Source organism: Cololabis saira, chromosome 12, assembly GCF_033807715.1.
Source record: "Cololabis saira isolate AMF1-May2022 chromosome 12, fColSai1.1, whole genome shotgun sequence".
NCBI lineage: Eukaryota > Metazoa > Chordata > Actinopteri > Beloniformes > Belonidae > Cololabis > Cololabis saira.
In genome coordinates this window covers 44,099,056-44,149,938 of record NC_084598.1, presented here as the reverse complement: position 1 = coordinate 44,149,938, position 50,883 = coordinate 44,099,056, and the positions used below count along the sequence as shown (strand labels likewise).

Sequence of the window (50,883 nt, the reverse complement as noted above, 5' to 3'; positions counted from 1 at the left end):
TGTTTCCCGGCTTCGACACACCTGATTTTAATCAACTGTGCTCATTAGCTTTTCATCAAGGTCTGGATAGTTCTGTTGATGACACAGCTCCTTGTATCACGGTGTGCTGAAGCAGGGAAAGATCTAAGAGATGCAGGATAGTGGCACTCGAGGACCAGGGTTGCCTACCCCTGTTCTAGAAGAATGACGCTTGAACGAACCTTTTCCACGGAACAGACTGACAGGACATAAAAGATGGACATGTCCATAAAGGTGTGTTATTAAGGAGTGTTTTCTTGTTTTGATGCTGTACAAATGGGAGCACACCCAGACATGAGCTCATCTGTGTAGGTTAGAACGTGTACTGTTTAGTATCGTAATCCAGGGAACTAATCTACAGCTCACCTGTTCTGTTCATCCTTATGATCTTTGTCTTTAATTTTTATTTAGGCGCTCTCCAGCACAGATGACTTTACTCAAGATGTTTTGTAAATGGATAAATATGTCTAGTTTATTTACAACATTATAATTATAAAAATCTTGAATTTTAAGCTGATACAAACTTTTAAGACATTTGAACTTAAGGCCTTGTTTTTAAAAAAACAATCATGACAACACAAAAACAACACAACACCAAAAAACATTGTGCACAGCATTGACATTTCACACAAAACCAATAATCATGTGTTGAACGACTGAAAAGGCAGAAGCTGCTGCTTATAAAAGCCTATCCTATATTATTAACTTTCTCTTTTTTGGCTACCAACCTCCGGAAAAGCAAAGAAAAAACAAAAAGCAAAGAAACATTTACAGATAGTCAATCGCACTTATAAGCTTAAAAAATAGCTTTACAAACCATTTTCTTAAAAACCAAAGAGAATTACATGTTTTTAAATGTATGTTGGCATCATTCCAGAATGTAACTCCAGTAATGGAGACACATCTCCTTTTCAGACCTTTTTTAGCTTTTTGTACCTCTCAGATTATACGGAGTCTCCTGGATTGAAAAAAACGTCAGAAAAAAAAAAGTCAGAGAGCATTTTTGATTTTGCTCTGAACATAATTTGCATGGTTTTATAATAAAACAAATCATAAAAATGTAATAACATAAGAATTTAGAAAAAAGTGTCTCTGTGTGAGCTTATAGTAATCAGCCTTATTGATGATACGTACGGCTCGTTTTTTGCAGTTTTATTATTGAATTTAAGGTGGTTTTAAAAGGTGGATCCCCACAATTCCACACAGTGAGATAAATAGGAAACAATCAATGAGTAGTAAATCAAATGCAAGGCCTTGGAATTCAGTACATTTCTGGATTTACACAGGATTGCGAGTTCCTTTTCTGATTACAGCTGAAGCCGTACAGTGTTACACCTGCAGAGATCAACAGTGTTCCAGCCCAGCGCCAAAGACATGTGACCCAGGGATGACGTGTATAACAGTTTCCATTCGAGGTATTCTTCTCCTTATGTGTTCTATTACTATACATGGCAGTTCATTACATGTACTGTGAAGTGATGTGTACTTTCCACCAACATAAACAAAATTCACTTGGACTTTGCAGCCACTTCATCTGGAAATATAGGCACACCCATCTGCAGTATAGAGAAATGATGCTGATTCAATGTTGCTCACTTAGCTGCAATTTATCATTGAATTGCCTGAATCACAAAATTTTTAGTTTAATCTACAGTAAATTTTGAAGTAGAAAAAAATGAATGTAGGATAGCGCAAGTTTGTGAAATGCACCTACTGCACCAACCACAACAGCAGCTGGACCAAGTACAACAAGCGTTAAACCAACAACAACTTCTGTTACAACAACTGCTGCTGCACCAGCCACAACAGATGTACCAAACACAGGTACTACTGCACCAATGACAACCACAACAACTGTTGCACCAGCTACTGCCTCTACAACCACAACAACTTCTATACCAACCACCACTACTGATGTACCAACAACAACTTCTGGACTAGCCACAACTACTGCTGCACGAACCAAAACAAATGCTGCTCCGACAGCAACCCGTGCTGATCCAACTGATTCATTTATCACCAACAATGGCTGCACCCACCACAGAAAAGGTTGTGCAACCAACAAAAGTCTTCAAACACAACTACTGATGCAACAACAAATTACGCACCAACCACAACAGCTACTGAACTAACCAGAACTACTGCTGAATTAACAAAAACTGATTCAGCAACAACAAGTACTGCTCGACCAACCGCAACATCGACTGAGCCAGCTGCAGAGCACAACAACCGCTGCAGAAACCACAACTACTGCACCGACCGCAACTAAGGCTGTACCACCAATAGCAATTGCTGCACCAATCACAACTGCTGCATCAAACACAACTGCTGCTGCACAAACCACAACTGCTGCATCAGCCACTTCTACTGCTAAACAAACCACAACTACTGAGTCGATCACAACTACCGATGCACCAACCATAACTACTTCTCCATCAACTACAACTACTGCTGCAGCAACCACAACTGCTGCTGCACCAACTACAATAACTGTCGCACAAACCACAACAACCACTACACAAACTGTAACTACTGTTGCAGCAACCCCAACAATGGCTGTCCTCACTACAACGGTCTTGCAACCAACAAAAGTTGTTTATTCAACCACAACTGCTGATGTAACAACATGTTATGCACCAACCACAACAGCTGCTGAATTGACCACAACTACTGCTGCAACAACCTTTACTAATGCTACAACAAAGCGGTTGCGCAATCGAGTACGTCACAGCAGCTTCACCCCAACGTGCCCACTTCTCACCTGGCTGTGGAAAAACAAACGAGGCCAAAGCGGGTGGAGCCGGGACGATGCGTGACGAGCCGTCCCGAGGCGAGTCGGGCTGAGTAGATACGAGTGGAAAAGCGCCATTAGAACCTCGGCAGAATAGTTACAGAAAAAGTATCTGCTTGGCACGGCTCCACCCGTCTCGACCCGTAGCCTAGTGGCGGGTAGAAGCGCGCTGAGTAGGTACTAGTGGAAAAGGCCATATCCGAAAAACTTAACCAATATAGTTGTAAGTATTAAATGTTTGCAGGTCTTATGTGTGTACAGTATGCAGACAAATTGTTGTTATCAAACCATCAGTTGGAGGCAAGGCTGTGCAGCCTTTTTTTGTAAAATGTAACACGTCATACATGTTCTTTGCAGCTCAGTTTTATTGTTTTTTCTTGATTCACTTGGACAGTTTGATCCTTCATTAATGGAGTTATGTGGGTCTTAATAAGCTGACACAATTTAAAAAGATTTATGTTAGAACAACCAACAAACATATGTTTTCTATGCAACTGTAATTGTCACTTGAATAAGCTATAAGAAATAACGAGTTATTTAACATTAAGAAGTAGTTACATTTATTTTACATTACATTTGATTACATTTAGTTACATTTGTAAGTTACATCTGGCCTTTTGAGGACAGTCATTATGCTGATGTGGCCCCTCTGTCAAAATTTAATTACGCAGCGAAGCACACCGTACGTGCGCGTCATCGCGTACCCTACGGCGTAGGCTCTGCGTTGGTGTAACGCGGAACCATAAATAAGCCTTAAGGCTGCAGCGGCGCGGCAGAGATGGATGACTGAGGGAGAAGAGTTTCTCCAGGAGTGGAAGGCAGCGGCGGGCAAGTTATGCCACAGTTTGCAGATGTATTGTTGACGCGTGGGCTAACGTCTCTGCTGGGACTATTTTGCGAGCTTTTGCAAAAGCCGGCAAGTCCGAGGCGCCGCACGGCACGGAACGTGACTCTGACAGCGAGGAATTCGGACTGGCACAGCTGATTTAGCGGAGCTCTTTAATGCAGAAACAGAGGATGAGGACTTTGATGGGTTTGATTAATGTAAAAACTGAAATAAAGTAGCCTACAATCAAACAAAGTTTTGCTCCCGCTCTATTTTTAAATATGCACACTTGTGTGCTTGTGTGTGTGTTCTGCGGCGCGCGCGCGCGCTTGTGTGTGTGTGTGTAGACGGCGCCTTTAGGTTCGGTGCGCCGTGTGTGTGTTTTAAATAAAGAAATGACACAAGACTGAGGGTGCACCTTTCCACACGGTGCCCGTATGGTCGCGAAAATACGGTATTTATATATGATACGACGTAACTCGGCGTAACTCGGATTCATAACGAGGTCTTTTAGGTTTTGGAAAGCTAGACATTTTTTCATCCAACACGTTCGTAGCGGCTGCTGCGATAATTAGAGCCGAGCTGGCAACCCGGATGCCGAAACAATACTGACTTGGTGATTGGGAGATAGGTGGAGGGTGGAGCTTCAGAAACAATACTGACTTGGTGATTGGGAGATAGGTGGAGGGTGGAGCTTCAGAAACAATACTGACTTGGTGATTGGGAGATAGGTGGAGGGTGGAGCTTCAGAAACAATACTGACTTGGTGATTGGGAGATAGGTGGAGGCTGGAGCTTCAACATAAACATCAGTTGAGGGCTGCAACTCCTCTTTTTAAACAGGAATATCCTGGCTTGAGTGCTGTTGTCAGTGACATAAGTATTTGAAATGAACATGATTTTTAAATGTCTGTTGACATATCGGGGTCATTTTATGATTCGTTTTATTATGTCTCTTACATACAGCTCCTTTAATTGAAGCTTAACCAGCGAGTTTCAGGAGCAGGACCACGCCTCAACCACGCCTCTTCCGGCATACCTTCAAATACTAACCTAACCCTCAGTTCCTCTTCGCTCTCGTTCTCTGCACCCCCCCCCCCCCTGAATCTCTTGGTCAAATATTTAGTTTTAAAATCACATTTTTTCTTTGGGACTTAAAAACTTTTGTCTGGAACATGAGCCAAAAGATCGGCTTTATCTGAAATCTCCAGTTTAAACATCACTCATTCATGGGTCAGTTTGGATTTGTAGAAGCAAATTCACACTCAAAACGTTCACACTATAGGCTGGTGATTCAACAGATGTTTTAGAATTACCGTATTTTCGTGACTACGTTTCCACATAGCCGGGTATTTACAAAAACGGATATTTCCCCCTCTACGTTTTGAAAAATACCATTATTTACACAAATCCGCATAAATAGCTGTTAAGGTGCTATGAGCAGCCAAACCTACAGGGGGCAGTGTAACGAGAAGATAAAGTCATGCTAGCCAATCAGAATCCTGGAAAAAAACATCAACAAATGACACCAGTAACAGGGCCATGCAGGAGAAAAAATATTTGAGAGGGCAGGATTTTTTTTATTGTGCACTTCGAGAAAAAAGTCGTAATGTCGAGAATAATGTTGAAATACAATTTCTTTTTTTTTTTTTAATATATTTTTATCCCAGTTTTTTCCCATTTTTACCACCCCGTGCTCCTACCTAAGTGACAGTCCTGGGCATTGCCATCCTCTACCAACCCCGGGAGTTCCTGCACTGAGCTCAGGTCTCCTCCTTAACCTGAGGAGTGAGCAGGCCGCATCTTTTCACCAGACAGGGTACAATTCAACTTTTTTCTCGAAAGTGTACTTCAACATTAATCTCGACATTTCGACTTTTTCCTCTAAAATATTATTTAAATTTTTCTCCTGCCCGGCCCTGATACTCTTCCGTAAACTTCCAAGATGAACAAGAGTCTTTGGTTTGGAGTGACAGAGAAGAGGAGTTACTTTTAAGTGTGACTTTAGAATATAAAACAGGTAAAATACAAGAAAATATTGACGGTTACAAACTAATTGTAAACACAGGTGTCACTCATGACGCTGGTGATGTTTCTGTCGCATAATGTGACGAAGCCTAAATGTCCGTTTCTCTCTGTTTACAAGCAAACATGAAGACAGAGTTTTTGTAAATCTCCACTTTGGCCATAGTTTTCATAAATGATGGTTTTTGGTGACTTTGAGCTTTGTTTTCGTGTAAACGAACGGCCAAAACACATGAAAATGCCATCATTTTTGCTACGTGGAAACTGGGCCTGAATTAAACAGCTGTGCTAAATCAAAGATGCAACAGTTGTCAGGACTCAGCGCGTCTGTTCCACACTGTTCCACTTTCTTCGCTTCGTCAGAGTCACTTTCCGTGCCGTGCGGCACCTCGGAAATGATACCGGCTTTTGCAAAAGCTCGAACAACACTCCCAGCAGACACGTTAGCTCACGCATCTACAATCCATCCGCAAACTGTGGCCTAACTTGCCCGGTGCTGCCTTCCACTTTTGGTGAAACTGTGTTCTCCATCGGTCCATCCATCCTAGCGTGGCAGCTAGGGGTGTAACAATATATCGTGCCACGAAATTTTGAGATACAAAAACGTCACGATACGTGTCGTGGAGGTGACAAACTGTAGCGCGATATTAGGTTATTAACATTAATCTACTGTGTTTACTAGTAACATCCTATTGGTGCAGCGGGATCATGTGGCGACCGCGCCTCGACCCGCGGACCAAAATCTGACTTCGCTCAGAAGAAACTAGTACCGTTTTACGGTCCCGATCACGGGAATCTTGGGGGGTTTTCAGCTCTGAACTTTTACTTATGTAAGTCTGGTGTAGAGTTAAGCCTTACCTTATTGCCCCGTGTGAATGTGTATGAATGTTGGTGGTGGTCGGAGGGGTCGTTTGGCGCGATATGGCAGCCACGCTTCTGTCAGTCTGCAGGGCAGCTGTGGCTACAGATGTAGCTACCACCACCAGTGAGGATGGGTATGAATGAATGAATGAATGAATGAATAATGATCTCTGTAAAGCGCTCTGGGGGCCTTGAAGGGCGCTATATAAATCCAGGTCATTATTATTATCATTATTATTATTAAATTAAACCTTTTTCGGGCCGTGAGTAGGATAAACACGGGACTCTTAGGGGGTTTTGAGCTCCAAACTTTTACTTCTAAGGTGAGCATGAATCAATGTTTTTCATGATGTAAAGATTGTGTCGTCCCCAAAGGTGTGAGGATGAAACGATAACGGGGTTCACCTTACGGCCTCAGGCTGGAGCAGGTGAAGCTCTGAGCTCTGAGCTCTGGCACAAGATAAATAACAGTCGCAATTGGAGTTTGGGACTTTTCACAGTTTATTTATTTACTTTTATTTATTTAATTTTAGTTGTTAAATTTCTGGAAAAAAAAAAAGTCAAATCATACATGAGAGAAACTATTCAGTTTGTGGCAAAATATTATTACTTGTATGAAACTGAAGATCATAATGCAAACCTGACATTTACTTTTAGTTCAGTTTGTGGAAAATGGTTGGCCTGGCTTTCTCTTCAAAACTTAAACAGTTATAAAGCATTACAAACTGTAACAATAGGGCAAACACACAGTATTGTTTTGTATTTTGTGTCTTTCAAATAAAAGCCATTTTTTTCCAGTCATATGTTCCTCATTCAAGGTTGTTAAAAAAATACTGCTATAATATCGTATCGTATTGTTATCGTGACCTCAATATCGTGTATCGTAACGTGTTTCTCAAATTCTCCCTAGGGAGCGGCGGCGAGAGCTCCCGACAACACACATTCAGCGCACTGCGTCATTCGGCGCGCGGCACATTTTGAAAAAAATATAAGACGTTTATATGCGTCTAATGGTCGCGAAAATAGGGTATTCTTTTTTTTTGTGTTTTGACGTATTTTTTTTTCTTTAACACCAAAGCTCTTTCTGATCAATATACTTCTTTGATTTCTTTTCACATCCAACAACAGGCTGTAAAGAATTTAGACAATGTGAAACTCATGGATATTTTTGACTGGTTTTGTGTTCTTAATGTCCTTTGTTTATTATAGGGTGTAGTAAGTGGAATTGTGTTTCATGTCTAGGGTGTTGTGTGTCACACCCACACCTTTTTACGTATATGAATTCTTCCTGCCTGAGTAAAGACTGACACTTTTGGAAGAGCAAAATAAAAGGTTGCGTTCGGTGACGTGTGAGGTCTTCCATCATACTTGTACACCAGCTACTGTATATCAATGGTAAATTCTCTGTATTTTTATGACCTGAATCAGCAACTAAAAATCCTTGTCTTCCTGATGATGAGCACAAATACTGTTTTTTTTCCTACATAAGAAAGAAATGTTCATTAAGTGCATCATTCAAAACATTCTTCGTTTTAAAAGAGTAGACTATCTGATGACATAAACTAAAAACTGATGTTTTTTTCAGTGAAGTTCATTCCTCCAAATTCAGTCAAATGTTTCACCCTCGTCATGCAAGAATAGAATAAAAAAGAAAATCTTTTCACCGTTTCATTGGGGAAGAAACAGCAAGTACAAAGTAAATTACCCTTGTGTGATCATTAAACTGTTTCAAATCTATAGTTGTTTTAAAACACTACCTCAGAAATCTTTTCTGGGCTTTTTGATGTATTTTTTTATGATCAGCAGTTTTTACCGTAGATTGCATAGTTTGCTTTAATGTTTAAATATACTTTTGAAAAGTTTATTAGAGTTTGTGTCTATGAAAATCCCACTTATAAATATAAAGAACATCAGGAAACCCAGAACCATCTGGACTAATGGGTTCAACTTGAAATGATCTCTGTAAACTGAATAGTGTGCAAAGAACCGAGGAGGACGCCAATACTGAAAAGACAAAAAAAGGGTGTTGATTTCTTTTCTAATTAAAAAGGTGTGTTTTAGGGTGTGTTTACTTGTCCTGATGCTCAGACAAATGATGAGGCAGTGGCCAACAATGACGCTGTAAACAGGGGAGCACACCCAGTCATGGAGTCACCTGTGTAATATATAAAATGCACTGAAGGTCTTGAAGTTCAGTATCACAGTCCAGGACAACAAACCTGCAGGGCTCACCTGTTCGCCGCGATGAAGCTCATCTTTACTCTGACTTTCATCTTGGCGCACTCCAGCACAGGTAAAAAAAAACTCAGCAGTTAGAAAAACACTTGTCTACAAAATTTTAGATCTAATTTTGATCATTGTAACGTATATTGCTTTTTCTTTTGTTTTTAAAGTCACGTTGTATTACTGTAGGTTCATAAAATATTTCAAAATGGACATTTATGGGCAGAAATATGTGCCACTAGAAACTGAATTTGAATAATTTATATTTGAATTTGAATTGCTCAACTTGAATAATTGCATTAAAAAACTGAATCTGAATCACATAATTTGAATTTGTATTGTTTAATTTGAATCATTGCATTGAAAAACTGAATCTGAATAGCATAATTTGAAATTGAATTTATTAGTTTGGAACTGAATTTCTATAAACTTGAAACTGAATTTCACATTATGAAATTGAATTCAATTGTTCTGTATTTGATAGAGATAAATAGAGGTTATAGTAGGCTACGTGAAAAGGAGTTCTTTGTATCTGCACTCGATTGCTCTTCCTCCCCGGATGTCTGGCACAGTAACTCCAGTAAATTGAAATGTGTTGAATTTGAATTGTGAGAACTGGATGTAGATTCAGTTTTTCAATGCAATGATTCAAATTAAACAATACAAATTCAAATTATGTGATTCAGATTCAGTTTTTTAATGCAATTATTCAAGTTGAGCAATTCAAATTCAAATATAAATTATTCAAATTCAGTTTCTAGTGGCACATATTTCTGCCCATAGACATTGTAAGCCTAGACAAATTTACTTTTATTAGAGAATTATAAATCAGATACATATTTATGTAAAAATATAGTCTTTATCAAAGATGAGATTTTCAATTTCTATTCATTTTCAGTTTTGGTCATGATTGTTTTTCTTGTCTGTAATTGCAGCTGAAGCCCTCCAGTGTTACGCCTGCACAAATCAAGAGTGTTCAAGCACAGCACCAAAGACATGTGGCTCAGAGACGATGTGTATAACAGCTTCCATTAGAGGTACTCTTGTTTTCATTTATTACCACAGCAGGAAACGCAGTTCATGTACTGTTAAAATGCTGCATTTTCTGTCAATGTTAACAAAATTCATTTGGATTTGCAGCCACTTCATCTGGAACACCAGGAACACAAATCTACAAGGACTGTGCACTGTCCTCCTTTTGCAAAAGCCCGGGCAATCAGACATTTTCAGTCAACTTGGGTTTGTCAAGCGCTCTTGCATCTGCTCAGTGCTGCAGCACAGATGACTGCAACTCTCAAACTCTACCTTGTAAGTAAACTCAGTGTTATGGAGGTAAATTTGTGTCTTAATTATTCAATAAAAAAAAGCTTGCTTCAATCAAAAAATATATTTTTAATTAAAAAAAAATTAACTTCAATCAAAAAAGAAAAGTGTTTGAATGCAAACAAATATTTGAGATTCAAAAAAATGCATTTGAACACTGTTTGAACTTGTCACTCAAACATGTCTGACTCTGGGCTGAACAATGGGGAAACATCCGCCCTCTGCGGGATGTTTGTGTCCAAATGATTCAATCAAAAAAAAAGACTTCAAAACTTTTTTTAACTTCAATCAAAAAAAAATCACTTCAAATCGAAAAACATATTTTCAATCCAAAAAAAAGTGTTCAAATGCAATTTTTTGGGGTCTCAAATATTTTTTTGCATTCAAACACTTTTTTTCTTTGATTGAAAAAGTTTTTTTTATTGAAGTGAATTTTTTTCATTAAAATGTTTTTCTTTCTTTTTGAAGCAACTTCTTTTTTGATTAAATGATAAATACACAAATGTCCTACCCATAATATGGCCCAAACACAAAAAAAACTACTTCAAACAAAAAAGTTGCTTCTAACTAAAAACTTCACTTCTATCAAAGAAAACATTTCCAATCAAAGAAAATAAGTGTTCAAATGCATTTTTTTTTAATTCTCAAATATTTTTTTGCATTCAAATACTTTTTTTCTTTGATTGAAATCATTTTTTTTGATTGAAAGTGATTTTTTAAAAATATATTTTTTTATTGAAGCAATCTTTTTTTTGATTGAATAATTAAGACACAAGTCTACCTCCATACAGTGTAAGCTCTTGTGTAAAGATAAAGAAAACTTATAATACATAACTTTGTTGTTTTGAATTTCAGTCCCTGATCCTGAGCCTCTGAACGGCCTGAGTTGTTACGTTTGTGACCCCACCACATCTCAGTGCACGACTTCTATACCATGTTCAGGAGAGGAGAGCAGCTGCTTCCAAGCAACTGGTGAGTTTTCATGGATTATTTAAAAAACTACTATTTCAGTCAAATTCCAAATGTTTGGGTTTTACGGTCGTAATTTTCTTATACAGAATATCACTCTATATCTTACCCTGTTTGCAGTTATGGAAGCCCATTAAACTAATCGCAAATTTGTATCTTCACAAGTAAAAAAGCAGAAAATGTCACAGAATATACAGGTTTGACTGTTAAACCACTCGTTTATGTAACTTATTTAAAAAAACACAGAAAAACAAAGAAGACATAGTGTAACATGACAATTTTGTGTATTGAAAAAGTGATGTTTTCTGTCTGCAGTAACAAATGCATCGACACCATATCCAGCCCTGGGCTGTGTGTCTCCAAACACGTGTGAGGCTGCTGCAAACCTGGGCACGTTGCCTTTCATGAGTGACATTGGTTCCATCAGTGGACCAAACTGTTGTACCACCAGTCTGTGTAACGCATTTCCAACTGTAAGAACAACTACTGCTGCACCAACTACTACAACTGCTGCACCAACTACAACTACTGCTGCACCAACTACAACTACTGCTGCGCCAACTACAACTACTGCTGCACCGACTACTACAACTGCTGCACCAACTACAGGTACTGCTGCACCAACTACAACTACAGCTGCACTAACTACAACTACTGCTGCACTAACTACAACTACTGCTGCACTAACTACAACTAAAGCTGCACTAACCACAACTACTGTTGCACCAACAACTACTGCTGCACCAACTACAACTACTGCTGCACCAACAACTACAGCTACACCATCTACAACTACTGCTGCACCAACAACTACAGCTTCACCAACTACAACTACTGCTGCACCAACAACTACAGCTTCACTAACTACAACTACTGCTGCACCAACTACAACTACTGCTGCACCAACAACTACAGCTACACCATCTACAACTACTGCTGCACCAACAACTACAGCTTCACCAACTACAACTACTGCTGCACCAACAACTACAGCTGCACTAACTACAACGACTGCTGCACCAACAACTACAGCTGCACTAACTACAACTACTGCTGCACCAACTACAACTACTGCTGCTGCAACAACTACAACTACAACTGCACCAACAACTACAGCTTCACCAACTACAACTACTGCTGCACCAACAACTACAGCTGCACTAACTACAACGACTGCTGCACCAACAACTACAGCTGCACTAACTACAACTACTGCTGCACCAACTACAACTACTACTGCTGCAACAACTACAACTACAAATGCACCAACAACTACAGCTTCACCAACTACAACTACTGCTGCACCAACCACAACTACTGCTGCACCAACTACAACTACTGCTTCACCAACCACAACTACTGCTGCACCAACTACAACTACTGCTTCACCAACTACAGCTACTACTGCACCAACTACAACTACTGCTGCTACAACTACAACTGCACCAACAACTACAGTGGCACCAACAACAACAACTGCTGCACCAACAACTACTGCTGCACCAACCACAACTACTGCTGCACCAACCACAACTACTGCTGCACCAACTACAACTACTGCTGCACCAACAACAACTACTGCTGCACCAACCACAACTACTGCTGCACCAACTACAACTACTGCTGCACCAACCACAACTACTGCTGCACCAACCACAACTACTGCTGCACCAACAACTACAGCTGCACTAACTACAACTACTGCCTCACCAACTACAACTACTGCCACACCAACAACTACTGCTGCACCAACAACTACAGATGCACTAACTACAACTACTGCTGCACCAACTACAACTACTGCTGCACCAACAACTACTGCTGCACTAACTACAACTACTGCTGCACCAACAACTACAGCTGCACTAACTACAACTACTGCTGCATCAACAACTACAGCTGCACTAACTACAACAACTTCTGCACCAACAACTACAGCTGCACCAACTACAACTAGTGCTGCACCAACAACTACAGTTGCACCAACTACAACTACTGCTGCACTAACTACAACTACTGCTGCACCAACTACAACTACTGCTGCACCATCAACTACAGCTGGACTGACTACAACTACTGCTGCACCAACTACAACTACTGCTGCACCAACAACTACAGCTGCACTTACTACAACTACTGCTGCACCAACAACTACAGCTGCACTAACTACAACTACTGATGCACCAACCACAACTACTGCTGCACCAACTACAACTACGGCTGCAACAACCACTACAGCTGCACTAACTACAACTACTGATGCACCAACCACAACTACTGCTGCACCAACTACAACTACTGCTGCACCAACAACTACAGCTGCACTAACTACAACTACTGATGCACCAACAACAACTACTGCTGCACCAACTACAACTACTTCTGCAACAACAACTACAGCTGCACCAACTACAACTACTGCTGCACCAACTACAACTAAAGCTGCACCAACAACTACAGCTGCACTAACTACAACAACTGCCTCACCAACTACAACTACTGCTGCACCAACAGCTACAGCGGCACTAACTACAACTACTGCTGCACCAACAACTACAGCCGCACTAACTACAACTACTGCTGCACCAACTATAACTACTGCTGCACCAACAACTACAGCTGCACTAACTACAACAACTGCTGCACCAACAACTACAGCTGCACTAACTACAACTACTGCCACACCAACAACTACTGCTGCACCAACTACAACTACTTCTGCAACAACAACTACAGCTGCACCAACTACAACTACAGCTGCACCAACTACAACTACTGCTGCACCAACAACTACAGCTGCACTAACTACAACTACTGCTGCACCAACAACTACAGCTGCACTAACTACAACTACTGCCTCACCAACTACAACTACTGCCACACCAACAACTACTGCTGCACCAACAACTACAGATGCACTAACTACAACTACTGCTGCACCAACTACAACTACTGCTGCACCAACAACTACTGCTGCACTATCTACAACTACTGCTGCACCAACAACTACAGCTGCACTAACTACAACTGCTGCTGCATCAACAACTACAGCTGCACTAACTACAACAACTGCTGCACCAACAACTACAGCTGCACCAACTACAACTACTGCTGCACCAACAACTACAGCTGCACCAACTACAACTACTGCTGCACTAACTACAACTACTGCTACACCAACCACAACTACTGCTACACCAACAACTACAGCTGCACCAACTACAACTACTGCCACACCAACAACTACAGCTGCACCAACTACAACTACTGCTGCACCAACAACTACAGTTGCACCAACTACAACTACTGCTGCACTAACTACAACTACTGCTGCACCAACAACTACAGCTGCACCAACTACAACTACTGCCTCACCAACTACAACTACTGCCACACCAACAACTACAGCTGCACCAACTACAACTACTGCTGCACCAACCACAACTACTGCTGCACCAACTACAACTACTGCTGCACCAACTACAACTACTGCTGCATCAACAACTACAGCTGCACTAACTACAACAACTGCTGCACCAACAACTACAGCTGCACCAACTACAACTACTGCTGCACCAACAACTACAGCTGCACCAACTACAACTACTGCTGCACCAACTATAACTACTGCTGCACCAACAACTACAGCTGCACTAACTACAACAACTGCTGCACCAACAACTACAGCTGCACTAACTACAACTACTGCCACACCAACAACTACTGCTGCACCAACTACAACTACTTCTGCAACAACAACTACAGCTGCACCAACTACAACTACAGCTGCACCAACTACAACTACTGCTGCACCAACAACTACAGCTGCACTAACTACAACTACTGCTGCACCAACAACTACAGCTGCACTAACTACAACTACTGCCTCACCAACTACAACTACTGCCACACCAACAACTACTGCTGCACCAACAACTACAGATGCACTAACTACAACTACTGCTGCACCAACTACAACTACTGCTGCACCAACAACTACTGCTGCACTATCTACAACTACTGCTGCACCAACAACTACAGCTGCACTAACTACAACTGCTGCTGCATCAACAACTACAGCTGCACTAACTACAACAACTGCTGCACCAACAACTACAGCTGCACCAACTACAACTACTGCTGCACCAACAACTACAGCTGCACCAACTACAACTACTGCTGCACTAACTACAACTACTGCTACACCAACCACAACTACTGCTACACCAACAACTACAGCTTCACCAACTACAACTACTGCCACACCAACAACTACAGCTGCACCAACTACAACTACTGCTGCACCAACAACTACAGTTGCACCAACTACAACTACTGCTGCACTAACTACAACTACTGCTGCACCAACAACTACAGCTGCACCAACTACAACTACTGCCTCACCAACTACAACTACTGCCACACCAACAACTAAAGCTGCACCAACTACAACTACTGCTGCACCAACCACAACTACTGCTGCACCAACTACAACTACTGCTGCACCAACTACAACTACTGCTGCATCAACAACTACAGCTGCACTAACTACAACAACTGCTGCACCAACAACTACAGCTGCACCAACTACAACTACTGCTGCACCAACAACTACAGCTGCACCAACTACAACTACTGCTGCACTAACTACAACTACTGCTACACCAACCACAACTACTGCTACACCAACAACTACTGCTGCACCAACAACTACTGCCTCACCAACTACAACTGCTGCCACACCAACAACTACTGCTGCTCCAACTACAACTACTGCTGCACCAACTACAACTACTGCTGCACCATCAACTACAGCTGCACTGACTACAACTACTGCTGCACCAACTACAACTACTGCTGCACCATCAACTACAGCTGCACTGACTACAACTACTGCTGCACCAACTACAACTACTGCTGCACCAACAACTACAGCTGCACTTACTACAACTACTGCTGCACCAACAACTACAGCTGCACTAACTACAACTACTGATGCACCAACCACAACTACTGCTGCACCAACTACAACTACGGCTGCAACAACCACTACAGCTGCACTAACTACAACTACTGATGCACCAACCACAACTACTGCTGCACCAACTACAACTACTGCTGCACAAACAACTACAGCTGCACTAACTACAACTGCTGCACCAACAACTACAGCTGCACTAACTACAACTACTGATGCACCAACCACAACTACTGCTGCACCAACTACAACTACGGCTGCAACAACCACTACAGCTGCACTAACTACAACTACCGATGCACCAACCACAACTACTGCTGCACCAACAACTACAGTTGCACCAACTACAACTACTGCTGCACCAACAACTACAGCTGCACCAACTACAACTACTGCCTCACCAAATACAACTACTGCCACACCAACAACTACAGCTGCACCAACTACAACTACTGCTGCACCAACAACAATTACTGCTGCACCAACTACAACTACAGCTTCACCAACAACAACTACTGCTGCACCAACTACAACTACTGCTGCACCAACTACAACTACTGCCTCACCAACTACAACTACTGCCACACCAACAACTACAGCTGCACCAACTACAACTACTGCTGCACCAACTACAACTACTGCTGCACCATCAACTACAGCTGCACTGACTACAACTACTGCTGCACCAACTACAACTACTGCTGCACCAACAACTACAGCTGCACTTACTACAACTACTGCTGCACCAACAACTACAGCTGCAATAACTACAACTACTGATGCACCAACCACAACTACTGCTGCACCAACTACAACTACGGCTGCAACAACCACTACAGCTGCACTAACTACAACTACTGATGCACCAACCACAACTACTGCTGCACCAACTACAACTACTGCTGCACAAACAACTACAGCTGCACTAACTACAACTGCTGCACCAACAACTACAGCTGCACTAACTACAACTACTGATGCACCAACCACAACTACTGCTGCACCAACTACAACTACGGCTGCAACAACCACTACAGCTGCACTAACTACAACTACCGATGCACCAACCACAACTACTGCTGCACCAACAACTACAGTTGCACCAACTACAACTACTGCTGCACCAACAACTACAGCTGCACAAACTACAACTACTGCCTCACCAAATACAACTACTGCCACACCAACAACTACAGCTGCACCAACTACAACTACTGCTGCACCAACAACAATTACTGCTGCACCAACTACAACTACAGCTTCAACAACAACAACTACTGCTGCACCAACTACAACTACTGCTGCACCAACTACAATAACTGCTGCACCAACAACTACAGCTGCACCAACTACAACTACTGCTTCACCAACAACTACAGTTGCACCAACTACAACTACAGCTGCACTAACTACAACTACTGCTGCACCAACAACTACAGCTGCACTAACTACAACAACTGCTGCACCAACAACTACAGTTGCACCAACTACAACTACAGCTGCACTAACTACAACAACTGCTGCACCAACAACTACAGCTGCACTAACTACAACTGCTGCACCAACAACTACAGCTGCACTAACTACAACAACTGCTGCACCAACAACTACAGCTGCACTAACTACAACTACTGCTGCACCAACAACTACAGTTGCACCAACTACAACTACTGCTGCACCAACAACTACAGCTGCACCAACTACAACTACTGCTGCACCAACTACAACTACAGCTGCATCAACTACAGCTGCACCAACCACAACTACTGCTGCACCAACTACTACAACTACTGCTGCACCAACTACAACTACTGCTGCACCAACAACTACAGCTGCACCAACTACAACTACTGCTGCACCAACCACAACTACTGATGCACCAACTACAACTACTGCTGCACAAACAACTACAGCTGCACTGACTACAACTACTACTGCACCAACTACAACTACTGCTGCACCAACAACTACAGCTGCACCAACTACAACTACTGCTGCACCAACTACAACTACTGCTGCACCAACAACAATTACAGCTGCACCAACTACAACTACTGCTGCACCAACCACAATTACAGCTGCACCAACTACAACTACTGCTGCACCAACCACAACTACTGATGCACAAACAACTACAGCTGCACTGACTACAACTACAGCTGCACCAACTACAACTACTGCTGCACCAACAACTACTGCTGCACCAACAACTACAGCCACACTAACTACAACTACTGCTGCACCAACTACAACTGCTACACCAACAACTACAGCTGCACTAACTACAACAGCTGCCACACCAACAACTACAGCTGCACCAACCACAACTACTGCTGCACAAACAACTACAGCTGCACTGACTACAACTACTACTGCACCAACTACAACTACTGCTGCACCAACAACTACAGCTGCACCAACTACAACTACTGCTGCACCAACAACTACAGCCACACTAACTACAACTACTGCTGCACCAACTACAACTGCTACACCAACAACTACAGCTGCACTAACTACAACTACTGCCACACCAACAACTACTGCTGCACCAACTACAACTACTTCTGCACCAACAACTACAGCTGCACCAACTACAACTACTGCTGCACCAACCACAACTACTGCTGCACGAACTACAACTATTGCTGCACCAACAACTACAGATGCACTAACTACAACTACTGCCTCACCAACTACAACGACTGCTGCACCAACAACTACTGCTGCACCAACTACAGCTATCGCTGCACCAACTATAACTACTGCTGCACCAACCACAACTACTGCTGCACCAACTACAGCTACCGCTGCACCAACTACAACTACTGCTGCACTAACTACAACAAGTGCTGCACCAACAACTACAGCTGCACTAACTACAACTACAGCTGCACTAACAACTACTGATGCACCAACCACAACTACTGCTGCACCAACTACAACTGCTGCACCAACAACTACAGCTGCACTAACTACAACTACTTCTGCACCAACATCTACAGCTGCACCAACTACAACTACTGCTGCACCAACAACTACAGCTGCACTAACTACAACCACTGCCTCACCAACTACAACTACTGCTGCACAAACAACTACAGCTGCACCAACTACAACTACAGCTGCACTAACTACAACTACTGCTGCACCAACTTCAACAGCTGCACCAACAACTACAGCGGCACCAACTACAACTACTGCTGCACCAACAAGTACAGCGACACCAACTACAACTACTGCTGCACCAACAACTACAACTGCTGCACCAACCACAACTACTGCTGCACTAACTACAACTACTGCTGCACCAACTACAACTACTGATGCACCAACTACAACTACTGCTGCACCAACTACAGCTACCGCTGCACCAACTACAACTAGTGTTTCACCAACTACAACGACTGCTGCACCAACCACAACTACTGCTGCACCAACTACAGCTACCGCTGCACCAACTAGAACTACTGCTGCACCAACAACAACTACTGCTGCACCAATTACAGCTACCGCTGCACCAACTACAACTACTGCTGCACCAACTACAGCTACCGCTGCACCAACTACAACTACTGCTGCACCAACAACAACTACTGCTGCACCAATTACAGTTACCGCTGCACCAACTACAACTACTGCTGCACCAACCACAACTACTGCTGCACCAACTACAGCTACGGCTGCACCAACTACAATTACTGCTGCACCAACTACAGCTACCGCTGCACCAACTACAACTAGTGTTTCACCAACTACAACGACTGCTGCACCAACCACAACGACTACTGCACCAACTACAACTACTGCTGCACCAACTACAACTACTGCTGCACCAACTACAGCTACCGCTGCACCAACTACAACTAGTGTTTCACCAACTACAACTACTAGTGCACCAACCACAATTACTGCTGCACCAACTACAACTACTGCTGCACCAACTACAACTACTGCTGCACCAACTACAACGACTGCTGCACTAACTACAACTACTGCTGCACCAACTACAACTACAGCTGCAATAACTACAACTACTGCTGCACTAACCACAACTACTGCTGCACCAACAACTACAGCTGCACCAACTACAACTACTGCTGCACCAACTACAACTACTGCTGCAACAACTACAAGTACTGCTGCACCAACTACAACGACTGCTGCACCAACAACTACAGCTGCACTAACTACAAGTACTACTGCACCAACTACAACTACTGCTGCACCAACAACTACAGCTTCACTAACTACTACAACTACTGCTGCACCAACTAAAACTACAGCTGCACTAATTACAACTACTGCTGCCTCAACTACAACTACTGCTGCACCAACAACAGCAGCTGCACCAACTACAACTACTGCTGTACCAACTACAACTACTGCTGCAAAGACCACAACTACTGCTGCACCAACCACAACTACTGTTGCACCAACTACAACTACTGCTGCACCAACCACAACTACTGCTGCACCAACTACAACTACTGCTGCACCAACAACTACATCTGCACTAACTACAACTACTGCTGCACCAACTACAACTACTGCTGCACTAATTTCAACTACTGCTGCACCAACTACAACTACTGCTGCACCAACCACAACTACTGCTGCACCAACCACAACTACTGCTGCACCAACTACAACTACTGCTGCACCAACAACTACTGCTGCACCAACTACAACTACTGCTGCACCAACTACAACTACAGCTGCACTAACTACAACTGCTGTTGCACCAACCACAACTACTGCTGCACCAACTACAACTACTGATGCACCAACAACAACTACTACTGCACCAACTACAACTACTGCTGCACCAACTAACACTACAGCTGCACTAACTACAACTACTGTTGCACCAACCACAACTACAACTGCACTAACTACAACTACTGCTGCACCAACTACTGCTGCACCAACTACAACTACTGCTGCACCAACTACAACTACAGCTGCACTAACTACAACTACTGCTGCACCAACTACAACTACTGCTGCAAAGACCACAACTACAGCTGCACTAACTACAACTACTGCTGCACCAACTACTACTATTGCTGCACCAACAACTACAGCTGCACTAACTACAACTACTGCTGCACCAACTACAACTACTGCCGCACCAACTACAACTACAGCTGCAATAACTACAACTACTGCTGCACCAACCACAACTACAGCTGCACCAACTACAACTACTGCTGCACCAACTACAACTACAGCTGCAATAACTACAACTACTGCTGCACTAACCACAACTACTGCTGCACCAACAACTACTGCTGCACCAACTACAGCTACCGCTGCTCCAACTACAACTACTGCTGCCTCAACTACAACTACTGCTGCACCAACAACAGCAGCTGCACCAACTACAACTACTGCTGCACCAACTACAACTACTGCTGCAAAGACCACAACTACTGCTGCACCAACCACAACTACTGCTGCACCAACTACAACTACAGCTGCACTAACTACAACTACTGTTGCACCAACCACAACTACTGCTGCACCAACTACAACTACTGCTGCACCAACTACAACTACTGCTGCACCAACCACAACTTCTGCTGCACCAACCACAACTACTGCTGCACCAACTACAACTACTGCTGCACCAACAACTACTGCTGCACCAACTACAACTACTGCTGCACCAACTACAACTACAGCTGCACTAACTACAACTACTGTTGCACCAACCACAACTACTGCTGCACCAACTACAACTACTGCTGCACCAACTACAACTACTGCTGCACCAACTACAACTACTGCTGCACCAACTACAACTACAGCTCCACTAACTACAACTGCTGTTGCACCAACCACAACTACTGCTGCACCAACAACTACAACTGCTGCACCAACTACAACTACTGCTGCACCAACTACAACTACTGCTGCACCAACTACAACTACTGCTGCACCAACTACAACTACAGCTGCACTAACTACAACTACTTTTGCACCAACCACAACTACAGCTGCACTAACTACAACTACTGCTGCACCAACTACTGCTGCACCAACTACAACTACTGCTGCACCAACTACAACTACAGCTGCACTCACTACAACTACTGTTGCACCAACTACAACTGCTGCACCAACAACTACAGCTGCACTAACTACAACTACTTCTGCACCAACATCTACAGCTTCACCAACTACAACTACTGCTGCACCAACAACTACAGCTGCACTAACTACAACTACTGCCTCACCAACTACAACTACTGCTGCCCAAACAACTACAGCTGCACCAACTACAACTACAGCTGCACTAACTACAACTACTGCTGCACCAACTACAACAGCTGCACCAACAACTACAGCGGCACCAACTACAACTACTGCTGCACCAACAAGTACAGCGACACCAACTACAACTACTGCTGCACCAACAACTACAACTGCTGCACCAACCACAACTACTGCTGCACTAAATACAACTACTGCTGTACCAACTACAACTACTGATGCACCAACTACAACTACTGCTGCACCAACTACAGCTACCGCTGCACCAACTACAACTAGTGTTTCACCAACTACAACGACTGCTGCACCAACCACAACTACTGCTGCACCAACTACAGCTACCGCTGCACCAACTACAACTACTGCTGCACCAACAACAACTACTGCTGCACCAATTACAGCTACCGCTGCACCAACTACAACTACTGCTGCACCAACTACAGCTTCCGCTGCACCAACTACAACTACTGCTGCACCAACAACAACTACTGCTGCACCAATTACAGTTACCGCTGCACCAACTACAACTACTGCTGCACCAACCACAACTACTGCTGCACCCACTACAGCTACCGCTGCACCAACTACAGCTACCGCTGCACCAACTACAACTACTGCTGCACCAACTACAGCTACCGCTGCACCAACTACAACTAGTGTTTCATCAACTACAACGACTGCTGCACCAACCACAACGACTACTGCACCAACTACAACTACTGCTGCACCAACTACAACTACTGCTGCACCAACTACAGCTACCGCTGCACCAACTACAACTAGTGTTTCACCAACTACAACGACTGCTGCACCAACCACAACTACTGCTGCACCAACTACAGCTACCGCTGCACCAACTACAACTACTGCTGCACCAACAACAACTACTGCTGCACCAATTACAGCTACCGCTGCACCAACTACAACTACTGCTGCACCAACTACAGCTACCGCTGCACCAACTACAACTACTGCTGCACCAACAACAACTACTGCTGCACCAATTACAGTTACCGCTGCACCAACTACAACTACTGCTGCACCAACCACAACTACTGCTGCACCAACTACAGCTACCGCTGCACCAACTACAGCTACCGCTGCACCAACTACAACTACTGCTGCACCAACTACAGCTACCGCTGCACCAACTACAACTAGTGTTTCACCAACTACAACGACTGCTGCACCAACCACAACGACTACTGCACCAACTACAGCTACTGCTGCACCAACTACAGCTACCGCTGCACCAACTACAACTAGTGTTTCACCAACTACAACTACTAGTGCACCAACCACAATTACTGCTGCACCAACTACAACTACTGCTGCACCAACTACAACTACAGCTGCAATAACTACAACTACTGCTGCACCAACAACTACAGCTGCACCAACTACAACTACTGCTGCACCAACTACAACTACTACTGCAACAACTACAAGTACTGCTGCACCAACTACAACGACTGCTGCACCAACAACTACAGCTGCACTAACTACAAGTACTGCTGCACCAACTACAACTACTGCTGCACCAACTAAAACTACAGCTGCACTAACTACAACTACTGCTGCCTCAACTACAACTACTGCTGCACCAACAACAGTAGCTGCACCAACTACAACTACTGCTGCACCAACTACAACGACTGCTGCAAAGACCACAACTACTGCTGCACCAACCACAACTACTGCTGCACCAACTACAACTACTGCTGCACCAACAACTACAGCTGCACTAACTAAAACTACTGCTGCACCAACTACAACTACTGCTGCACTAATTTCAACTACTGCTGCACCAACTACAACTACTGCTGCACCAACCACAACTACTGCTGCACCAACCACAACTACTGCTGCACCAACTACAACTACTGCTGCACCAACAACTACTGCTGCACCAACATCAACTACTGCTGCACCAACTACAACTACAGCTGCACTAACTACAACTGCTGTTGCACCAACCACAACTACTGCTGCACCAACTACAACTACTGCTGCACCAACAACAACTACTGCTGCACCAACTACAACTACTGCTGCACCAACTACAACTACAGCTGCACTAACTACAACTACTGTAGCACCAACCACAATTACAGCTGCACTAACTACAACTACTGCTGCACCAACTACTGCTGAACCAACTACTGCTGCACCAACTACAACTACAGCTGCACTAACTACAACTACTGCTGCACCAACTACAACTACTGCTGCAAAGACCACAACTACAGCTGCACTAACTACAACTACTGTTGCACCAACTACTACTATTGCTGCACCAACAACTACAGCTGCACTAACTACAACTACTGCTGCACCAACTACAACTACTGCTGCACCAACTACAACTACAGCTGCAATAACTACAACTACTGCTGCACCAACCACAACTACAGCTGCACCAACTACAACTACTGCTGCAAAGACCACAACTACTGCTGCACCAACCACAACTACTGTTGCACCAACTACAACTACTGCTGCACCAACCACAACTACTGCTGCACCAACTACAACTACTGCTGCACCAACAACTACAGCTGCACTAACTAAAACTACTGCTGCACCAACTACAACTACTGCTGCACTAATTTCAACTACTGCTGCACCAACTACAACTACTGCTGCACCAACAACTACTGCTGCACCAACTACAACTACTGCTGCACCAACTACAACTACAGCTGCACTAACTACAACTACTGTTGCACCAACCACAATTACAGCTGCACTAACTACAACTACTGCTGCACCAACTACTGCTGCACCAACTACAACTACTGCTGCACCAACTACAACTACAGCTGCACTAACTACAACTACTGCTGCACCAACTACAACTACTGCTGCAAAGACCACAACTACAGCTGCACTAACTACAACTACTGCTGCACCAATTACAGCTACCGCTGCACCAACTACAACTACTGCTGCACCAACTACAGCTACCGCTGCACCAACTACAACTACTGCTGCACCAACAACAACTACTGCTGCACCAATTACAGTTACCGCTGCACCAACTACAACTACTGCTGCACCAACCACAACTACTGCTGCACCAACTACAGCTACCGCTGCACCAACTACAGCTACCGCTGCACCAACTACAACTACTGCTGCACCAACTACAGCTACCGCTGCACCAACTACAACTAGTGTTTCATCAACTACAACGACTGCTGCACCAACCACAACGACTACTGCACCAACTACAACTACTGCTGCACCAACTACAACTACTGCTGCACCAACTACAGCTACCGCTGCACCAACTACAACTAGTGTTTCACCAACTACAACGACTGCTGCACCAACCACAACTACTGCTGCACCAACTACAGCTACCGCTGCACCAACTACAACTACTGCTGCACCAACAACAACTACTGCTGCACCAATTACAGCTACCGCTGCACCAACTACAACTACTGCTGCACCAACTACAGCTACCGCTGCACCAACTACAACTACTGCTGCACCAACAACAACTACTGCTGCACCAATTACAGTTACCGCTGCACCAACTACAACTACTGCTGCACCAACCACAACTACTGCTGCACCAACTACAGCTACCGCTGCACCAACTACAGCTACCGCTGCACCAACTACAACTACTGCTGCACCAACTACAGCTACCGCTGCACCAACTACAACTAGTGTTTCACCAACTACAACGACTGCTGCACCAACCACAATGACTACTGCACCAACTACAGCTACTGCTGCACCAACTACAGCTACCGCTGCACCAACTACAACTAGTGTTTCACCAACTACAACTACTAGTGCACCAACCACAATTACTGCTGCACCAACTACAACTACTGCTGCACCAACTACAACTACAGCTGCAATAACTACAACTACTGCTGCACCAACAACTACAGCTGCACCAACTACAACTACTGCTGCACCAACTACAACTACTACTGCAACAACTACAAGTACTGCTGCACCAACTACAACGACTGCTGCACCAACAACTACAGCTGCACTAACTACAAGTACTGCTGCACCAACTACAACTACTGCTGCACCAACTAAAACTACAGCTGCACTAACTACAACTACTGCTGCCTCAACTACAACTACTGCTGCACCAACAACAGTAGCTGCACCAACTACAACTACTGCTGCACCAACTACAACGACTGCTGCAAAGACCACAACTACTGCTGCACCAACCACAACTACTGCTGCACCAACTACAACTACTGCTGCACCAACAACTACAGCTGCACTAACTAAAACTACTGCTGCACCAACTACAACTACTGCTGCACTAATTTCAACTACTGCTGCACCAACTACAACTACTGCTGCACCAACCACAACTACTGCTGCACCAACCACAACTACTGCTGCAACAACTACAACTACTGCTGCACCAACAACTACTGCTGCACCAACATCAACTACTGCTGCACCAACTACAACTACAGCTGCACTAACTACAACTGCTGTTGCACCAACCACAACTACTGCTGCACCAACTACAACTACTGCTGCACCAACAACAACTACTGCTGCACCAACTACAACTACTGCTGCACCAACTACAACTACAGCTGCACTAACTACAACTACTGTAGCACCAACCACAATTACAGCTGCACTAACTACAACTACTGCTGCACCAACTACTGCTGAACCAACTACTGCTGCACCAACTACAACTACAGCTGCACTAACTACAACTACTGCTGCACCAACTACAACTACTGCTGCAAAGACCACAACTACAGCTGCACTAACTACAACTACTGTTGCACCAACTACTACTATTGCTGCACCAACAACTACAGCTGCACTAACTACAACTACTGCTGCACCAACTACAACTACTGCTGCACCAACTACAACTACAGCTGCAATAACTACAACTACTGCTGCACCAACCACAACTACAGCTGCACCAACTACAACTACTGCTGCAAAGACCACAACTACTGCTGCACCAACCACAACTACTGTTGCACCAACTACAACTACTGCTGCACCAACCACAACTACTGCTGCACCAACTACAACTACTGCTGCACCAACAACTACAGCTGCACTAACTAAAACTACTGCTGCACCAACTACAACTACTGCTGCACTAATTTCAACTACTGCTGCACCAACTACAACTACTGCTGCACCAACAACTACTGCTGCACCAACTACAACTACTTCTGCACCAACTACAACTACAGCTGCACTAACTACAACTACTGTTGCACCAACCACAATTACAGCTGCACTAACTACAACTACTGCTGCACCAACTACTGCTGCACCAACTACAACTACTGCTGCACCAACTACAACTACAGCTGCACTAACTACAACTACTGCTGCACCAACTACAACTACTGCTGCAAAGACCACAACTACAGCTGCACTAACTACAACTACTGCTGCACCAACTACTACTATTGCTGCACCAACAATTACAGCTGCACTAACTACAACTACTGCTGCACCAACTACAACTACTGCTGCACCAACTACAACTACAGCTGCAATAACTACAACTACTGCTGCACCAACCACAACTACTGCTGCACCAACTACAACTACAGCTGCAATAACTACAACTACTGCTGCACTAACCACAACTACTGCTGCACCAACAACTACTGCTGCACCAACTACAGCTACCGCTGCACCACCTACAGCTACCGCTGCTCCAACTACAACTACTGCTGCCTCAACTACAACTACTGCTGCACCAACTACAACTACTGCTGCAAAGACCACAACTACAGCTGCACTAACTACAACTACTGCTGCACCAACTACTACTATTGCTGCACCAACAACTACAGCTGCACTAACTACAACTACTGCTGCACCAACTACAACTACTGCTGCACCAACTACAACTACAGCTGCAATAACTACAACTACTGCTGCACCAACCACAACTACAGCTGCACCAACTACAACTACTGCTGCACCAACTACAACTACAGCTGCAATAACTACAACTACTGCTGCACTAACCACAACTACTGCTGCACGAACAACTACTGCTGCACCAACTACAGCTACCGCTGCACCAACTACAGCTACCGCTGCTCCAACTACAACTACTGCTGCCTCAACTACAACTACTGCTGCACCAACAACAGCAGCTGCACCAACTACAACTACTGCTGCACCAACTACAACTACTGCTGCAAAGACCACAACTACTGCTGCACCAACCACAACTACTGCTGCACCAACTACAACTACTGCTGCACTAATTTCAACTACTGCTGCACCAACTACAACTACTGCTGCACCAACCACAACTACTGCTGCACCAACCACAACTACTGCTGCACCAACTACAACTACTGCTGCACCAACAACTACTGCTGCACCAACTACAACTACTGCTGCACCAACTACAACTACAGCTGCACTAACTACAACTACTGTTGCACCAACCACAACTACTGCTGCACCAACTACAACTACTGCTGCACCAACTACAACTACTGATGCACCAACTACAACTACTGCTGCACCAACTACAACTACAGCTGCACTCACTACAACTACTGTTGCACCAACCACAACTACAGCTGCACCAACTACAACTACTGCTGCACCAACTACAACTACTGCTGCACCAACTACAACTACAGCTGCACTAACTACAACTACTGCTGCACCAACTACAACTACTGCTGCAAAGACCACAACTACAGCTGCACTAACTACAACTACTGCTGCACCAACTACTACTATTGCTGCACCAACTACAACTACTGCTGCACCAACTACAACTACTGCTGCACCAACTACAACTACAGCTGCAATAACTACAACTACTGCTGCACTAACCACAACTACTGCTGCACCAACAACTACTGCTGCACCAACTACAGCTACCGCTGCACCAACTACAGCTACCGCTGCTCCAACTACAACTACTGCTGCCTCAACTACAACTACTGCTGCACCAACAACAGCAGCTGCACCAACTACAACTACTGCTGCACCAACTACAACTACTGCTGCAAAGACCACAACTACTGCTGCACCAACCACAACTACTGTTGCACCAACTACAACTACTGCTGCACCAACAACTACAGCTGCACTAACTACAACTACTGCTGAACCAACTACAACTACTGCTGCACCAACTACAACTACAGCTGCACTAACTACAACTACTGCTGCACCACCTACAACTACTGCTGCAAAGACCACAACTACAGCTGCACTAACTACAACTACTGCTGCACCAACTACAACTACTGCTGCACCAACTACAACTACAGCTGCAATAACTACAACTACTGCTGCACTAACCACAACTACTGCTGCACCAACAACTACTGCTGCACCAACTACAGCTACCGCTGCACCAACTACAGCTACCGCTGCTCCAACTACAACTACTGCTGCACCAACTACAACTACCGCTGCACCAACTAGAACAAGTGTTTCACCAACCACAACGACTGCTGCACCAACTACAACTACTGCTGCACCCACAACTACAGCTGCACTAACTACAAGTACTGCTGCACCAACTAGAACTACTGCTGCACCAACAACTACAGCTTCACTAACTACTACAACTACTGCTGCACCAACAACTACAGCTGCACTAACTGCAACTACTACTGCACCAACAACAACAGCTGCACCAACTACAACTACTGCTGCACCAACTACAACTACTGCTGCACCAACAACTGCAGCTGCACTAATTACAACTACTGCTGCACCAACTACAACTACTGCTGCACCAACCACAACTACTGCTGCACCAATCACAACTACTGCTGAACCAACCACAACTACTGCTTCACTAACTACAACTACTGCTGCACCAACTACAACTACAGCTGCACTAACTACAACTACTGTTGCACCAACCACAACTACTGCTGCACCAACCACAACTACTGCTGCACCAACTATAGCTACTGCTGCACCAACTACAACTACTGCTGCACCAACAACTGCAGCTGCACTAATTACAACTACTGCTGCACCAACTACACCTACTGCTGCACCAGCTACAACTACTGCTGCACTAACTACAACTACTGCTGCACCAACCACAACTACTGCTGGACCAACTACAACTACTGCTGCACCAACAACTACAGCTGCACTATATACAACTACTGATGCACTAACAACTACAGCTGCACCAACTACAACTACTGCTGCACCAACAACTACAGCTGCACTATATACAACTACTGATGCACCAACAACAACAGCTGCACCAACCACACCTACTGCTGCACCAACCACAACTACTGCTGCACCAACTACAACTACTGCTGCCCCAACTACAACTACTGCTGCACCAACAACAACAGCTGCACCAACTACAACTACTGCTGCACCAACTACAACTACTGCTGCACCAACCACAACTACTGCTGCACCTACTACAACTACTGCTGCACCAACAACTACAGATGCACTAACTACAACTACTGCTGCACCAACTACAACTACTGCTGCACCAACCACAACTACTGCTGCACCAACAACTGCAGCTGCACTAATTACAACTACTGCTGCACCAACTACAACTACTGCTGCACCAACTACAACTACTGCTGCACCAACAACTACAGCTGCACTATCTACAACTACTGATGCACTAACAACTACAGCTGCACTATCTACAACTACTGCTGCTCCAACTACTGCTGCACCAACAACTACAGCTGCAATAACTACAACTACTGCTGCACCAACTACAACTACTGCTGCACCAACTACAACTACTGCTGCACCAACCACAACTACTGCTGCACCAACTACAACTACTGCTTTACCAACTACAACTACTGCTGCACCAACTACAACTACTGCTGCACCAACCACAACTACTGCTGCACCAACTACAACTACTGCTTTACCAACTACAACTACAGCTGCACTAACTACAACTACTGCTGCACCAACTACAACTACTGCTGCCCCAACTACAACTACTGCTGCACCAACAACAACAGCTACACCAACCACAACTACTGCTGCACCAACCACAACTACTGCTGCACCAACTACAACTACTGCTGCCCCAACTACAACTACTGCTGCACCACCAACAACAACAGCTGCACCAACTACAACTACTGCTGCACCAACTACAACTACTGCTGCACCAACCACAACTACTGCTGCACCTACTACAACTACTGCTGCACCAACAACTACAGCTGCACTAACTACAACTACTGCTGCACCAACCAGCACTACTGCTGCACCAACTACAACTACTGCTGCACCAACAACTACAGCTGCACTAACTACAAGTACTGCTGTACCAACTACAACTACTGCTGCACCAACTACAACTACTGCTTCACCAACAACTACAGCTGCACTAACTACAACTACTACTGCACCAACCACAACTGCCGCTGCACCAACGACAACTACTGCGGCACCAACAACAACTACTGCTGCACCAACTACAGCTACCACTGCACCAACTACAACTACTACTGCACCAACTACAGCTACTGCTGCACCAACTACAGCTACCGCTGCACCAACTACAACTACTACTTCACCAACTACAGCTACTGCTGCACCAACTACAGCTACCGCTGCACCAACTACTACTACTACTGCACCAACTACAACTACTTCTGCACCAACCACAACTACTGCTGCACCAACCACAACTACTGCTGCACCAACTACAGCTACCGCTCCACCAACTACAACTACTGCTGCACCAACTACAGCTACCGCTGCACCAACTACAGCTACCGCTGCACCAACTACAACTACTGCTGCACCAACTACAGCTACTGCTGCACCAACCACAACTACTGCTGCACCAACTACAACTACTGCTGCACCAACTACAGCTACCACTGCACCAACTACAACTACCACACCAACCACTACTACAACTACCACACCAACCACTACTACAACTACCAGACCAACCACTACTCCAACTACCACACCAACCACTACTGCAACTACCACACCAACTACTACTACAACTACCAGACCAACCACTACTACAACTACCACACCAACCACTACTCCAACTACCACACCAACCACTACTCCAACTACCAGACCAACCACTACGACAACTACCAGACCAACCACTGCTACAACTACCAGATCAACCACTACTACAACTACCACACCAACCGCTACTCCAACTACCAGACCAACCACTACTCCAACTACCAGACCAACTACTACTACAACTACAACAACTGCAACTACATCAACTCAATCAGCCACCACTTCGTCAAACACCAGTGATGCTTGTTGCATCAGACTGGGAATGCTCCATCTGCTTCTTGGTCTCATTGTTTTTATCCTCTAGTTTACAACATTTGAAACAGGTGTACGAATGAATCAATGATGAATTAACTTTTTTTTTGACTGTGTATTCTTGCCTACCATGTCATTTCTATTTATTTATATATATATTTATGTATGTCTTTTTCTTTTTTTGGCACCAATTCATCTCCCTCCCTGAATTTAATTGTAATATTCATGATTTTTTAATTTACTCTCAGATTATTTAAATGTATCTATTAAAGTGATGTTTAATAAAGTTCTTTGGAACTATAATGTTTATCAATTTTTATTTTCCTGTGTCTTCCCCTCGCTGTCTTTTACTTCAATTTAATTTATGTAGATGTAGAATATGAAAGACAAATGGATCACTGCAATTCACAGAAACAACTGGATTCCAGGCACCGAAACGTGGATTTGCGGTTCCCATTTTGTATCAGGTAATGTTGGATTTTTGGGTAGCTAACGTTAAACGGTCAAATTATAAAGTTCGGTGACCTCATCACTTTAATTTCTCCAACAAATCCTGCCTTGAAGTCGGACCAAGCATCAAGACTTTTGTAAGCCTTCAAGCTTTGCTTCGTGTATTTCCCCGGCGTAGAAATGAAGTACATATAAATATCAGGAAACTGGATTCCTGGCCAAATATTAATGTCCATGGACCACTGGTTCTTGGGGTAACTGTACCAAATATTAATGTCCATGGACCACTGGTTCTTGGTAACTGTACCAAATATTAATGTCCATGGATCACTGGTTCTTGGTAACTGTACCAAATATTAATGTCCATGGACCACTGGTTCTTGGTAACTGTACCAAATATTAATGTCCATGGACCACTGGTTCTTGGTAACTGTACCAAATATTAATGTCCATGGACCACTGGTTCTTGGTAACTGTACCAAATATTAATGTCCATGGACCACTGGTTCTTGGGGTAACTGTACCAAATATTAATGTCCATGGACCACTGGTTCTTGGTAACTGTACCAAATATTAATGTCCATGGACCACTGGTTCTTGGGGTAACTGTACCAAATATTAATGTCCATGGACCACTGGTTCTTGGGGTAACTGTACCAAATATTAATGTCCATGGACCACTGGTTCTTGGTAACTGTACCAAATATTAATGTCCATGGACCACTGGTTCTTGGTAACTGTACCAAATATTAATGTCCATGGATCACTGGTTCTTGGTAACTGTACCAAATATTAATGTCCATGGACCACTGGTTCTTGGTAACTGTACCAAATATTAATGTCCATGGACCACTGGTTCTTGGGGTAACTGTACGGGTCACTGTCAAGTCCAACTGACGCAAATTTAAGCCCAGAATCGTCTGTTATCCCGTCTTCTCCACAGTTTCCCCTAGTAGTTGCAGCCGTTTTTGCCACTCAGTGCGAGTAAGGGGGCGTGATCCAGTGGGAAAGTGACGTCAATGCAGACCCTCTATTCTTTTCTTAATAAGTGATAGTATGGAAAGGCTTGTAACAGACAAACCGAAATTATTTTGAACGTTATTCATGAACAAAAATGATTTGTGCAGGCATCTGCAGACCAGACAGTAGTACTACCGTCATGGCCATTAATCACTGACTGTAAGGCTAGTTTGACTTCCCTTGTGATTCAGTAACCACACCTGTAAAACCAGACAATCAGACAATGGAATTATTCCAGTTTTCATATTATATAACATATGTCTGAAATTGTAACACTAATAGTTCACTAAATTATGTTGACTTGTAGTTGAATTCCAGGAATCCTTGTCGCTGCTCTTGCTGCACTTCACCTGCAGAACACTCCTTGAGAACAACAGAAAGCACAAGTCAGTATATTTGAAAAGATCTTTTCTTTATTTAACCCCAATCAATACTGGCGTGGACTGGAAGAGTAGCACCATCGCCCAACCAAACAAAACAAACAAAAGGTGAATAGCAACACCCAGCCGGTCTGTGACGTTGGTGGCTCATAAGGTTAAACAATTAAAATAATTATTTCATGCATGTGTATGTCATGAATGACTGAATTTATTTCGAACATGTATATAAAAAATAAAAATAAAAATAAACAGTAACAGTTCCTACCCCTTTATAACTCTATGAATTTCCATTATTGCTATTATTATATCTACACAATATCCATATAAATATAGTCTATATAAATACTACGTAAACATGCCTATTACTACATAATTATCCATATAATTATATAGAAAATATAAATATTACATAAATATTATATCAATATATAGAAAATACAAATATTATATAAATATATATAAATATATACTATATAAACTTCATAAATATCCCTAAAAATATATATATGCTACATACATAATAAATATATAACATATAATTATAACTATCCATCTCAACATATATTATATACTACATAAATATCCACATAGATATCTAAACATATCTTAAGCAAGTATAATATACCATTTTTCCCTACTTTACCATTCTATCACATTCCTTTTTAACCCATTTCCTCTTCCATATACCTGTTTATAAATCATTTTTTGTATCTCTTTTTAAACAGATTGATGTTAGTACTCCCTAGTAGTTGCAGCAGCTTTTGCCACTCAGTACGAGTACGAGTCAGCACCATTATTAGTATCCTTAACTTTGGTTCTTTTTTCTTTGTGTCATAGCAAGTATTGCTGGGCCAGGATTTTCCAGTTTATTTGCATTTGTTGTAACAGCACATCACCCAACCAGCAGTTAATGACAATCCTTTCAGACTCAACACTGGGGACTGAATCAAACGGAAGTTGAGATTTGATTAAATACGTTGATTTTCTTTGGCTAGACTTTGCGGTGAGTATGTACAGCTTCATATACATACTTTTACTAAACTGTAATAAACTGAAAACTGAGTTAAATTGAATTGATAAACTTACTTATGGTGACTTTAATGGAGTGCAAAGTTACCGTATGACTAAAATAAGTTGAGATAATAATTTCAGTTATGACTATGTGATGGTAATGTTTTGCCTTTTCCAGGGGTTTGTTCATGCTGGTGGTCGGTATTAACAGAAAAGTGACGGAGCTCTGGTCAAATTGAGTCATATTTTTGTATCTTCTTCAATTCCTGATGAACCCTTTTTCCTGATAAAACTATGAACACTTATACACCATACTTCTAAACTATCTGTATTGCCATTCTGCTTCATGGATGTCTGCCTGTAATCCTGTCACCTTTTTACATTTGTTATGATGAGTTGCCATGACAACAGGTAGTCATTTACATGAGCTTTACAAAAAACAACTGAACAAATCTAATCAAACAAAAATTTGTATAGCACTTTTCATGCATAAAAAAATGCAGCACAAAGTGCTTTACATAAAAACAATACACAAACATGAGACATATTAATGCCCTGCCCCCTCCACACACACACAGAAAGACACAAGCACGCACACTACAATTCACCCAAGTTACACACACACAGACACACACGCAGACACACGCATCTATATAAATATGGGTGTAATAACCAGAACAAGAACCCAAAACCAGGGAAGTTGAAGTGGAGAGATCAACACAGCAAAAAAATCATATCTTTTGAGATATGGACTACGTTTACATGCAGTCAAAATTGGGGTTGAGGTCAATATTCCGGTTACTGAAACATTGGGAATAATCTGTTTCCATGCGTGAGCAAACAGGGTTATCCCTGTTTACATGGTGATTAATCATTCTGGATATCTGGATCAAACCAGCGACGCACGGAGAACATCATGACGCAATTCCCGTCATTTCTGCTTCTTCTTCCTGTATCCAAATTCAAAACAAATGCTGCTTTGCGCAACTTCGCTCACCTTTTTGTAAATCTGGTTATCCCGGGACTTTCTACCGTCTACAAATGCAGAAATGTTCATATCCTTCATTACATTTATGAAGTGATTAGTCTCCTCCTGGTCTTGTGTTTCTCCGTGTTTATAAGAACTTCCTGGACTCAAAAGACCAGGATTCCTTGCGAAAAGAACATTTGCAGAAAACAAATTCATGTTCCGTTTGATGGGGATATTCCGTTTGGCGTTTACATGACCCAATATTCAGGTTTTAAAAGCAGTAACCCAGGGTGAATTTGGGTTATTCAAAGGGGTTATTGGTGTTTACTTGGCCGTGCAAAACCGGGTTATTGCTAATATTCGGGTTTTAAAAGGGTTATTGACTGCATGAAAACGCAGTCAATGTTACAGAAGGATGTTCCAGACTCCTCCCCCTCACTACTTTTAGAACATAGTGTACAGATAGATAAAAGACTTCAGACAACCAGCTGAAGTTTACAGTCTTTTTCACAACAGACGGTGTAATCCTGGATATGGTACTGTGAATGAACACCTCTTCATCACTGATGTCAAACTGTTGACTGTAGGTTTCCATCCATGTCATCTACTAAGAGAGTTCCTTTTGTTCCTTCCATTGTTGAGTGGAACATCAGCAGCCCAGTAGTTGCCAGGCAACAAACACAACACATTTGGTGCCATTCATAACGACCTGTGGAGATCCAAGCATCCCTCTCTGCTGCGCTTTCTACCCTCCAACAGTCTGTCTATTGATGTTTCTTTGAATTTGACTTTTTATTTCTTTTCCCTTCAAGACAGCGTATTTTCAAGGGATGTCCTTGCACTCTTTTTCAACGAGTCATAGAGCTGAGAAATAAGTTTTGAAACAAAAGAAATATGATGATAATGACCCAATGCAGTTGTACAAAGCAGAAGAAGAATGAGGCAAAATAACAATCGAATTTAAAAAAAATCTAAATACTTTAATGACCTCTGAAAGGAAAGGAATTAATTGATTAATTAAACACTTCAACACTTGATATTCTTATGACTATAACAAATGTTGTGAAAAGGAATTATATATATATATATATATATATATATATATGTATATATATATATATATATATATATATATATATATATATATATATATATATATATATATATATATATATATATATATATATATATATATAAGCATCCTCAAATTGGGGAACAGCTGTGGTGGCAAAAATTGTTGTTCAAAAAGAATGTCAGGACACCTCAGCTGTCTTTCGAAGATTTAATGAAAAGAGGACAAACATTCAATTGAACGGAGCCACACAGTCCAACCGGTCACATGAACCGACAGTCCTGAGTGCGCTGAAGAAGATTATAGACAGGTTATTTTATACTCTGGAGCTGGAAAAGACAAAACATCACCCATCACCCTGGCAACCATGCCAGGCCACTGTGTCAAAGGAACATGACCTCGGCATAGGAATGAAAACAGGCAACAGACAGTGTTATACCAAAATTTTCCATTACATTCCACCCCTTTTAGCATTTTTATGCTAAACCATAAAATAGGAAATTTTGCAATAACCTATCCCGTGACCTTTATGCTCTGTCGCGCACCAGCCAAACGCTAGCACACCCATTCTCCAACGCGGGAGTTACAGAAACCCCGACAGAGGATCTAAGTCACGGGTACAGAAGAGCCAAAACCTCTCCCTCCACTAGGCAAAAGGGGAGAGTCAAAAGACTCAATCTGTCTAGCTACCCTATCATAGATAAGGAAGGAAAAAACCCCCGTAGGGGAAAAGCCCATCATGGAATATAAACTAATCTACTTCAAACAATACCAAAACAAATCACATTCAGCACAATAGTCCATGAAGGGAAAAGGAGAAGAGAAAAAATCAAAGGCACTGTGTGACTATGCAGTTCAAGGATAAAATGAGATAACATGTAAAATAATAATAATAATAATAATAATAATTAAAAAAAATGACAAAATTCTCCACATGTCCTGGCAAAACCCTCCATGTTTTAACCCACCGTACCACGGGGCTAATGCTTGATTCCCTCACAACCTGTCAACAGGACATAACAGCTCATAATCAGTTCAAAACAGCATAAATGAAAAAAAAACATCATCAACCTGAGGAAGGATTAATGCAGAATATAAATTAAAGTAGCTCTGGATCCTCCATGGAAGGAGGAACCCACTCATCATTGTGGTCCATCTCCTGGGCAAACCGTCCAAGTGCGATGGGAATGGCAGTAGCTACACGTTTCTTCACCCATGGCACAATAAAACCCAGAAAAACACACAAACCCAAAAGAATAGTCAGTTCAGGGGCAGAAAGGTTGAACAGTGCAGTTTCCCACCCTGAAATGGAAAACCAGGACCTCCTCTGCAAATGCAACAATTCATTCAGGTGTCCGACAACATGTGTCACATCGATCTCGTTGGTCAGCTGCCTCGTCACAGTGGTCATGGTACGGAACCATATGTTGTCCTGTAGCTGCAACGCCGTGTTGGTCATGTTGGTCGTGTTAACAGCAGCCCTTCTCACCAGCCAATGAGGGGCAAGTGCCGCCTCAGAATCGTGGTCTGGGGGAGGTGAGATTGTCGTGCAGTTGGTCTGTGACGTGTGATCGTGCAGGCTCTCCAACAGCAGCAGAAGCAACCTCACCCCTATGGAGACGACCAGCAGGACGCTGGTCGCCACCCTTAGGCCGCATCCGAACTGCCTAAGGGGATGGTACGGCCGTGGCCTCTCGATCAGGTGCATGGCGTGCGCGTGGATCAGGAACCCGTCGGCAGTGGCTGGCGTGGATCCACGTGGTACGTCTCTCTGCAACCTCGACTGCTGTCTCCGTCACCAGAAGCACTTGGAACGGTCTGTTCCACCTCCGAGCTTTCCAGTGTTTACGTCTGAAGTCTTTGACCACGATGTAGTCTCCACTCCGAGGTCATGGAGTTTCGTCTCTGCCGGTTCGGGGAGGGCCGCCTTAACCTGCTTGTTGATATCAGACAAAACAGACGACAAGGTTGCACAATATCGTAACATTTCGTCTTCACAAAGGCCCGTTTCTTGCTGCTGCCTCTTAAACGGGCCCAATCCCTGTTTAAAGGTCTCTTGAAACAGGATTTCAAAGGGGCTCAGGCCATTTTTGCTTCTCTGGCGCGCCACATTAGCACCACATTAGGCTGGGTGGTAGGCGCAATGTTGTCGTATATCTACGCCCATGTACTCACCGACCTGTTTCAGTGCCGCGCTCACAAACGGAGCGCCATTGTCTGAGCTGATTTTCGCCGGAATCCCCCACCTTGGAATTATCAGGTGCGACAAAGCCTTGGCCACTGCAGCGGAGTCCTGTCTTGTTGTTGGAAAAGCTTCAGTCCATTTAGAAAACATGCAAATGATAACCAAAACAAACGTTTTGCCTTCACTGGGTGTAAGTTCAATGAAATCCATCTGCAAATGTTGAAACGGTCTGTCTGGTGGGGGCGAGTTGTGTCTTCATATTCACTCCTATTGCGTATTTCACTCACCATCCCCCACCCCTTGACACATGAAACCGTATGTCAACTAAGCAAAGTGAGGGAAAAAATTCTTGGGGAGACATGGCCGGCCGTCGGGCCCCATTCACACCCTGTTAATTACCCTGCAGTCCGCATCCTCCCAGGACCATATTTCAGTGTGCAAAGCCCTTAGTTACAATTCACCAATCTCAACCGAGGTCACAGCCGAGGACGGAAGTAGCAGGGAGACAGATCGTACTTTGAGAGACAAGGGTTGTTTGGACGCAGTATCTTTTGCAGCTGCGTCAGCTTGAACATTTCATTGAGAGACAAAATCAGATTGTTAGTGTGATCATCACATTTACACACAGCAATTTGTGTAGGCAGGAACATTGTATCCACGTGATGCGCTATGGGTCTACCTGTGGAAAAATAAAAAAAACGTATCGGGGACAAAAGCCCCAAAAGCAAAACCTGCAATGTTAACTCACGTAGCAGGAGCCCTGGAAGCAGAACCAACAACAAAAAAGATCAAAGTCAGCATTGTCAATTGCAACCTCACACAAATTCAGGTCTTGGGGAACAAATGGATGTTAGCGTTGCGAGTGGTTCTCCATCATCCGCTGTTGGCAAAAGGGTAAGGGTTAAGAACTTTCTGTAGCACTTGAAGTCATGTAACCCCCCTTTCCGTCCACAGTCTGGACGAAAAGTCGTGAACAGTCAGGCAGTCCAGGTAGTGGAGGCGTCTGTAACGTCAGTTTCAGGTCAGTGAAGGCGTCGTCAGCCTCGTCAGTCCAGGTACCAGGGTCTGATGCTTGTAGGCCTTCTCCATGGGCAATTGCTGCCAATGGTGCCTCAATTTCCGCATAATGCGAGACCCACTGTCGACAATACCTGGTGGAGCCCAGAATTTACATAATTTGTTTCTTAATGATCAGTTCTGGCGTTTCTCCTTTTGAATGGCCGTAATTCTGCCAGGTGAGAGGGATCTGCCCTCCCCCGAAATGACATGACCCAGAAACGCAACCCTTGTGGCAACAAACTGCAGTTCGGACAGGCCGGCTTGATGCCCCTGTTCAGCCAAAATGGGTCAACAGGTCCAGAGAAGCTTTAACGCATTCGTCTCAGGACTCACTCGCAACCAAGATAACAACAACATACTGCAATAAGCACTTCCAAACTGCCTCTCAGAGCCAATGACAGTAGGCTCATGAACACTATATGGGTCAACGACATGGCATGCATATTTTGGTGTCCGGGTGCATTATTTCCCTTTAAAATGATTTTAATCAATTTATGACATATATCACTTTATTCTATAAAACCTATTTAGTTTGAATACCTTTCAGGTACATTCAGATAATATATGTTACTTTACATTTTGGCATCTCAAACCCCCAAAATGTCAAACGGTACAACCAATGTAAAACTAGGAAAATGTGATTTTATCATAAAACTCCCTATTCTATTTAAAAATGATATGTATGAACTTGACAGCCAAGGTAGCCAATACAGGTGTCCAAGTAGAAGCCCGTCTAATTTAAAATTAGCTGTAAAAGTCAGGTGGCACAACTGATGTCAGGTGGTGCGACCACATAAAACATTCATTTAAACCAATAAATAATAGGTTAAAGTGAACGAATGGTTGACAACTATGATGTGAATAGATATTGTATTAAATGCATTCATTTGTATATTTGTATAATTATTATTCCGTCTTTAAATGTAAAATTGGACGCTAAAGATACTAAATACCTGGCCACTGGAATGCAATAATCTTAAAATATTGTAGATACAACAGAGTTCTTTTAAAAATACCTTCTGCGGAAGCCTTATTTGTCATTGACCCATATCCAAAAAAAAACACAGGGCACTCATTTTACGGGACGAAACCCACTCCTGACGAAACCGTCAATCAACAGTATGTGACCTCACGACAGACAAAATAAAGGAAAATGATTGATATGTAACATGCTTTTCACAATCATACACAGCTCAACGGCAAGAACCCAAATTCCATACAACAAAAACCAGGGTCGTTGCCCTATAGATGTAGGTTTAAAAACACTAAAATACCTTTGTTTGAAGCTTTCACATACATGTACGTGTACACTACATTTCAAATGTTTGGAAAATGGCCAAAAAATATCTTTATTTTAAGTATTTAAAAAATGGGCTACTCAAAGGCCTTATACGTCCTTGACCCACAATCCGGTTCAAATACAGTATCACAAAAGTAACCTGCAACCATTCGAACGGTGAATCAACCCAATTCTGACAATTCCACAACATCAATTCCCCACACAGGGAAAAGAACGAGTAAAAAACTATTTTACTTGTATCAATTTAACAAAAAAAACAAAAAAAAATGTCAACAGAAAGGAAAATGAGATAACATCTCTCTCCCATCCACGCAGCCTCACGTGAACGCTCCCTGCGTGAGCGCGCAGTCAGACAAGCGACATGGAGCTTACACACACCCACGCATTTACACACGCACACACAGAGCGCAGGCGCATCAGCAGTTAATGCTGAATTTCACATACATGAGGGGGTTCACAATCTCAACATCTCTGTTTATGTTTTTCAGGCTCATGTCAACATAGTAAAGTATCAACATAGTATCTTCACGAAGCCACGCCATCAACATCCAAGTTTATCTGGCAATTTAAATCCCTAGCTAAAAAAGGGGGGGTCCCAGACCCCCGAAGGTCCCTGACCTTCAACTCAACCCCTCAGCGGGACTCAAACCCACTTTAACGCATTTACAGGAATCCCAATTCAATAAACAGTTCCAGTCATGAACACTAGACAAAAACATTGGACAGGAGAACCATTAGCCAAAACCGGCAAACAAAAATTCCCATTCCACTAGATCCATCGAGAGGAGTGTCTCTTACATCAGTTACCCCTCCTCCCTGCTGGTCACCGGGTCTCCCAGACTCCTGCTGGTCACCACGGCTCTTGACCCCCGGTCGAGCCGACCCCACACGAGTGAACGTATAACATATTACCATCAAAACAAACGTGTAACAGTTTACCATCAAAACAACAGTGTAACATTTTACCATCAAAACAAACATGTAACATTTTACCATCAAGACAACAGTGTAACATTTTACCATCAAAACAAACATGTAACATTTTACCATCAAGACAACAGTGTAACATTTTACCATCAAAACAACAGTGTAACATTTTACCATCAAACAACAGCAAACAAAATTTTACCATCAAAACAACAGCAAACAAAATTGACTGTTAGGATGGACTGGAATGCCGAGCAAAAAATAAATAAAACTAAAACGTTCTACCGGAACCTGACAGAAAATAGTGTGTGAATTCAGGTCGAATCCATTTCACTTCTAGTCCATTTATATCACCTCATCTTATTTGTACCTCATTTTTAATTAACCGGGAATGAGGCGTACCAGTCTGGCATGTGATGCAAGAGTTTTCCTGCTGCAGAATAAACAAAAAGTCCCCTGCAACAATGTTCTAACAGCCGAAAGTATTATAATGAAGCCTTTAACTCACTAACAGTTCGGCATGAGTAAAATTACCGATACTTATTTAATTTTACAATTGTTTTCACGTAACTTGAAGTTCTTTATTCATTAATAACCACGTCTGAGAAGATACTAATCACGGGCAAGCAGCTACAACAGCATTGGGGTGTGTACCCACACGTCATGAATAACCTCCCCTGACACAATACTCAATTCCAACGTCTATTAATAAATTACGTTATAATCTTAAATCATAATCTAATCTTAAACAGACAAGTGCTGATTTCCCTTCCCTTCGGACATTAAACATAAAACCCAGACCTATTAAATGAAAAACAAGGTTCTTGTGTGTATGTGTATTTAGTATTCAGGTGCTCACGTGTTCTGCAGACTTCACAGCCGGCCTCTGCGTTTCCACCGGACACCTCACCGGCTCTCCTCGCCACCCCTAGACAGTCCGGCCCCCCTTTTCGCGCGGGCCCTCACTGTGTTCTGCCCCCCCGTTGCCTCTTTCAGCCTTTTGCAGCAATAGTCTCACAATTTTCCTGGCAAAACGCAGGCTTTCTGCCAGTCAAAAATGTCCTTGAGACAGCCAGTCTTCCCAGCACTTTTCCTCATCTCTCCGATGGGTGAAACGGGTGAAGATGGGGGAGGGGTGCTCCCACGGGTGGAGTTGGGGGCAGTGGGGGGCAAACGGACGCAGCTGGTTGAAGTCCAGGCGCTGGTGAGCTCTGCCTGAGGTCCCGGCGCTAGTTGGGGGGGCGGGTGGGGCGGGGGGCGCAGAGTCCAGACCGGGTCCAGCTTCACACACTGGGGCACAGTCTGTTTGGGTGTCTGCCTCACTCAGCAACGTCTAAATCTATCTAAATTTGTTTTTCATTCTTCTTTTTAGCGAGTGATAACTGGTCTAACCTGCAAAGCCTCCAGCTGTTTAACGCTCAGGCTTCCTGTTTCTCGTGTTTTCTTTATTTTGGGAATTTAAGTTGTCTAACCCACAGCTCCGACAAAGGTTGTGGGTTCTATTCTCTTCCATAATTAACTATCATATATCTCACATTTAGTGCTGAAAAATCTGGTCCTTCGGAAAAATTACTCCCAGAAGGCTTATTGAAAAACTGGCCTCCACAACTGATTATTTGATCCTCTCAGACGTGTTGCGAGTCTAAATTTTCAGAAGGAGAGAAAAAAAAAACACAAAAAAAACAACACCATGGCTAACCAAGGTCTTCCGCTTATCAGGGTTTGTGACGTCACAACAGCCGGAAACACTTGCGCAGCTCTCTCACAGAGAAAGTTGGATTAAAAATATATTAGAAAAAGTCACGGTTCAGATTTGACTGGAGTCCTGCATCTTTTAAATCCTACAGAAGCAGGTAGTACTTCGGATTACCCGTTTGCTTCCAAATGCTGCATCTTTTAAATCCTACCAGGTATACTTCGGATTACCCACTTAACTCAAACCGGATTCTAGACGCAGAAGCCCACGACATAATCAACAGGAAAACATTCCAACTCCAATTATTTCTCAAAATTATTTGTTATCCTCCAGACAGTCAAGATTGTTAGCCAGACATTAACAGACAGCTCAGAGCACAAACACAAATCCTCCGACTCCTTCTAGGATTGAATGAGGCATCCTAGCCGCCCCCAGACCCCGTCTGGCACACTCGGATTCCCCGAATCCAGAGCCCTCAAGTTCCCGACTTGAAGTAGTCTCCCTCTCAAACCACGGCTACAGAAGCACTCGTGATCCGTCACGTCTGGCGACCCACTGCTGATGTCGTACCGAAAGGCGAGTCTTTTTCTCTTAAACAAAATTCCCTCATCCACTAGAATTGATAGGCATTCTACGACGCCCCCAGACAAAATCTGGCCCTTCGATCACTAACTCCTAGGTTAGTAACAAACAAAATTCCTTCTTCCACTAGAATTGATAGGCATTCTACGACGCCCCCAGACCTAGTCTGGCCCCTCGATCACTAACTCCTAGGTTAGTAACAAACAAAATTCCTTCTTCCACTAGAATTGATAGGCATTCTACGACGCCCCCAGACAAAATCTGGCCCTTCGATCACTAACTCCTAGGTCAGTAACAAACAGCCCAAGGTCCTCAAACCCTGGCTGGACCAGCCCTCCCCGGTTCCAAATACTTGGACCACCGGCAACATCAGCAGAATAGGCAGAGAGGAGACGTTAGCGCGCACCTTATTTCGGCCGTTTTCTTTCCAAAACTCACCCAAAAGAACAGCGAGGCGTTTCTGAAGCCACCGGGTTCGTTCGACCCCAGTCGGTGCGGGGACCTTCCCAACCCCCCTCCGGACGAGAGGCCCTCACTCGACCTTCACTTGATGGGGGAGTACGAGGTTGTTGCATGCTTAAAACACCTTCGATTCCGGAGGAGAGAAGGAAAAAAATCCGGCACAGATGAGGTCCCTTCGTGGTCGCCAAATTGTGGTGGCAAAAATTGTTGTTCAAAAAGAATGTCAGGACACCTCAGCTGTCTTTCGAAGATTTAATGAAAAGAGGACAAACATTCAATTGAACGGAGCCACACAGTCCAACCGGTCACATGAACCGACAGTCCTGAGTGCGCTGAAGAAGATTATAGACAGGTTATTTTATACTCTGGAGCTGGAAAAGACAAAACATCACCCATCACCCTGGCAACCATGCCAGGCCACTGTGTCAAAGGAACATGACCTCGGCATAGGAATGAAAACAGGCAACAGACAGTGTTATACCAAAATTTTCCATTACACAGCTTACTTTGTACAGCTCATCTTCTACTGTACATCATTTTGACAAATGTCTTAGGGTATATAAAAATGTCTCAGAAGGAATGGGAATGACTGCATGTTCCCAGGCCAGCCCAGAGACATAGTCTCTCCAGCGTGTCCTGGGTCTTCCCTGGGGTCTCCTTTTGGAGAGACATGCTTGGAACACCTCCCTAGGGAGGAGGGACATGCCTGGAACACCTCCAAAAGGAGGAGGGACATGCCTGGAACACCTCCATAAGGAGGAGGGACATGCCTGGAACACCTCCCTAGGGAGGAGGGACATGCCTGGAACACCTCCCTAGGGAGGAGGGACATGCCTGGAACACCTCCCTAGGGAGGATGGACATGCCTGGAACACCTCCCTAGGGAGGAGGGACATGCCTGGAACACCTCCATAAGGAGGAGGGACATGCCTGGAACACCTCCCTAGGGAGGATCCAGGAGGATCCGGTACAGATGCCCAAGCCACCTCAGCTGACTCCTCTCAATGTGAAGGAGCAGCGGCTCGACTCCGAGCTCCTCCCGGGTGACCGAACTCCTCACCCTATCTCTAAGGGAGCGTCCAGCCGCCCTGCGGAGGAAACTCATCTCTAAGGGAGGAAACTCATCTCTAAGGGAGCGTCCAGCCACCCTGCAGAGGAAACTCATCTCTAAGGGTGCGTCCAGCCACCCTGCAGAGGAAACTCATCTCTAAGGGAGCGTCCAGCTGCCCTGCGGAGGAAACTCATCTCTAAGGGAACGTCCAGCCACCCTGCGGAGGAAACTCACCTCTAAGGGAGGAAACTCATCTCTAAGGGAGCGTCCAGCCACCCTGCGGAGGAAACTCATCTCTAAGGGAGCGTCCAGCCACCCTGCGGAGGAAACTCATCTCTAAGGGAGCGTCCAGCCACCCTGCGGAGGAAACTCATCTCGGCCGCTTGTATCCGCGATCTTGTCCTTTCGGTCACTACCCAGAGTTCATGACCATAGGTGAGGGTAGGGGCGTAGATTGACCGGTAAATCGAGAGCTTCACCTTTCGACTCAGCTCCTTCTTCACCACGACGGTCCGGTACACCGACCGCATACCTGCGGACGCTGCACCGATACATCTGTCAATCTCCCGCTCCATCGTTCCCTCACTCGTGAACAAGATCCCGAAATACTTGAACTCCTCCACCTGAGGCAGGACTTCTCCACCCACCCGGAGAAGGCATGCCACCCTTTCCGGGTGGAGAACCATGGCCTCGGTTTTGGAGGTGCTGATTCTTATCCCTGCCGCGTCGCACTCGGCCTCAAACCGCCCACAGCACATGCTGAAGGTCCCGGTCTGATGAAGCCAACAGGACAACATCATCTGCAAAAAGCAGAGATGAAATCCTGAGGTTCCCAAACCGGATCCCCTCCGGCCGCTGGCTACGCCTAGAAACCCTGTCCATAAAAATTATGAACAGGACCGGTGACAAAGGGCAGCCCTGCCGGAGTCCAACATGCACCGGGAACAAGTCTGATCTACTGCCGGCAATGTGAACCAGACTCCTACTCCGATCATACAGAGACCGGACAGCCCTTAATAGAGGGCCCCGGACTCCATAATCACTGAGCACCCCCCACAGAATGGCACGAGGGACACGGTCAAATGCCTTCCATTTGACCATTGACTAAATATGAAGGTTTAAATCCTTTTTGAAAGAAATAAATGAGCATCAAGAAGTTCCAGTTTCTGTTGCTTTTTCATGTGTCATATCATACTGTAGGTGACACATGAAAAACATAGGAGACTAACATGTAAAAGCTTTATGTAACCAGAAATACCTAAAGAATGACAACTATGTAAATAGATGTGGGTTTGGGATTTTTCAATTAGATAATAATAACAGCTACAACAACAATAATAACTCCCAAATCAACTTGTAAACAAAAACATTAGACTACATTTAAGTCATTATATGTAGTAAATGCCGGAGTGTCTGGACAATGATTTTTTTTTTGTTTAGTTTTTTGTTTTTTCATTTAAATACGTCAAAATGGATTTGAAAAATAATTAATCAATGAATTCATGTAAGTAATGACTTACAGTGATCAGGGTTTACTGCCATTAAAGCTCGTTGGCTGTCTAAACTAAACAAGTTCCTTTTTCCATAGATGTCAGTAATTTATCTGATGTTGTCTGCTGCCATCTAGCGACCACTAGGCAGTACTACACTTGACTAAAACTGTAAACTCTGAATCTTGTTTCCACGAGATGGAAGAGTTAACTGCAAAAACGCAAGTAGCTCGACAGTCACAGGCTCTTAATAGCCCAGTACCCGCTGATGCTGGTACAGTTTCATGCTTGTTCAGTGTGTGTGTGTGTGTTTTTTTACTTTTCCTGATTTGTTTTAATACAGTACAGCACCAATAGTGGGGACCAGCTGTCCCTCTCAACAGGCTGTTTCTGGGAAAAGGGAAGAGTCAGCTTTATGAAATGTTATTTCAATTCAATTCAATTCAATTCAATTTTATTTATATAGCGTCTAATACAACAGATGTTGTCTCTAGACGCTTTCCAGAGATCCAGAACATGAACATAAACATAAACATAATCCCCCGAGCAATTATTACATAAACAATGGCAGGTAAACACTCCCATAGTGGGAGAAAAGCCTTAAGCCAAACAGTGGCAAGAAAAACTCCCCTTTAGGAGGGAAGAAACCTTGAGCAGGACCAGGATCATAAGGGGGGAACCTCCTGCCGAAGGCCAGACTGGGGGAGTCGGGGACGTCAGCAGCACACAGCAGGCAGGTGGAAGCAGCAGCGGGACAGGCCAGAACGCAGCTCCCGAGGCTCCGGCCTGCAAACATGCACAAAAAAGAGAAAAGAGGGGCCGGCACAAGAAACTACAGGAGCGATGGACAAAACGAAAAATGGAAATGGAGAAGAGAGGAAGGGAGAAGGAGAGGAGAAGAAGGGTGAGAGGCACCGCCCAGCGGATCATGTCGGTGCCCCCTGCAGCATAGGCCTATAGCAGCATATCTACCACCAAGCTATATTTGAGACTAACTATTATAGTCTTGTTCTATAGCTGCAACTATGACTACTGACTCTAACACACTAGAGTTTATACTACCTAAAGATTTACCAACACCAGCTAGAGGTTTACTAAACACTAACTATAGGCTTTACTAAACAGAAAGGTTTTAAGTTTAGTTTTAGAGGTGGAGGTGGTGTCAGCCTCCTTAACCCAGATTGGAAGTTGGTTCCAAAGTAATGGTGCCTGATAGCAGAACGCCCGCCCTCCAAATCTACATTTAGATACTCTAGGAACTACGAGTAAACCTGCACCCTGGGAGCAGAGAGCTCTTCCAGGAACATAAGGCACTATCAGGTCTTGTAAATACTGTGGAGCTCAGCCGTTTTGGGCTTTATATGCAAGTAATAACATTTTAACGTGGATTCTAAATTTTACAGGTAGCCAATGGAGCGACGCTAACACTGGAGAGACGTGGTCTCTCCTGCTGATTCCTGTCAGTACTCGTGCTGCTGCATTCTGGATCAGCTGGAGCCTATTCAGCAAATTACTTGGACATCCTGCTAATAACACATTGCAGTACATTTCAAAATGACAACAACTGAGTTTTATTTTATTTATTTATTATTCATAATTTTATCTTTATACACCACCACAATTCATTGAAAACAAATATGTGATCAATCTCGTTCAGCTTTCATTAAAAAAACAAAAAAAATCCATCACGCCCCGTCACAGTGTATAGTTCAATCAGACAAGTCATGTGATGAAGAGCTCAACAGTTTTCCTACTGCTAAAACACTTTGGCTTAGAGAATCCGATCTAAATAAATCCCCTATTTTAAGGAAGACATACATATATTGGGGGTGATTAAAATGATGCTCCTTTCCTAGAATTATAGCCTACAGGAAGAGCTGGGGAGGCGGTAGAGATTTAAAAGCAGCAGCAAGTCCTATAAGCAGATGGAGTAACTGGAATAAACCATCCACCGGTGATGAGTGAGCATAAAGCTGGTACGTCTGCTTGAACTAGGTCCCTGTAGTTACCACATTCATGCAAATCCAGAAACAGATGCAGCTGAAAATAAAACTTTAATAGCAAGACTGTGTTTACATCATTTAGAAAACTGAAATACAAAAATACATTCTGATAATAAACTGCATGAGTATCAGCGAACTGAAGAACTCTCACAATGTGAAAAGAAGCTGGCCACTAAAGGTAGTATGGTGATTATAACTGTCGGAAATCCTTGAGTTTGCCCACTGACGCAAAAACACAACATCTCCAACCTCTAATAACAAAGTGACACCATTAGCAGGATTAACAGAAAATGAAGTCTGATGTTCATAGGCCATAACGACATGGTCTCCATTCTTGACCAGCACAGCAGCAGTAGGATGTGAACGATGTCCAGCTCCATGAATGTAGAACTCAAAGTGGTAGGCTGCTCTCACTGGGGCTATGAAAAAGCCTGTGGAACACAACATTGATTTCTTTATCTGCCTTTTCTTTTAAATCTTCCATCAGTGAAAATTGAGATTTTTTTCCCCATTTTATCACCCAGTGCTCCTACCTAGGTCAGTCCTGGGCATTGCTCCCTCTACCAACCCTGGGAGAGCATCTACTAAGGGTGTAACGATACGCTAATCTCACGATACGGTACGATACACGATATTGAGGTCG

At 43.7% G+C, this 50,883-nt stretch overlaps 4 protein-coding genes across 5 annotated transcripts in view; 3 read left to right on the top strand and 1 right to left on the bottom strand.

Annotated features, from left to right (window-relative positions):
• Nucleotides 1–15,153: 15,153 nt before the first annotated feature.
• On the top strand, nucleotides 15,154–16,620 carry LOC133456438 (mucin-5AC-like; the record flags this gene model as incomplete). Its single annotated transcript, XM_061734912.1, has 2 exons — nucleotides 15,154–15,714; nucleotides 16,129–16,620. Coding segments are annotated over 2 exons (1,053 nt in total), but the record flags the coding sequence as incomplete, so codon positions are not given.
• A 132-nt stretch (nucleotides 16,621–16,752) lies between these two features.
• LOC133456437 (mucin-5AC-like) lies at nucleotides 16,753–19,478 on the top strand (the record flags this gene model as incomplete). The annotated part of the gene is made up of 3 exons (XM_061734911.1): nucleotides 16,753–17,313; nucleotides 17,803–18,327; nucleotides 19,401–19,478. Coding segments are annotated over 3 exons (1,164 nt in total), but the record flags the coding sequence as incomplete, so codon positions are not given.
• A 943-nt stretch (nucleotides 19,479–20,421) lies between these two features.
• Nucleotides 20,422–32,570, top strand: LOC133456436 (mucin-5AC-like; the record flags this gene model as incomplete). The annotated part of the gene is made up of 3 exons (XM_061734910.1): nucleotides 20,422–21,018; nucleotides 21,847–22,374; nucleotides 32,232–32,570. Coding segments are annotated over 3 exons (1,464 nt in total), but the record flags the coding sequence as incomplete, so codon positions are not given.
• Nucleotides 32,571–49,834: 17,264 nt separating this feature from the next.
• The window catches only part of LOC133457510 (complement C1q-like protein 2), an 8,119-nt gene continuing 7,070 nt past the window's right edge, over nucleotides 49,835–50,883 (bottom strand). For both annotated transcript variants that reach the window (XM_061736855.1, XM_061736854.1), the window contains one exon: nucleotides 49,835–50,671. In XM_061736855.1, the coding sequence (XP_061592839.1) occupies nucleotides 50,388–50,671 (284 nt within the window). In that variant the 3' untranslated portion in view covers nucleotides 49,835–50,387. The remainder of the gene's footprint in view (nucleotides 50,672–50,883) is intronic.